The following is a 60,948-nucleotide window of genomic DNA, read 5'->3' as shown; positions in this document are numbered from 1 at the left end:
TAAACACTAATGACGTGAGTCATGTGACAAAGCCTTGTTCACTGAAATCATGTGACTTTGGCACTCCGAACCACTGATTCGAAACAAAAGATTTGTAAAGCTTCATGAAGCAGTGTTTTAAAATCGCCCATCACTAGATTATTTTGTTTTTCTGGTGCAAAAAAGTATTCTCGTCGCTTTATAATATTAAAGTTGAACCACTGTAGTCACATGAACTGTTTTAAATATGTCTTTAGTAGCTTTCTGGGCATTGAAAGTGTTAATTATCTTGCTGGCAATGGGGGCCTCACTGGACCATCGGATTTCATCAGAAATATCTTAATTTGTGTTCTGAAGATGAACGAAGGTCTTACGGGTGTGGAACGACATGACGGTGAGTAACTAATGACAGAATTTTTAGGTGAACTAACCCTTTAAAAATCATATTAAAACACCACATAGACATATGAACAACATTAAGATCTTGATTTTCACCACAGGGGGTCTTTAATAAACTTACAACTAGAAAGACTAATGCAAATCCGTTGCTGTAGAAAGTCATTTTTTGAGAAACAGAATATAGCTTTCATTTGAAACAATTTTTGATAATTTTATGCAAATACTAATTTCTTTCAAAAACATAAACATGACAAACATGTGCATGTAATATTTTAAGGAAAAAAAAAAATGGACAGATGAAGCCACAAAAAGTCCGACAATTCAGTGAATATTAAAGACAGTCTGTCTTTATTTAGACATGCTTTGCAAAGCAATTATTTCCCATTTTTGCACATTTAATATGCATTTAGATAAAAAAAAAAAAAAAAACATTAGTCCAGTTAGTGAATGCAATTAACAGATACTATAAGACATAAAACAACCATCAGCCTCTTCAAAATTCAACAGTAAACAGTCATTCTAAATTTGTTCTTAAGCTTTGTTTTAGACAGACAATAAACATGAATATGTCAGAACATTAATAACTTAAATATTAAGCATTTCACTGGCGGCCGTGTTATTTACAGCATAATGTTCAAATATTCACCAAGCTTTGTTTTCATTAAAAATATGAGTTAAATCGAAATCTCAGAGGGAAATAAAATGCTAAAAGAAATATACTGCGCAAAGAACAAAGAACTAAGATGAATCTCATTATCAAAGACTATGTACTTTATATCAAGGACTATTTACATGTAAGATCATATCTAACAAAATGGTACCACAAAAAAAAACAAAAAAAAAAAAACACTTTTCATCATGGGAATATTCTCAATTCTGTTAGGTCTACAAGAAAACTAACTTGCTTTAAGTAATCATCTCCTACACAAGTTGGTTTTGCAGACACTCAGTAAGCGTTTACCCATAACAAACAAATGTATACATGGGCTGTGTGAACCAGCTCTCTCTGCATAAAGAAACTAAAAGTGACGTGCCGAGGCAGCAGGAAGCTCATCTGTAGATTATTAATAGAGTGTGTGAAGAGCGAACCGCTGTGGCCACGGCATCAGTATGACAAAGAACACATGACACAGAGTATTAACCAACTGTGTTTGCATGATTATGCCTTTTTATGGCAGAAAATGAAGACGACTGGGTGAAACTTTAACTCCCACACTAGCATTCAAAAGTCTGGTTTCAGAATTATTATTATTATTATTATTATTTTTAATGAATGCTTTTAATCAGCAAGGACACATAAATTGATCAAAAGTGACAGTAAAGACATTTATAATGTTACAAATGATTCTTCTGGACTTTCTATCCTGAAAATAAAATGATTTCAACACTGTACAACTGCTTTTAACATTGATAATATCATCACAAGACTAAATTGAGGTCTAAAATGTAATAAAATAGAAAATTCATTTTAAAATGTTACAATAATATTACTGTATTTTGATCAAATAAATGCAGTCTTGGTGAGCAGAAGAGACTAGGAAATAACAAAAAACTTTGAAAAAATCCCACCGATCTCAAACTTTAGAATGGTACTGTATTTATAGGATATTATATTAGATTTACCAATGATCATTCACTTTTACTATGATATCTTATCTGATCAAATCTGATGAAACCATCACTAAATCGTTCAGAACTGAATGGTCATCATGCAAACACAAAACTGTAAACTAGTCTGGCCCAACAGACATGGAGCAGGAAATATACAGTTATGTTGTACACTGCTATTCATATGCTATATATTTTGTTTTAAACTGTAATCATGTGACTATTATTTATTATAAAGGTATTTTATGATCAACGAGGTTTAAAGGTGCTGTATTTTAATTCGTATTTTTTCAGATATCACTGAAATAGATTTCTCAAGAGTCAAGAAGCACACTTGTCTCCTTGTGTTGGCGCTGAAAACAGAAAACAAGCCAAACAGAAAAACTCTCCCTCTGTGAATTTCGGTTTGGAGGGCCGAGTTTTGGAGAGAGTCCACGGTGGTCTAATTCAGTTTAGTTAGCAAAATAGCTTACAGTACTTTTAAAGTGGGAAATTAGGGCTTGTGAACAAAACATACAAGTATAACTTCGGTTAAAAAGCACTTCGGTATCTCTCCCTCTTGAATTCTCATTTTCACTGGCTAATATCCCTTCATGTATAATTTTCAACTCCTTTTTACACAGGAGTTGCAGTGCAAAATTCAAAATACAACATAAACCGCTCAACAAACGTGTCCCAATAGTGGTTATGTGCACATGTAATTTATGGGGGTTTGTCATGTGATGCAGAAGTCACACATTTTGTGTGTAACAAATCTACTGAACAAAGTGCGAAATATAAGCTGGTCGACTGAAGCAAGCTAAGAACATTACAGCAGGTGAGCTAACTGGCTGTTTCTCCACAAAATAATCTGTAGCATGTACAAATTCAGCTATGAGTTTTTAATTATTTTGGAGAGAAAATAGTTTGACAGCCTAGCAACAATACGTAGGCCTGCAGTATCTTTATCTACATTAGCACATACCGTTGAGGAAACGCAGCTACATTAGAAAAACTGTAGGGCTTCTTAGCCTTGCGAGATTAAAAAAGTAGCTTGGAGATTTGAAAATGTTTGGGGGTAAGAACTGCATTTGATCATTCGCATACTGTACATTAGAGCTGCACGATTCTGGATAAATTGAGAAACGTGATTTTTTTGTCCAACAATTCTGAAGAAAAAACACAAAATGACATGTAATTTACAAGAGGTTCTGACAAAATGTTCATTGCTTCAGCCTATTTTAAAAAATATATTAATTTGAACCTAATTCGAATAAAGGAGAATGTCTCATTCTTAAAGATTTGTTATTGGATGAATCAGCGTTTGTGAATTAATGTCTTGAATGAATGATTCAATGATTTTTTACACACAGCTACTTGTCGACACCTCCTGGCTAAAGAGATAAATGACACAATACATACAGGTGTCAAAACACTTTCAAAAGATGATTTACTCTATTTTGATCGCTACCGTGAACATGTTTACTATAAACTTTTATCCCAGTACATTTTTATCGCCTGTTATTTAAATGTTTCTGACACATAAATAATAGGGATGCATGATATCGGTATCGGCTGATATATGTTCATTTTTAATGTTATTGTTATCGGCCCGATAAGAAAATTGGGCTGATATATTAAAGCCGATAAATTATGGATTATTTCCTTCACCTGAGACACTTCAGATGTGCACTGTTCACCATGATGGTTTTGAATTGCTTGATATGATTGAAATCACTTCAAACAAGTGCAACATGTGCTGCGCAAATCTGTCATATAGGCTACATAAAATTATAATGATATAATATAACATTATAATTGTGTGCTTGGGACATGGCTTTTAATGGTGAGACTTTTTATTTGTAATCAGGCTCTGAAAAATGAAATAAAAATTTGGATTTAGATTCATCGGCCAATATATCGGTTATCGGCTTTCAAATATAAAGAGTTATCGGTATCAGCCAAAATTTTCATTTTTTTGTTTAAAATGGAGACCCCGATTCTCCAACGATTCTGAAGAAAAAACACTAGTCAACTAAACAAAGGGATTTACGAGACAAAATGTTCAATGTTGATGCACGATATATATCGGCCACCATATCGGTATCAGCTGATATATGTTCATATTTAATGTTATCGTTATCGGCCCGATAAGAAAATTTGGCTGATATATTAAAGCTGATAAATTATGGATTATTTCCTTCACCTGAGACACTTCAGATGTGCACTGTTCACCATGATGGTTTTGAATGGCTTGATATGATTGAAATCACTTCAAACAAGTGCAACATGTGCTGCGCAAATCTGTCATATAGGCTACATAAAATTATAATGATATAATATAACATTATAATTGTGTGCTTGGGACATGGCTTTTAATGGTGAGACTTTTGATTCGTAATCAGGCTCTGAAAAATGAAATAAAAATTTGGATTTAGATTCATCGGCCAATATATCGGTTATCGGCTTTCAAATATAAAGAGTTATCGGTATCAGACAAAATTTTCATTTTTTTGTTTAAAATGGAGACCCCGATTCTCCAATGATTCTGAAGAAAAAACACTAGTCAACTAAACAAAGTGAAATGTAATTTACAAGACAAAATGTTCAATGTTGATGCATGATATATCGGCCACCATATCGGTATCAGCCGATATATGTTCATTTTTAATGTTATCGTTATCGGCCCGATAAGAAAATTTGGCCGATATATTAAAGCTGATAAATAATGGATTATTTCCTTCAGCTGAGACACTTCAGATGTGCACTGTTCACCATGATGGTTTTGAATTGCTTGAAACATGATTGGAGTCACTTCAAACAAGTGCAACATGTGCTGCGCAAATCTGTCATATAGGCCACATAAAATTATAATGATATAATATAACATCATTATAATTGTGTAATTGTGTCTTTTAATAGTGAGACTTTTGTTTTTGTAATCAGGCGCTAAAAAATGAAATAAAAATTTGGATTTTCAACTTATCGGCCAATATATATCGCTTTCAAATATATAGAATTATCGGTTATCGATATCGGCCAAAATGTTCATATCGGTGCATCCCTAATAAATAACGATAAAAAAAAGGGATTAAAAAGACTGTTAATCAGGCGGTTTCATACTGAACATTTATGGAAGCTGCTCTCTCTCTGGATGGCAACACGGATGCAGATTTAAACATTGCAGTGTGATCGTTGTTTCAAAGGTTAACCAAAGTCCCTGAAGTCTTTGGTTTAAAGCCTGTTTCACATCACAAGCATCAGTGGAGTGTGCACGTTGTTATTTAGGAATAAGATCGCGATCTTTTAACGATTAATCATGCAGCTCTACTGTACATTTTCAGCATTGATCATACCTATGGGTTCTTTCCACCAACACTTACCATTACAAACTCATTCTTTTGTTACGATCTTTAAGACTTCTGGCTTCCTGTAAGAACTGGTCGGCTTTCCTGAGCTTCTCCATTGCTGCATTGAGCAAGACCTCCGGGTTCGCTTCCCCCTTTTCCCCCATTTCTGCCTCTCCGCTCTGTCCAGCTGCGATTGCATTCAGCAGCTCTCCCGTCTCTTCTATCTCAAAAGACACTTTACTTTGCAAGTCTTTCACGTCACTTCCATGTCGTTTAATTGCTATATCTTTTCCCTTGCTTTCCACCTTCTCTGTGTCCTCTGCAAGGAGGTCTCCTAGGGATGCGGAGCGAGCCTTGGAAGAATGCTGGAGAGGCACGGTGATCAACAGGGTCTTGTTGGCACAATGGCTCGGGGATGGATGTGCATTGAGGACTGAGGTCTCTGTGGTGGTGGACGGGGTTTTTAACGATGGCTCCTCCAGACTCTCGGCTTTGCAGTCGGATGGTTCAAGATCGTCCTCGCTGATCTCCAAATCTAGTACCTGGGAGCTTCCTTTGAGCTTTGCGGATGGTGCCGTAACTTGGTCGCCAGTCTCAGACTCTTCCCCCGAGTGTTGACCACTGTCTAAAGACTTCTCCTCCAACTCTTCACTCGATACATCACCAACAGCCTCAGTTTTGGGTTCTGGAATCGTCAATTTGATATCGTCTGTTTTTGAAGCCTGCTCCGAAGACAAAATGGCAGTGTCGGTAAGGACAATTGGGTCACTTTGCGGGGGAGCGTCCTCGTTTTTGGAAGGTGCCTTGAATGGCTTCTTCTTGGGTGGAGCAGGAGGACCGGGACTCTTTTTTACAGATTCAGGAGTTGAAACTGTAGTAAGAGTAAGTTGGTGAGGTTCTGCTGAGGTTGCGACTTCTCCAGTGGTATCTGAGGCTTTCTTTGCTTCTTCTTCACTATGTTCTTTAGATGGCAGAGTGGGTGAATCCCACATCACTACTTGGGGTTTCATTACCGCTTTGGATACAACAGAGTTCTCTACCTTTTCTGACTTGCTCTGGTCTTCTTTCTCGTTTGAAGCTCCATTTTTCTCTTGAGGTTCTTTTTCCTCTGTTGTGACTGTGGCTGGTGTTTCCGTTTGGCTGGGCTTCATAAGTTTGGATGGAGGAGTAGGGGGCTGGACGCTCTTGGCAGAATGGGTTTGTTGAGAAGAGTCAGTGCTATCTTCTTCAACCTCCCCTTTACTGTCCTCCTCAACAGAAGCCTCATCAGCAGAGACGCAGGGTTTAGAATCCTTTGACGGAGGCATCGGTGGCGTAAGAATCTTCTTTTGCGATGCAGCTTCTTCATTTTTGGGCTCATCCTCTTTATGGCTTTCACTAGGTTTGTTGTCTTTCGATGGCGGCATGGGTGGCTTTATAACTTTCTTCTGGGATGTGGACTCTTCATCAGCGTCCTCCTCTGGAATGCTGTTCATTGTCACAGTCTCAGAGGTTTCGGTTTGTTTAACCCCTTCTGTATTCAAGCCATGAGTTCCATTCGGCATGGTAACGTCACCATCAAGGTCCAGTCTCAGTATTCCATCACTGGAGACATTCGCAACCTAGAATAGACAGAACAGTACATTTAGAGGATACAGGATTCATAATACATACACTAGTATTCAAAAGTTTGGGGTCAGTAAGATTTTTTTTTAACACTTTTATTGAGCAAAGTTGCATTAGGTTGAATAAAAAAAATGACAGAAAAGACATTTATAATGTATTTATATTGATGTATATTTCAAACAAATGCTATTCTTTGAACTTTCTATTCATTACAAAATCGGTTTCCACTAAAATATTCAGCAGTGCAACTGTTTTCAACATTGAAAATAAGAACAAATGTTTCTTAAGCAGCAGATCAGCATATTAGAATGATTTCTGAAGGATCATGTGACACTGAAGACTGGAGTAATGATGCTGAAAATTCAGATTTATATTTTAAAATGCATTTTAAAATATAATAAAATAGAAAAAGTTATTTTCAACTGTAATAATATTTATAAATATTATTGTTTCCACTGTTCATTTTTCAAATAAATGGGTAAGCATAAGAGATTTCTTCAAAAACATTAAACGAATCTCAATATTGCATATTTAATTGTGCATACCCAATTCCCTTTTATTATATCTTACATTATGCTGCTGTGATGCCAAAATTAACTTAAAATGCATTTGTAAATTTATTAAAAGCATTTATTTTAGTTTTCAGTATTTTGTTTTTAATAGTTTTAGTCAAATTATAGAATTTTAATAATAGCTGATAATATTAACTGATATATATATATATATATATATATATATATATATATATATATATATATATCTATATATCTATCTATATATCTATATCTATCTATATATCTATATCTATATCTATATATATATATATATATATATATATATATATATATATATATATATATATATGAAGACTTCAATTGCAAAAGCCACCTCAGTCAAAAACAAGATCACGATACTGAGTGAATGCTCTCGGCACACAGTATGTATAGAAAAATAGTCTGATAAAAATGCTAATTTTCAAGAAAAATGTCAGATGGAAAAATGTCAGGCTTTTGCATCTTAAGTCTTCATATATATATATATATGAATATGCTGCTCAAGAAACATTTATTGTGTACAATTGTACAAAATATTTGTGTATAATATTTTTTTCAGGATTATTTGATGAATAGAAAGTTCAAAAGAACAGTGTTTATCTGAAATCTAATCTTTTGTAACATTATAAATGTCTTTACTGCCACTTTTGATTGATTTAATGCATCCTTGCTGAATAAAAGTATTAATTTCTTTAATTTCTTTTCAATTCTTACTGACCCCAAACTTTTGAACGGTAGTGTATAATGCTACAGAAGCTTTGTATTTCAGATAAATGCTTTTCTTTTGAGCTTTCTATTCATCAAGGAATCCTGAAAAAAAAGTACACAACTGTTTTCAACATTGAAAATAATCATAAATGTTTATTGAGCAGCAAATCAGCATATTAGAATGATTTCTGAAGGATCATGTGACACTGAAGACTGGAGTAACGATGCTGAAAATTCAGCTTTGATCACAGGAATAAATTACTTTGTCAAATATATTTAATATAATATTTCACAATATTACTGTTTTTTACTGTATTTTTAATTAAATAAATGTAGCCTTGGTGCAGACGAAACTTCTTTTAAAAACATTAAAAATCTTAGTGGTTCCAAACAATATCGGTCGACCACTATCCCGAACTGCATCAATGCATCCCTTATTCTTCTCTAACAGGAATGATAAATGTTAAGAAGGCTTTATTGAATGTGTGAAACAATTATATTGTACCTCCTTCATGTGTATCCTTGTTGGCGGTCTTCTTCCTCGGTTCGCCTTAGGTCGGGTCCGTGTAACATGTTCTAATGAGGAGCCTTCATCAACTGTTACCTGAGATATAAAAGAAGCAGCTAAATTACGGTCATTCACACAACACAATGTATGGATTAGTACGTTCTTTGTAATTTTTTTATTTTTTTTGCATGGTTTGGCCCTATTTATATAGTGTCTTCAAATATGACAGTAAAATTCAACGGTACCTCATCAAAAATTTTGTTCTTTGCCTTATTGATTCCTTCACTAAGTGCCTTGATCCAGGCTTCTTTCTCCTCAGGAGTTTGTGCCTGAAGTTTGACATCTTGGACCTAAAATGAACACAAAACATTTAGATGAAGTCACAGGAAGTATTATATGCATACACATGAGTGAAACATTGCACATGCTAATCCTATTTTACTTTTCTTTACGAAATAAAATTCTGAACTAACTACCCTAGCTGGATTCAATATCATTTTGCCTGCACCTAATATGGTGGATCACATGCATTACCCGCCAGACCACTTTTTAACAAAATCATTCAGTACTCTATGAAGATTTTATCAAATATCTGATTTCTGTTTTGCACTGAACATCCCTAAATAACATCATCAAAATGAAACAGGAAAATACAGTCTCATGTCCCATAGTTATGTTTATATGAAGTGTGTCTAGCATCCTGTATTTGGCCAGGTTCAGCATAAAGTGTACTTCACCCTAAATGAAAAGATTTATGTTCTTAGAGCAGGGTGTGCCTAAAATATTCATAAAAAAAGTGAAACAGGAGGGTTTGGAATCTCTTAAATCTTTAATCTCTTTTCAAGAACTACAGTACGTGAGGTTTAATTATAAAATAAAACACTAGGCTGTGGCGTCTGACTCATTCAGCTGGCCGGTCACAGTATTCAGAAGAGGAAAAAGTGACATTCTGGTCTGGCTTCTCTTTAAACACACACACATTTTCTCTTCTAGAAGTCTCTTGACATCTGCTGAGCTCTTTGCAGTTCGCCAACGCTTCGCTCTCGTCATCTGTTAGTAATAACGCATATTTCGCCTGTTAGGTATCTTCCGCATTTCTAACGTACTCTCCCCACCTCCGAGATTCAGTGTGTGCTTGGATTCACGGATAGTAAACACATAATAAAGAGATTATGCTAAAGAATATTTACAGAATAAATGAGATCATTTTGTAATAGATATGAGCTCACACACTGTGTGTGTCCGAAGGTTATGACATATCCCATTAGGATGAAGTCATCATTTACCATCAGCTCTAATGCAGCAGGAAACAACGGTTTGACACACAGTAAAACGATCCAGCAGTGAAACTAATCCTTAGTCCACATCTTTTTGTCAAAATAAAACGTTTAATGCCGTTAAAACTGTTTCTGGGTCAATTACGTGACATTCTTTTTCATGCATTTATTAATTTAATCAAAAATATATTAATAATGCAATTCATACAAACAATGACTTCAATACAACTCTTCTATTATTAACATGCTTTCAATTTCTGTATTAAAATGCATTTCTGTGGGACTTAACATTACATCTGGAACTCTCATTAAAAGATGTATAAACAGTTATTTATTTTTTTGTTTATAAACATTATTAATATTTATAATCACCCTCCTGACTGAGTGTCAAGGTCAGTAAAAAATATCAGATAATTTGAACTTTTTATGTCGGACAGTGTTGAGAGTAGTTCAGGCTGTCAGACGGATAACGAACACTTTATGATATTCAGTGGACAGTTGCATTAACTTAGACACTGTGTGCAGTTAGACAAGTGCTAATCAGTCTTAATTTCCCAATTCAAATCAGACCATTTCATATAACTGACTTTAAATAGTTGAAGTCTTGAAGAAAAAAACCTTTAAGACTAGTTTACCGACCACAGGGAATCAAAAATTGAGGATATTTGACAAAAAATACCTTTACTTTGAAATATATATTTGAAAACAATGACTACAGGTGATGATAAACGGGGCAACTTTATGCGCAATGTTGCCGGTCAATGATGTTTGGGCACTTTCCAATTGAGAATGGGCAACAAATTTCTATCTGGACACTTTAGATTGAAATTTGTTGCCCATTCTCAATGGGAAAGTGCCCAAGCAACATTGACCGGCAACATTGCTCATAAAGTTGCCCCGTTTATCATCACCTTAACAAACATCTATACCTATTTGTATTTAAAGGGTTAGTTCACCCTTGTGTCGATCCAAACCCGTAAGAACTACATTCATCTTCAGAACACAAATTAAGATATTTTTGATGAAAGCTGAGAGCTTTCTGACCATTCCATAGACATCCAATGCAACTACTACTTTCAAGGTCCAGAGAGGTAAAAACATCATTAAAGTAATCCAGTAGGGCTGCCCTCTACTAAAAATTTTCCTGGTCGACTAGTAGTCGTTCCTTTTAAGCATTAGTCGACTAATCATACTTTAACCATATAAATCATAATAATGAGCCTTTGATGCCTACATATCCTAATCAGCATTCTATAAGCATGTTTCATACGGATTACATAATCTGAGAATATTTGTTTTCCATTTGAATTGGTTCATTTAAAAGTAGACATTTTGCTTTCTATAGATTTTCATGTCTGTGAGGCAAGATTACATGGAGTTTCGGTTCTTTTTTTTGGCACGCTCAAGTTCACAGAGAGAAACGGCAGAAAGCGCACCCTGTTTGCTTTCATTATTTTACAAAAGCACAAGGTTTTGTTGTTATTGTGCGTGCACACATATACAAGTAGAGTATTTTAAGTACAAGTGACTTTAATGATGTCTTTACTACCTTTCTGGGCTTGAAAGTGGTAGTTGCATAGACTGTCAATGGAGGGACAGAAATCGCTCAAATTTCATTAAAAATATCTTAATTTGTGTTCTGAAGATGAACGAAGGTCTTACTGGTGTGGAACAACATGAAGGTGAGTAATTAATTACAGAAATTTTATTTTAGGGCGAACTAACCCTTTAAAGGAATACAAATTAAGATATTTTAGTTGAAATCCGATGGCTCAGTGAGGCCTTCATAGGGAGCAATGTCACTTCCTCTCTCAAGATCCATTAATGTACTAAAAACATATTTAAATCAGTTCATGTGAGTACAGTGGCTCAATATTAATATTATAAAGCGACGAGAATATTTTTGGAGCACCAAAAAAACAAAATAACGGCTTATATAGTGATGGCCGATTTCAAAACACTGCTTCAGGAAGCATCGGAGCGTTATAGATCAGTGTACCTTTCTGGGCTTGAAAGTGGTAGTTGCATAGACTGTCAATGGAGGGACAGAAATCGCTCCGATTTCATTAAAAATATCTTAATTTGTGTTCTGAAGATGAACAAAGGTCTTAAGGGTGTGGAACGACATTTTATTTTAGGGCGAACTAACGCTTTAACAGTGTTGTTATTGTTAACTAATACTATTAAAAACAGTTTTTGTTAATTGAAATAAAGTCAAAATAGAATAAAATCTAAACATTAGATGAAAAACAAAAATTAGAAAACGAAAACTACAATTATTTAAACTAAAACAGAAATACAAATATTTAAAAACAAAAACTAATAAAAATAACTACAAAATTACTAAAACTGAAAATATAAAATATATTAATAATACTAAAATAACACTGGTATTTAAAGTGTAAGAAAAAAAAATCCCTCATATTTTAGTTGTTAATAAGCCAGTTATTAAATCAAAACATTATTGAAAATGGATAGGCTAATTTTTCAAAAATCAACAGAGATTACATTTCAAAAAACTTGGTATAGTACATGTTTTTTTTCCTTTCATCATCTCAAACATCCTTATTCATCAGAGACCCGCCTATATTTTTACACTCTATACAGCCTACGGAGGAAAATCCACTTTTCACTAGAAAGTGAAAAAATGACGGTTTGCGGCTGTTTTGATATACCACAAGTATTTGCAAGGTTATACAGGAAATCATGCCTCTGCCTTTTGAATTTATAAACACTAAAACAGGAAATGACGCTCTGCTAAAGGTTGTCTTGGTTAACATCTTTAACCTCATTAAAGGAGTCTTTTAAAAAAGAGTGGAGACTTCAAAACGCGGGATATGAAACTTTTGTGGTGCTAATCGTGAAGTAACATCCCAAAAATACAGAGAATGAATTACTAACCCAAGGTAATGTATGAAAAATGTGAAACATGCAACAAGATATCCCTGTACCACAGGATGTTTATCACTTTTTATCTTACATATTAAAAGTGTTGCAATATGTGACACAAAGTCAAGCACTACTCAGCTATTTTGAACATGCAACAGCCGACCTTTCACACACACTTTCTGCCATTATTTACAGTGACTTTGAAACCAGTGAAGTGACACAGAGGCATGAGTAACTGGCTCATCATTGGTCATGTGTCCGTTCAGATATGTGTCTGATTCATTAGACAATGACCCAGTGTGCCTCTAGTGCGTGCCATATTGAACTAATGACGTCACGACTGCAAGCCAGCCATCGACAACTGTGTCTTGCATTGTCATCCTAATGTGAGCCACTCTTTATATCGCATACAAAAGGAATGGTAGACTGATGCATTTGACGTGGAACTGTGCTGAGATGTTCATTATTACCTTGTTACCGCTCTTGGGGCTTCGTAGTAGTACCAGTCTGTGTTTCTTCTTGAAAGGACTCTTTAACTCGTGACAAGTTTCGTAGTTGTCCAAGTCCAGTTTCTCCAGGCATTTTGTTAATTCCTGCACGACAGGGAAAAATGTTCTTATTTGTAAAAGGATGAACCAAAAAATGTTATTATTCAGAGTAGGGATGTGCCGAAGCCAAATACTATGTTCGGAAAGAAAATTAAACACATTCTACGCAGCCCTTAAAGGGACACAATAAAAGATGGGAGGGAAAAATATATTTCAATGCTTTTGCGTTCTATTGCAATTATATAGTTGGGTAATTACAGAATTGGTTCAGTCAGAGTTGGAAAAATGTGTCTTTTTCCACAAATTTTGTATGCATGCAATAGGGCTGTACAACGATTAATCGTTTGCAAAATAAAAGTCTGTGTTTATGTAATATATGTGTTTGTTCTGTGTATAATAATTATGTATATATAAATACACACACGTATATATTTAAGAAAAATGTTATATTTATATATAAAATCTTTATATTTAAATATAATATAAAATATATATATTTATTTACATGCATATATTTCTTAAATGTATACTATCTGTGTATTATTATACACAGAACAAACACATATATTACATAAACACAGACTTTTATTTTGCAAACGATTAATTGTGATTAATCGTTGTGCAGCCCTAGAAATTGTATACATTTCTAGTAATTGTACAGTTAATTCTCATATTGTATTTTCAGAAAGTTTTGGAATATTTTTCCTCTCCCTAAATGTGTCACTATAGAAACACAATAATTTAATAAGAAGGATTACATTGACTGATTAAGATTTTTTTTTTTTACATCTACCTTGTAAATATTTTTTTTTGCTATTTTAAAAAAAAATGTTTCATAGGTAAATCAATAATTACAATTTTAACAATATTTCAAGTGTAATTTGTGAGATTTTTTGTATTTTGAATCCAATCTTTCTTTGTAAAAGGCATACAGTTTATCATACTGATTTCAAAGTGAAGGATTCATTAGTCTGAATATACATTGAAACAAACACTATAATAACATCTTAGTTGATCATTCAATATACTTTATTTTTGACAAAACATCACGTTTCGGTCATGACTGCACATTATCGGTAGTGACAGTAATGTGTTGGAATCAAAATTTAAATCACATACTAAAACATATTAAAATACTAATGATTTGCATAACTGTACTAAAACTAAATAAATGATTATGTTCGCTTTTGTCAATTTTAGATACTTTTGAGCCGCTCAAAGATGTTAATCAGCACATGGTTATCTAGCACAGTTCTGAACAGTTGTACACACACAATGGCACAAACACTAAATTTGATCAAATAACACCCAAAAAACAAAGACGTCACAAGCAAAACTTCACCACATTTCGGTCGTGACTGTTTCGGTAGTGACAGTTTCACAGTTCTGAACAGCTGTACACACATAAAAACTAAATTTTATGGATTAACACCCAAAAAAGTGTGCTTAATTGCAGAAAAAAGGTGTTTGGTAGTGACGATCCTTAAAGTTACACACAGATTTTCAGACTTTTGAACACATTTAACTCAAAATGATGGATCTGTCTACTCTGAAAGAGAGGCTGTGAGAGGGAGGAACACAGGAATATTTCCTGATCAAAAATGTAGAAGTGTGTTAAAATCAGTCTCAGCCAATAGAGTAAAACACACACTGTTTCGGTAGTGACATGAAAATGCGCGACATTTTTCTTTTTACATAAAGTTTCATGATTTAAAAATAGACTTTAAAAAAAAATAAAAAATCTAAAATATATTTTTAAAAACAACAATGTAAAACATTGCAAAAATTATTTCAATATTTTCACAAGTTGAAATTTAGGGGTTAGGGTTTGGGACAGCCACCTCCCAATTGAAAGTACCCAATAAATGATGATTTTATATATATTAAGCTTACTGATATTTTAAATATTATTGTGGGATTCAACAGAAAACATCTAAAATTTGAATACTTAAATGTGTTTTTTGGTTGTGGGACAGCAGTTTGCATCAATTCTGTAGAATGGCCCATATAATTTGCAGGCTTCAGGAAGCGGTTATGAATATGCAATATTCACTTTTGGATGCATGCTCACTTTCGAATTCGGGATCACACATACTCTTTGTATAGGGAGCAGCGGTACTGACCACACATATTATAAGATAAGATATTTGTCAGTGACGTTCAGAATGTGTTGCCCTCCAAATCCTCTGCCATCATCTTGTCAGTCATCTCTCCTTACTATCTTCACGTGATAAATGAAATCTGATGTACTGTAATGTAACCGACTACCACAGCAAGCCTAACTGCATCTCTTTAGGGTCTCCATGGAATGCATTTTCCAGGCCTTTACGAATTCGGATTTAGGCTTCAGGCACATCCCTAATTCGGAAATTCATGGAGTTTTAGCTATGTTTCATTTAAAGGGATAGTTCATCCGTAAATGATCATTCAGTCATCATTTACTCATGTTGTTTTAAACCTGTATGACTGACTTTCTTTCACAGAAAACAGTTAGCAGAATGTTTACACTGCATAACGACTGAAAATAGTCAGTATGACTTGTGCACTACATTTCAGTTTTGTGAGACTATTTTGTGTGCGTGCGTGTAAGGAACAGATCCAAAAATAGTATCACTGTGGTCATCATTTGCTTTAACTATGAAAAAAAGAAGCCTGGACATTCCCTTAAAAATAAAACTGTTTTTCAGATGAAGGATAAAAAGATGGTGGTGAGGAAATTACAGAATTCCCCCTTCCGCAAACTAAAACTGAAACTATTAAAAACATTTTTGTTACCTGAAAGTTGTTGCCTTGGAAACTAACTGAAATATACAGAAGAGGATTGGGGCCAAGCAATAATAAAAAAATAAAACCATCTTGAGATTAAAGTTAAATAAAATTAAAGTAAATTTTGAGAAAAAAGTCGAAAAAGTCAAAATAAAATGTTGAGAATAAACTCGTTATATTACAAGAAAAAACTTGTTACATTTCGAGAAAAAGGTCGAGATAAAATGTTGAGAATAAACTTGTTAAATTACGAGAAAAAAGTCGAGATAAAATGTTGAGAATAGTGTCGTTAAATTATGAGAAAAAAGTCATTAAATTATGACAACAAATTCATTAAATTATGAGAAAAAAGTCGTTAAATTACGAGAAAAAAGTCATTAAATTACAAGAACAAATTCGTTAAATTATAAGAAAAATGTTAAATTTAGAGAAGAAAGTCATTAAATTACAAGAAAAAAGTTGTTAAATTACTAGAACAAATTCGTTAAATTACGAGAATAAATTTGTTAATTTAATGACTTTATTCTCAACATTTTATCTCAACTTTTTTCTTGAAATTTAACGACATTTTTCTCATAATTTAATGAATTTGTTCTCATAATTTAACGACTTTTTCTCATAATTTAATGACATTTTTCTCATAATTTAATGACATTTTTCTCATAATTTAACAAATTTTTTCTCATAATTTAATTACTTTATTCTCAAAATTTTATCACGACTTTTTTCTCGAAATTTAATGAGTTTTTTCTCGAAATTTAACAACTTTAATCTCGAGATGGTTTTATTTTTTTATTATTGCTTGGCCCCAATCCTCTTCCGTTGAAATACGTTTAGGCACAAAAAAGTCTAAATAAAATAAAATAAATAAATAAGCTGAAATACAAATAAATCAAACAATTAGTAAAATAAATTAAAATTCCTTAAAGACAAAATGAAAAAATTAAATTTGCTCATTGTCAGAAGGGTATTGAGCTATAAAATGGAGTCTAAGAAGGAAAAAAAGACATTTAAAGGGATAGTTCACACAAAAATTTAAATTATCCCATGATTTACTCACACTCAAACCATCCTAGGCGTAAATGGTTATCTTCTTTCAGTCAAACACAGTCGGAGTTATATTAAAAAAATATTCTGGCTCTTCCAAACTTTATAATGGGAGTGAATGGCGCTCCTCATTTTGAAGCCAGGATATTTTTTAGTATAACTCCGACTGTGTTTGACTGAAAGAAGAAATTCAAATACACCTATGGTTTGAGGGTGAGTAAATCATGGGATGATTTAATTTTTTTGGTTGAACTATCCCTTTAAGAGACTTAATTTGTGATTGTGCCTTCTTAGGGGGTGTTACGTCTTCACTCTGCATGTGAAGGTTGATATTTTAGTACACGGTTGCGATTGAATTTTTTCTGTGAAAGTTTCTTTCACCAAAAACAACTCAAAACTTGTCAGAGAAAAGAAATCAATTTAAATAACTTGATAAAGCATAGATGGCTAACGATGAATTGCATTTGGGATGGAAATCAGTAATGATTGAAACAAAAAATGTGTGCACATTATTAGGACAAAATCCATTTCCATTTTCCATATTCCATTGACAATTGTAAGCCAAAGTTATGCGTAATGTTAACTAACAGCCAAATAGCTACAAATAATAAATTGTTTTAGCAATCCGTTCCCAATGGATATACAATCAGGTCCAACCTTTTTCTTGTGCAATATCATATTTTACTCAGAAATACATCACATTATGGAAGTACAACAGGGTTGTTAAATGTTGAGGTCATGATTTAGCAGACTTACCTCATTCTCATAGACCTCAATCACGGTCCGGTCCAGCTGAATGTACCGGTCCTTATAGCTGCTCAAGAACTTCCCTGAAGACTTCTTCAACCAGCCTGCCTTCCCAGCTCTCTTCACCTCTTTGGGCTTGGCTGGCTCCTCTTTCACACCCTGTTTGTGCAAAGGAAGAAGGAAATCAGCATTTCTTACTGAACCAAAGTTTCAGTTTGACTTGGCATGCTTTGAGATCTGAGTCCAGCGAGAGCATTCCTGAAATGGGAGGATGAAGTATGTAGCAGCTAGATTATCATTTTGGCCCGGTCTGGGTTTCATGTGACCTTCAACACCTTTTCAGATGGATGATGCTTTATTTCCACATCTGCTGTATTTCATTTTTCACAGCCTTCTCATGAGCTTTAAAGATCTTATCTGATTTTATCATTCAGCGTGTAATTACTGCTTGCTAAGGCAAACATTACTATTTATTATTTTTCTTAATTTAGGGTTAAGGATTTAAATATACCTCTAAACTTTAAAATTAAACTTTGAAGGTGCAATATTACTTTTTTAAGTGATCACCCTTAACATGACATTGAAGCTGGTTTATTATCAGCAAAACTAAAAACTATTAAAAAGTACTTTTGTTAATTAAAATGAATCTGTAAAAAAAAAAAAATATTAGATAAAAAAGTAAATGAAGACTACATGACACTTAGAAATGTTGCCTTATTGAATTTTAAAGCACTAAAATTACTAATTGGAAATAAAAACTAAAACCGATTTATATAAATAGATAAATCTATATATAGATAATGTTAGTAAATTAATTAACAAATTATATAAATCTTATAAATTATATAAAATAAATTATATTTTACTATATAGAAGTTATTTGTAATAGTAATTGTAATAATATTCCACAATATTACTGTTTTTTGTATTTTTAATGTATATAGATACACACACACACACACATATATATATATATGTGTGTGTGTGCTGTCAATCTATTATGTGCGATTACTCAAAGCTTTTGTGTGTATATATATATATATATATATTATATGTATATTTATGTAACACACATTTAACACAACACATTTATGTTAGATGCGATTAATCGATATATAAATGAGTAGCTGAAAAATGTCTCCTAGTTCACTGGAGTTTAATGAGAGACCAAATATTCACAATAGGGTATATATATATATATATATATATATATATATATATATATATATATATATATATATATATATATATATATATATATATTATATATATATATATATATATATATATATATACAGTGGCTAGAAAAAGTATGTGAACCCCTTGCAGAATCTATGAAAATAAAAATTATTTTAATAAAATAAGAGGGATAATAAAAAATGCATGTTATTTTTTGTTTAGTACTGTCCTGAGTAAGATATTTTACATAAAAGATGTTTGCATTTAGTTCACAAGACAAAACAATAGCTGAATTTATTAAAATAACCCCATTCATAAGTGTGTGAAGCATTGATTCTCAATCCTGTGTGTGGTTACCTGATGATCCACGACTGTTTTTATGTTTTGTGATGGTTGTTCATGAGTCTCTTGTTTGTTCTGAGCAGTTAAACTGAGCTCTGTTCTTCAGAAAAATCCTCCAAGTCCCAAAAATTCTTCATATTTCCAGCATCTTTTGCATATTTCAGCCCTTTCCAGCAGTGGCTGTATGATTTTGAGATCCATCTTTTCATACTGAACTCAATTGAGGGACAAGCCGAGGGGTGAAAACTTTTGAATTTGAAGATCAAGGTAAATTATACTTAATTTTTCTTCCGGGAAACATGCAAGTATCTTCTGTTGGTTCCGAAGGGCAGTACTAAATGAAAAACAATGATATTTAAACAAAATAAGAAAAATTGTGACATCTTCATCCTGTTCAAAAGTTTTCACCCCTCTGCTCTTAATGCATCGTGTTTCCTTCTGGAGCATCAGTGAATGTTTGAACCTTTTTTAATAGTTGTGTTTGAGTCCCTCAGTTGTCCTCAGTGTGAAAACACAGACCTCAAAATCATACATTCACTGCTGGAAAGGGTTCAAATATGCAAAAATGCTTGAAAACTGATGAATCTGCAGGAGCTGGAGGATTTTTCTGAAGAACAGAGCTCAGTTTAACTGCTCAGGACAAACAAGAGACTCATGAACAACCATCACAAAACATAAAAACAGTCGTGGATCATCAGGTGACCACACACAGTATTGAGAATCAATGCTTCACACACTTATGAATGGAGTTATTTTAATAAATTCAGTTATTGTTTTGTCTTGTGAACTAAATGCAAACATCTTTTATGTAAAATATCTTACTCAGGACAGTACTAAACAAAAAATAACATGCATTTTTTATTATCCCTCTTATTTTATTAAAATAATTCTCATTTTCACAGATTCTGCAAGGGGTTCACATACTTTTTCATGCCACTGTATAATATTCACTCTGAGCCGGCCAAAACATGAGCCTGATGGACTTGATCTCAAGCCACTTCTTGGTAGTCTGTGCAGTGTGGGCAGAGCATTGTCTTGTTGAAAAAAAAAAATCTGATCATTTGTCTTTAGATAGCTACTTCTTATTTGTAGGAAACAAGCCATTCTTAGCTTATCAAGCCAAATCTTGTTCTAACCATCATGACTACAAGAGCAAAAAGATACAGGCAAATGTAGCTGTACGCCTTTTGAATAAAGTTTTGCATATATTCTTAAATTACAAAAATAAAATGCACCCCACTGCAGCTGTATTTGGAATTCCCAGGAATTTTCTATGCAAGGAAATTCCTCAGGATGTCTCTTTAGAGGGCCATCGAGCTGTTTTTCCACTTTCACTGGGCCTTTGGAAAGAGCAGCGTGTGCTAGAGAAGGTGCAGCTGTCTGAGGGAGGAAAACGTGGAGAATAATAGGAGAAGCACAGTGCCAACTGGGACTTTCTCACACTGCCGGGAAACCAACATGGGCGACAGGTCACTCATGCCCTCGCAGTGTCTGTGCTGAGGGAGGGGAATGGAGCGTGAGGGCGCCTCTTTGTTTTTCTCGTTCTGTTTGTGTGTAAATTGGAGCGGAGCGCATGGCACATCCCATCACAACACAACCCGCTCGTGGAGAGAGAGAGAGATTCTTTGGGTGGGACGGAAAAATCTATATTGTAAAAAAAACAGAGTGGAGCCAATTTGGACCTACAAAGTAGAGCGCATTCGAAAGCAGAGCGAGAGCATACAGTGTTTTAAAACGCATAATCAAGCACGAAATAAGCCAAGACATGCATTAACCTCACTTTAGTCAAACAGGAACTCGCAGTACTAGATGAGATAATTTAAGAAAGCGAGAAGTTTCATTAGTGGTGTCTGCAGCAGTATCGCTTTTGCTCATAAAAGCAACAAGTACATTTTGTCACCCCAAACACTAGTGCTAATGTGAAAGCGATCATATGTTATTTTCACACGGTGGCCGATAAAATGAGCCAGAAAAATTGACCTACTATGCCCCCTTTACAAGATGTAATATAAGTCTCTGGTGTCCCCAGAATGTGTCTGTGAAGTTTCAGCTCAAAATCCCCCACAGATCATTTATTTTAGCTTGTCAAATTTGCACCCATGTTGGTGGGAGCAAAAACACAGAGTTTTTGTGTGTGTCCCTTTAAATGCAAATGAGCTGCTGCTTTCCAGGAGAGGGCGGAGCTTTAACAGCTCAACAACAACAAAACTAGAGAATCTCACGCAGCCAAAATGAGGATTGTCAGTAACGGTGTTCAGCCTTACATTGTTCAAACCGGAGTCGACACTGATGGAGAGACTCAGGAAGAAGTTACAACTTTTAGACGTTTCTGAACGGTTAGTGGATACATTTATGTAGTTGCTGTGGAGTTGATTCAACTCATCCACTAGCATGTGCCGTCATGTTCATCTTTTGTCAAATCCAGTGTTGAATTGACCCTCGTTTGTGAACAACACTCTATTACAACAACTCTTCCTTTTCTCTAAAGCAGCCCAACATGGCCCCACCCCCTTTGTTGTGTGTTCTCGGGGGCGGGGTTTATGTAAATTTTAGGGTTAGTGATGTCACTAACCCGGGAAGAAGCTTGTTGTAGTCCCTACCAGCCGATTGTTGTAGTCGTTAAACGATTTATGTAAAAGAAAATATCTCTCTTTGCATTGAACTTTATAACTTTGCAGATGTTGTTTATGCTTAAACAGCAACATTACACACTAACTAAAGTTAAAAAAGTGAAATTTTAAATCAACCATCCCTTTAATGGAGGAACTCAAGCCCTATCTAGGAAGCAGAATCTTATAGAGCCTTAGTTTTGTGATCTTCTGACATAAAAAAATAAACCACCTAGTAACGGGCCTGGAAACACCTCAGAAAAAAGCACTCATAGCAACATCTGGAAAATCTCGTGAAACACACAAGCAATGTGGCTGTAAGTTTGCAAGGGCAAAAACGGCAAAGTATTTGACAAATTAATTTTTAATTGTTACTTGATCACAATCATTAATAATATTAATTTATTTTAAAAAAGTCTTTAAAAGGTAGCTTCTAAAGGTGGTTTACATAAGATAAAGCTACAAATATATAAAAATAACAGAATAAAAGTTATATCAAAGTCCCTTTAAGACAAGTCATTTCACTCAGCGGCCATCTTTGAAACGCCTCTCGGGCATCATGCAATCTCTCTGAATGGGGAAACATCAAATTCTCCAAAACTGTTCGCCAACCTTACGATTAAATTTCATATTTGAAATCACCAATGAAATCTAACAACAACCGGCTCATAAATTTAGTTTCTAAACGCTCGAATCATGACAAAAAAAAAACTTTTTCAGGCTAGATCAAGCTACTGCGCAGACCTACATGCGCGTCTCTTTGGGGGCGCGCATCTGACTGTTTCTATAGAAACCGGTGATTCTAACGGCCGCTGAAGTGACGCGATGACTTTACCAGTCAGCGATTGGTTCTTATTTAGAAGGCGGGACTTATTCCGCCATATTGCGTGTTACACTTTCTCCCATTCAAAACAATACGAGTGACACGTCTTGTGTTATTCTGTAGTCTTTGGTTATATTTATAATATTTATATCAGTGGTGAAGCTACGGGTGGGGGTTGTGGTCCACCCAATTGGTCATATGAAATAATTTAATAATAACAATTATAATAAACATCATATCACACTATAACTTCATTTATTTAGTTACAAGAATAATTAAATGCAAGTCTGCATGGTCAATCAGGCAGTTTTCTACACTAGTAACCTGCAATTGTTACCCTAAAGTGTGATTGCTACCTGATTTAACCCATAAAAATTTGTTTTGTTGGTATAAATTAATGTATATAGGTTGGTTCAGTGATGATGTTAATATTAAAACCAGTTAATATACAGTAGATATTAACATTTTTAGATTACCACTATTTTCAGAGCAGTTTTCCCTCATATCACATGCTTGTCAAAATGATACATTTCATCAGTTTCAGAGCTACCACAAAAATGGACATTCAAACACAAAATTCTAAAGATGGCTGTGTTTTTTCAATGTGGTGACACAATTTCCACTGAAACAGGAAGACAGGACGGGACATATTGAACAGCTCCTCCTCTAGCGTTTTGTTTATATGACAGCTTGTCCAGAGCTGTTGAACTCCATAAAGCCTCAGTTCCTTCTAATCTCTAACCGTTTCTCCTCCATATCGCTTAAAAATACAGCATTCTGTGCAGAATTCAAATGGGTTTGATATGTTTTGTGGTCATATGATCCACTTTGTGCTCTCTGGTCTCTGGACAGGAGCAGACTGTGTGTGCAGCGGTGGTTTGCATGACGCTAATGTGAAACCAGACTTCGCCTACATATTTACACCGTCTGAATTGTTCCCTATCCCCTATATAGTGCACTATGTGCCATTCACCATGCAGAAAATAGTAAATGTGTGAACAAGTGGCTGATTTCAGCCGCAGCTTCAGCGTCTATTTATAATGTAGGGGGCGGGACACTTCAGATTCTAGAGAGCATTTGATTGGACAGAAAATCTGATGAGAAGCTGAAGTGCAGAGTGATGTCATCAAAACCATTGATCCATATTGGCGGAAGTGACGAGATTTAACGATTGTATCTTCTAAATATGAATTTTGTCATTGTTTTGGAGCACACTAGCTTATGGATAACAATAGGGCTAACATATTCATAGTAAAAGCCAAAAAACTTGATTTCATGGGGACTTTAAGGTCTATAATGTACTTTATATAAAACACGAAGAGCCATTTTATTGTTTTCACCATGCACTGTAAATAAATAAATAAATAAAAAAATCAATAAGTGATGGCAACATATATTTTTACATTACTTTAACTCATAAAATAAAGTTGAAATTGCTTAAATTATTTTCATAAGTAAGACAAAATTAAACTTGATTTTGAAGTCAGTTTTTATATAATTTAAGTTGAAATGACTAAATACAGCCAATTTGATAATACTTGATTTCAAGCAGCAACAGAACTTAAGTTGAAATAAGAGGGGGAAAAAATAGAGTTGTTTTTAATAGGTTGTTGTTGTTTGCTGATTTGAAACTTTGAACTTGAAACTGTGTAATTAATTGTGTAAAAGTAATTAATAATAATAATAATTTTAGAAAACTTCTTTAAAGGCAATTTACATAAGTCATGACGACAAAAAACAACACACCATATATAATAATTAGTGCTGTCAAACGATTAATCGCATCCAAAATAAAAGTTTGTTTACATAAAATATTTGTGTACTGTGTATAATTATGTATATTTAAATACACACACATACATGTATATATTTAAGAAATATTTGCATGTATATATATTTATATAATTTAAATATTTTACATACAAGTATAACAAATTTTTTACATTTTATGTAAACAAACTTTTATTTTGGTTGTGATTAATTGCGATTAATCGTTTGACAGCACTATTAATAACATAAAAATAAAATAATAATAAAAGCTTCTTTAAAAGCAGCTTCTTATTGCAGTAATCATAAAACAACGACATAAAAACAATACACAAGTGACTTTCAAACACTAAAATCTACACTTCCAAAATGTTCCAAAATGAAAAAGCATCAAAACTGGATTCTAATGCAGAATATGCTAGAAGATCCATGCAAAAACTCATAAGCTACTGCTCTGGAGGATTGTATGGTGAGGCACACCTTAGCCATCATGGGTTTCACATACAGTCAAAAGGCACAGAGCTCCATCTGGGTCAGATATCAGAGCCGGTGCTGTGCGCTGACCTGGCCGCTGTCAGCTCACCACACATCTAAATATGAATCATCTGTGCGGTTCTTCTCTGACCTCACTGCAATCGAGACTGACAGAGCGACTGAACTTGTTCAAAGACTCGCACTGCAAAATTTGGCGAGCATTAAAACTTTCCATGGAGCAATAACACTTCTGTCTAAAAGAGAAATGGAACGCTGTCCGCTCAAACAACTGTTGCAATAGGGTTGTAGTATATCTGCAAAATCTCCATCAGGGAAGTGTAAATCATGTATGCCAATCAGGGAAGTATAAAAGCGGAAATAGTGACCGATGCTATAGATTTTATGGGAATTAAGTATTCTCGCTATACTAGTTTTTACCAATAGCTTAACAAATAGGGCTGAGCAGGGACAACTGTCAGTTTGAAACCAAGTCAAAGCAGGAACTGGCATCTTACTGGGTGCATGGTATATATCGGTTGTCATAACCTTATTTATTACAATACAAGGATACATGGGTCAAAAAACAACTAACTATTTTATTCATTTATTACTTTTTTGTGGTGGGGCCAGTAAAAAGTCACAGAATCTAATCAAAAATCAAGAATCGAATGCATTGAGATCTTCTGAATCGGATTGAAACAGGAAAGTCAATGTTGAAAACAGTTGTGCTGCTTCATATTTTTGTGAAAACTGGTATTTTTTAGCTCAGGATTCTTTGACGAATAGAAAGTTCCAAGGAATTGTCTTTTGTAACATTATAAATGTCTTTACTGTCACTTTTGATCAATTGAACGCATGCAATAAAAGTATTAAAAAAAACTCCAAACATGTAACAGCAGTGTATTATCAACAGAAATTCTGAATATTCTACAAATATTTCTGCTAATTTCTTTTTTTACACTGATGTGCAATTGTTTTAACAACTTCTTATTGTGGTATCAACCATTTCATATTCACCAGCCCCTACATATCACATAAAAACCAAATGAACAGCGGTTGGTCCTTTTATATAGTGGTGAAACGGGCGGTTCTTGATCAAAACAAAGCTGCAAAGTGATGCAGACGTCATGTTGATAGAGAAAATCTAAATGAGTAAAAGTGCTCTTTTATTGTTGCAGCTTCTAACTGTACATGACAAGCTGATAAAGAAGAGATGAGCCTTCATAAAAATAAAAACTGTGAACAGTGAAAAGTATTTCTGAAGTATATGAACCACAGATGCAGTCCCACAACAACTAACATTTACAGTGACCACAACAGATGGTCACATTAAACTGGGAATGTTTTTCCATGCTGTCATTATGTTTAGATAAATATGGCATCAAATTGGCTGTGATTTACAGGCTGCCATGTATTCCTTGACACAAACATCCGTCACTGTTCATCTCAACTCAACTCAGGACACTTCTACTCTAATGAATGATAACCAAGATGGCACACTAATGTCAAGGTAATGCCGTCTCTCATCATATCAATGCTAAATAAAGATTTAAGCTATGTCTGTGTACGCTACATATTAACAATGTGGGTTTCGGCTCTGCCCTCCAGCACCACTGACCAATGTTACTTCCTCATTTCAGTTAGCATTTCCTGAAACTACTTCTTCACATAAGAGGATCTTTCTGACAGTAATCTACACTTTTGTTTCACTTATAGTTAGTTTAAAACACAATATAGACACAGACAGACAGAGGGAGATTAGACAGACAGACAGACAGACAGACAGACAGACAGACAGACAGACAGACAGACAGACAGACAGACAGACAGACAGACAGATAGATAGATAGATAGATAGATAGATAGATAGATAGACAGACAGACAGACAGACAGACAGACAGACAGACAGACAGACAGACAGACAGATAGATAGACAGATAGATAGATAGATAGATAGATAGATAGATAGATAGATAGATAGACAGAACAAAAGACAGACAGACAGACAGACAGATAGATAGATAGATAGATAGATAGATAGATAGATACATAGATAGATAGATAGATAGATAGATAGATAGATAGATACATAGATAGACAGATAGATAGACAGAACTAAAGACAGACAGACAGACAGACAGACAGATAGATAGATAGATAGATAGATAGATAGATAGATAGATAGATAGATAGATAGATAGATAGATAGATAGATAGATAGATAGATAGAACGAAAGACAGATAGACAGACAGACAGACAGACAGATAGATAGATAGATAGATAGATAGATAGATAGATAGATAGATAGATAGATAGATAGATAGATAGAGATAAATAGATGGTAGATAGATGTTAGACAGACAGACAGATAGATACATAGATAGACAGAGACAAATAGATGGATAGACAGAACGAAAGACAGACAGATAGATAGATAGATAGATGTTAGACAGACAGACAGACAGACAGAACGATAGATAGAACGATAGATAGATAGATAGATAGATAGATAGATAGATAGATAGATAGATCGACAGACAGAACGACATAGATAAATAGATAGATGTTAGACAGACAGACAGACAGACAGATAGATAGATAGATAGAACGATAGATAGATAGATAGATAGATAGATAGATAGATAGATAGATAGATAGATAGATAGATAGATAGATCAGGATAAAAAAACATGCCAATACTAACTATCTATCTATCTATCTATCTATCTATCTATCTATCTATCTATCTATCGTTCTATCTATCTATCTATCTATCTATCTATCCAGTTAACAAAGTCTTGACTTAGAGGGGCGTTGGATGCTGCAAAAGTACTTCACTTCCTGGTACTGATCTACATCATCTCGAACTGATGAACAGAATATTAAAACTTTTTAACAAACACTGATTCTGTTGGACCTTTTTTCTCCAGTGCACAAAGACGCTTCAAATAAACAAGTGATGCAACCCACCATTTTAACACTTAGTTTCCGAGAGAGAGAGAGAGAGAGAGAGTAACAGTATCAGCACTGGACTGAGTCAAAGTTAAAGCAAGTTTTACTTCACGTCGCCAATAACGAGGATTAAAAGTTGTGACTTGTTTTAAATAAAGTTTGTTATGCACTTTTGTAAAACACCGAAAAAGAAGCCATATGAAATACTCACATCTTCCATGATATAAAAACAAAGATCCCGTTATGCGCAGAAGAAAACGCTCGACGCAGGACTTTATCTCGGGTTAAAACTGTTGATCTCTCTTCGTCTCAACTTTCTCACATCCAACATGACGATGAAAAACAAGGAACTGTGTATGAGGCTGAAATCTAACGGGACTCTGCTGCTCTTTTCCTCTTTCGACTTCAGCAGTTACAAGTTTGAGGCTTGACAAAAAAAAAAAAAAAAAAAGTTTGGTTTCCGGTAAGTCACCAAAGCCTCTGCCGCTGCCAAGAGACACACGGCCGCGTCTCACAACACATGCGCTGCCTATCTAGATAGCCTCGGAACGCCAAGAATTCGATCTCTGAGCTCTTGGTCTCTTACAAAAATGCTTTGACAGGCGTAGTGTGCGAGGTATAAAATGACATTTTTGAGGGGACAGACTTTTAAATATATATATTGCACTATTTCAATTAATCTCGCGCACCATTTGGCGCCCCTAGCTATTTTAAAGACGCTTTAAACAACACTAAGACTTTTTTGAGATATTAATAATATTTAAAATTAACAATACGTTGTAATGAATTACAGTAGCCTATTTATGTTTAGTCGGTTATATTTCAGTGTTCCTTCCTGAAATAAATAGTGACATGCTGTAATTACCATGTAAATAAAGCTAGGTTTGATGTCACAACGATCGGTCTACCGATCATGCCGCAGGATGTCTATTCGCATCTTTGCATTGACTTAACATGTAAATCACTTGCGCTTAACATTTTATTCGCATCTGGTGTGAACGCACCATCAGTGAGGCCTGCATAGCCAGCAATGACATTTCCTCTCTCAAGATCCATTAATGTACTAAAAACATATTTAAATCAGTTCATGTGAGTACAGTGGTTCAATATTAATATTATAAACCGACGAGAATATTCTTGGTGCGCCAAAAAAACAAAATAACGACTTATATAGTGATGGCCGATTTCAAAACACTGCTTCAGGAAGCTTCAGAGCGTTATGAATATTTTGTGTCAAATCATAATTCGGATCGCGTGTCAAACTGCCAAACTGCTGAAATCACGTGACAGATGATTCGACACACTGATTCATTTGTGCTCTGAAGCTTCCTGAAGCAGTGTTTTGAAATCGGCCATCACTATATAATTCGTTATTTTGTTTTTTTGGCGCACCAAGAATATTCTCGTCGGTTTATAATATTAATATTGAACCACTGTACTCACATGAACTGATTTAAATATGTTTTTAGTACATTAATGGATCTTGAGAGAGGAAATGTCATTGCTGGCTATGCAGGCCTCACTGAGCCATCGAATTTCAACTAAAAGATCTTAATTTGTGTTCTGAAGATGAATGAAGGTCTTACGGGTGTGGAACGACATGAGGGTGAGTAATTAATGAGATTATTTTCATTTTTGGCTGAACTTACCCTTTAAAGGGATAGTTGTCAGAATCATTATGGTAATTACCACGCACTTTTAAAAAAAGGGCGTGGTATACTGTTGCCATGTTTACTTCCTGTCAAGCTATTTTTGAGTACCGCTAACTTTTGTGGTTACTGAAACGGTGGGCCTCAAACATAATTCGTACCCTGACAACTTGCTAAGACAACGCTGTCTTTAGGAAGTACACTAACTCTAGACAGACAAATTTGACATGGTTGCTGGAGGATTTATTTGTACCAATTCATTAAATAAATATTATGATTGCATTTGCTTTATACCTTCAATTTGAACTCACAGACAGATTAGGGAAAAAACAAAACAAACAAACACAAAAAAAAACAACAGAGGTAACAAAAGGCTGTAAATAAAACTCACCGAAGCATAATTGTGTTTGCATGATGCAAATGTAAGGTAAACCAGCACAACTGGTATAACTACATTTTCTACGTAAGTATAAATATAACTATACTAAGCGAATGACAGTTTGACAGAAAAAAATACTTTTGAATGATGCACATATGTATGTAGGAAGTATGTAGGAAGTATAGAAAAGCTTCATTTATTCCCCATGATTGCACAAGCAGGCCAAAGGAAATATCTGCAGAGATGTTGCACTACATGGGGGTGTGGAGCACGTCACAAATCTGAATAGGAAGAGGATGCAACCACAACCAGTTTCCCAATAATCACATATCACATCACATACACAATGATAGATGATGTGAATTACTACCTTTTTTTTCAGTGGGCACTGGAAAATTTGTTGTGGCAGCCAGCATGCTTTACTTCTGATCTTTTTTTAAAGACGACCACCTAGTTTCTGATCTGGGTACAAGGCCTGAGGTGAAAATAAGACTGAACTTTGTACAAGATGGGATATTAATTTTGAGAACTTACCTTTTTTTCCCTGCTGATCACTTAGAAGTCACATTCTGTTTGAAACCGAAACATGTCTTCACTCAAATAGCACACCGTCACACTGTCTTGTGGTACTCAAAAGTAGCTATAAGTATAAATACTCCATTTTAAAATCTATGCAATATGCTGTCTGCAACATCATACAGTTAAGCTTGTTAAAACTTCTTTTGAAACATCTGTACCTAACCCTCATGCGTCCTTATGGACATTTTTGTCTTTTTCAGTTTTGTTTTGTTTGATAAATTTGCCTGTGTTAATGCCAGCTGCATGCAATTTGGCACAAGTGTGTATTTTTATTGTAATTTCAATATTTCAAAACCATTTCCTTTAATAAATATATTTTACACCAGTAACACAAAATAGTTCCACTCAGGACTTTAAGGACAAAAATGTCCCCATTGAAACCCATTAAAACTGCAATTTTAATTCCCAGGACCATTTAACGAAAATGATGCAATCTTTGTTAATAGGCTTTCATTTTGTTGGCTAATTTTTGGTGCCATTTTCTCAGGTTTGGCCTATAAAACAAATTTCTTCTGCATATTATAGAGCCAATTGGATAAATTATGCAGCTATAATTGTATGGGTGTGTTGGTGTGGATGTCAGAGTGTGGTTTGTATGTGTGTATTAAAAAAATTGTGTGTTTGTATTATTTGAGAGAGAAAAACTCTACTGCAAATCACAACCACAGTGTGTACCAGTGGAGTTTTGCTGGCATCTAATGGGGAAAATCTGTTACTGCGACCTGAACAAAATCTTACTGAAAGCTCATTTTTTGAGATATCAACCTCTTTTCTAGTAGATTTGAGTTCAAATGTTTCATAAAATATATATTTTATGTAAAATAATGTTCATAAATCATTTTAATAAACTTAAAGGTCTTCTTTTAAATGAGACCAAACTTCAAAAAATAATTTTAAAAATTCTCAGAAGCTTAGAGTTTTTGAGCACGGACATTTGGGCCTATGTGTAACTTTTTTAATTGACACACAGGAGTTTAAATACAGAGGTTGTGTTGCTTTGTATTCAATACCATGTTTTTCCCCTGAGCCACACCACTCAAACCACACACTCTTCCCATTGACACAAGCATTTATGCTTCGTTTAAAACCACACAGAGCTGTTTTTAGCCACAGGCTGTGTGTCAGAGTTCCTCTGATGAACGGCTGTCAGGTACTGTAGGTCTTTTTAAAATGCATCCTTGCACCTTCTTAATATTATTGGTTAGTGCATTTGGAGTGCCACAAGAGGAAGTAATGGCATGGTTGATTGTCAACTAGTGTACAGGTTGGAAGTTAATATTTGAGAAACATGCTATGTGGCTTCACTTGTAGAGTGTGTGAAGAGGGACGAGTTCCTGTTTCATAGAGGAAAAGCACAGCAGTTAACATAGCATCAACCTTATGGAGGGTTTTCAAAGAAGCAATTATTTTTTCTTTATATTTGTTGCTATAAAGACATTTTAATATATTTACATGTATATTTTGCTACATATTTTCCCAACCTCATAGATTAACCCTCATGAGGGATGTTTTTTTTTTACTCTTTGCAGTTACATTAGTGTGGAAATAACACAATGCTTTTACCTATTCCATATGGTATGATAAACGTGAGCATGCATGCGTTAAGATTATGTGCGGTGAATCTTGCACTGATGTGAAGCCGCACCCATCCGTTCTGAGAGGACAGGGGAAGCAAAGAAAGACCCTCCTTTATTTTTCTGGCTCGTGTTTATGAAGCATATTCCGCCCCCTACTGGTACACAGAATCTAGGGTTAGTTCACCCAAAAATGAAAACGCTCTCATCATTTACTCACCCCCAAGTTGTTCCAAACCTGTTTGGTGTTCAATAGAAGAAAGAAACTCAAAGATATTTTGAAGAATGTGGGTAACCAAACAATTGATTGACTTGCATAGTATTTTCCATACTATAGAAGTAAATGGGGTCCATCAACTGTTTATTTAACCATATTCTTCAAAATATCTTTTGTGTTCAGCAGAACAAAGAAATTCATACAGGTTTGAAACCACTTGAGGATGAGTAAATGATGACATTTTTGGGTGAACTATCCCTTTAATATGAATAAACATGTAATGTTACATAAAAAATAAATGGTAACACAATTTTCCTGATAATTTACTCACCCTCATGTCATCCAAGATGTTCATGTCTTTCTTTCTTCAGTCAAAAAGAAATGAAGGTTTTTGATAAAAACATTCCAGGATTATTCTCCTTATAGTGGACTTCAATGGACTCCAAACGGTTGAAGGTCAAAATTACAGTTTCAGTGCAGCTTCAAAGAGCTTTAAATGATACCAGATGAGGAATAAGGGTCTTGTCTAGCGAAACGATCAGTCATTTTTGGGAAAGAAAAAAAAAAATGCTTTATATAAACAAAAGATCGCCTTCCAAGTGGTTCCGCCAAAACCGCACTTTCGTATTCTTCAAAAAAGCTTACGCTGTATGTCCTACGCCTTCCCTATTCAACTTACGGAACGAACACGGCGCCAGTTCCATTTTTTCCGTAAGTAGAATAGGGAAGGTGTAGGACATACAGCGTAACATTTTGAAGAATACGAAAGTACGTTTTTGGCGGAAGCACTTGGAAGGTAAATTTTATTTGAAAGTGAACTAATCCTTTAATGTTAACAAATAAAACTTTTGATTTTAAAAACACAGTAGGCCTAAATGCTGAAATTACCATAAAGATTAATAAATGCTGCCGTACAAGTATTTTTCATTCTTAGTACATGTTAACTAAAGTAACTAATGTTAACTAATTTATTGTAAAGTACCACGATCGACCGAGGTATCGGAATCAGACGATGTTCCGCATGATCGGCCCGGATCGGTTACTTTCCAGTCAGTCTCACGTCTTTCCAATTGACCTTTCGCCGGGAGTTTGATTGACAAGCGATACCAATCAGAACGCCGCATCCGCCATTTTGTCCGACAAAGCAGCCAGTAGTTAATAGATTAACCTCGGTGGAGTTAAACTTGAAAAATGGTGAGTATTGACGTCTTTGAAACAACATTCGTTTGAAACAACATTCATTCTCATGTTCATGGACCAATAGGAAGAGATGATCGGTTTTTACCAGCGGTTGAGTTGAGGATCTACAGCAATCTGTCACGACTATGGTCACGACACATTAAAGAGCAACAAAACGGTTTTTATTGTTTGAATTTCTTTAATAACTACACGGTTTGAAAGCTGGGACTTTGTTTAATATCATAAGTAACCTGCTCTGTCTTGTCTGTCGATGTGTGGTCAGTATCCTCTTTGTTCCGCGATGTATTTTTCACTGCGTGTGGAGTGACAGCGCCACGGCTTGTCGGACAAAGCAACAGTAACTAAGGGGGGCGGGGCTCGGCGAAAGGCTAATTCCGAGCTGATCCGTTTTGTTACCAACAATAACGTCAGTCAAGCGTTCTCGCTCTCTTCTCTCCGACGGCGACGCCCGCCTGCTCTCACTCGCTCCGCTTAAACAGTGCTTGTATTGTGCATAATTTTAGTCATTCCCGCAGGTTTCGCGGTCAAATCAAGAGCGCGCGCACCACTGATCTATATTTGTGGAGTGCACAAGCCGCTTCTCAGCCTCAAACAGCTTGTGAGTCAAAACAAGTACCAAAATGAGTGGGTTACTATGCTTAAACGGTCAAATACTACAAAATTGTGTCAAAATGCCCGTCTTGGCGAGTATTCAGTTAAACACAGGCATTTATGGAACATAAATAGTTGAGAAAAAGAGAACGCATGTTGTGTAACAGTATATTAGGTCCGTGCATAAGCTCTTAAAAGGTGCAATGTGTAAATTTTGGCAGGATCCGTTGACATAAATGCAATCAATAACGTCTCGGTTACATAGGTAACCCTCGTTCCCTGAAGGAGGGAACGGAGACGTACGTCGGACAGACCGACGAATAGGAATCTCGCTAGAGAGGCCAATCTACTTCGAGTGTAACTAAACGAGCCAATGCACATTGGCATGCAATCATATGCATCAGCTGCTCGCCTCGCAGCGCGGGTATATAATGAGCAGCAGGTGCGTTGCATCTTCAGGTTTTCGCTGAGGAGCCGAACCCAGCAGGCGGCAGCATCAGCAGGACAACGCCTGTGGCGACGGGACGTACGTCTCCGTTCCCTCCTTCAGGGAACGAGGGTTACCTATGTAACCGAGACGTTCCCATTCAGTCGGTCACGTTCGACGTACGTCGGACAGACCGACGAATAGGAATCCCTACCAAAGCGCCACAGGGGCTGCCCTCTTCCAGCGCTCTGTCGTGAGCCACCTGAACCCCCTTGCCTAAGGACGGTGGGACCAGGCTCACGCAGAGAGGGTCGATCACTGTTGTTCCCAAAACCCACTCAGTGCGACAATTGGATAACGCTGGGAAAGCGTAGCCTTACATGCGATAAGGAACGCTGCGGAAGCCATATCCTTCCCCGAAGGAGTTATATGGATAAGTACATATGGACTAACCTTGTAGGTTGTACAACATATGGAAGAACTGGGGTGACTCCACTCGGTGAGAGATGGGTTCTCCCAGAGGGGAAAGACACGGGCTTCGTTTAGGAGCAGCCGTGGAAAAAGCCATATGGGATCCCCGTAGGGTCACACATATGGAACCCAGCCTAAATCCGGTTCTCAAGGATACAACGGAGTATAGGCCTGGCGCCAGACGCTCCGCCACGTCGGCTGCCGAAGGGTAACCGGAGGACTCAACAGGGTCTGCCCGTAGGGACTCTCTGGAGAATAGAATGCGCATGTAGCGCAGCAAGCCGACACTAAGCCGGGGCCTCTCCGTGCCTCTGACCTGAGGCGAGAACACGGGAGGAGACCGGCTCGACACGAAGGCTATAGTATCTAGCGAACGTGTTAGGTGTCGCCCAGCCCGCAGCTCTACAAATGTCTGTTAGCGAGGCGCCACGAGCCAGCGCCCAGGAGGATGCCACACCTCTCGTGGAGTGGGCATGCAACCTGAGCGGGCAGGGCACGCCCTGAGCTTGGTAAGCCAGGGCGATGGCATCCACTATCCAGTGGGCCATCCTCTGCTTGGAGACAGCCTTTCCCTTCTGCTGGCCTCCGTAACAGACGAAGAGCTGGACTGAGGTCCTGAAGCTTCGAGTTCTGTCTATGTACAGTCGCAAGGCGCGAACTGGACAGAGCAAAGCCAGGGCTGGGTCTGCCTCCTCCGAGGGCAGCGCTTGCAGGCTCACCACCTGATCCCTGAAGGGAGTGGTAGGAACCTTGGGCACATAGCCAGGCCGGGGTCTCAGTACCACGTGGCTGTCACCCGGCCCGAACTCTAGGCACGATTCGTCGACCGAAAATGACTGCAGGTCCCCTACCCTCTTGATGGAGGCCAATGCCACCAGCAGCAAAGTTTTCATAGAGAGAATCTTTAAGTCTGCTGACAGCAAAGGCTCAAAGGGAGCAATCTGGAGTGCTCTGAGCACCAGAGTAAGGTCCCAAGAGGGTATGGAGGGGGGACGAGGAGGATTTAACCGTCTCGCCCCCCTAAGGAACCTGACGACCAGGTCGTGCTGACCAACAGATTTGCCATCTATGTGGTCGTGGTAAGCGGAGATAGCAGCAGAATGGACTTTGAGGGTGGAGGGGGACAGCCTACGCTCCAACCCTTGCTGCAAGAAGGAAAGCACGACACCGATCGAGCATCTTCGGGGGTCTTCTCGGCGAGAAGAACACCACTCGACGAACAGGTTCCACTTCGAGGCGTAAGCACGTCTCGTAGACAGTGCACGTGCCGAAGTGACGGTGTTAAGTACCTCGGGGGGTAAGTCACCTAGAACCTCCGCGTCCCGTCCAGGGACCAGACATGGAGTTTCCAGAGGTCTGGACGCGGGTGCCAAAGAGTGCCCCGTCTCTGAGAGAGGAGGTCCTTCCTCAGAGGGATGGGCCAGGGAGGGGCTGTCGCGAGGAGTGAGAGTTCTGGGAACCAGGTCCGGTTGGGCCAGTAAGGCGCAACTAACAAGACCTGCTCCTCGTCCTCCCTGACTTTGCACAGGGTCTGTGCAAGTAGGCTCACTGGGGGAAACGCATATTTGCGCAGGCCCCGGGGCCAGCTGTGAGCCAGTGCGTCTGTCCCGAGTGTTCCCTCGGTCAGAGAGTAAAACAACTGGCAGTGGGAGGTTTCTGGTGAGGCAAACAGGTCTACCTGAGCCTCTCCGAACTCTCTCCAGATCAGCTGAACCACCTGGGGGTGGAGTCGCCACTCTCCGGGCAGCGCAGCTCGTGATAGCTCGTCGGCCACACGGTTGAGCACACCGGGGACATGAATGGCGCGAAGCGACCTCAGATGCTTCCGACTCCACAGGAGGAGATGGCGGGCGAGTTGCGACATGCGACGGGAGCGTAGACCACCTTGGCGGTTGATGTACGCAACGGTCGCAGTGTTGTCCGTACGGACCAGTACATGCTTGTCGCGAAGCAGGCCTTTGAGGCGGCTCAGCGCAAGGCGTACTGCCAGCAACTCGAGGCAATTGATGTGCCAATGCAGATGGGGTCCCGTCCAAACCCCTGAGACTGCATGCCCGTTGTACGTGGCACCCCAGCCGGTGGCAGAAGCATCTGTGAAAACCACAGCATGCCGGGACACTTGTTCTAGGGGCACTCCTGCCCGGAGAAACAAAGGGTCCGACCACGGACTGAAGGTTCGGCGGCACTCCTGAGTGATTGGCACCCGGAACGTGCCGCGTTGCCACGCCCATCTCGGGACTCGGCCGTGAAGCCAGTGCTGAAGCGGTCTCATATGAAGCAGCCCGAGCGGTGTTACAGCCGCTGCAGCCGCCATATGCCCCAGGAGCCTCTGAAAAAACTTCAGTGGGACCGCTGTCCTGCCATTGAACGTATTCAGGCAGTTCAACACCGACCGAGCACGTTCCTCTGTGAGGCGTGCTACCCGTTCGACCGAATCCAACTCCATACCGAGAAAAGAGATCCTCTGCACTGGGGCGAGTTTGCTCTTCTCCCAGTTGACCTGAAGCCCCAACTGGCTGAGGTGCCTGAGCACTAAGTCCCTGTGTTCGCACAACTGATCCCGAGACTGTGCTAGAATGAGCCAGTCGTCCAGGTAGTTGAGAATGCGAACACCCTGTTCTCTCATGGGAACAAGGGCTCCCTCCACGACTTTCGTGAAGACGCGGGGAGACAGGGCCAGCCCGAAGGGTAAGACTCTGTACTGATATGCTCGACCTTCGAACGCGAATCTCAGGAATGGCCTGTGTCGCGGAAGAATCGAAACATGAAAGTACGCGTCCTTCAGGTCGATCGCTGCAAACCAATCTCGGGGACGGATGCACTCGAAAATGCGTTTCTGCGTAAGCATTTTGAACGGTAGCTTGTGAAGGCTCCGATTCAAAACTCGCAGGTCCAAGATCGGTCGTAACCCGCCGCTTTTCTTGGGTACAATGAAGTAGGGGCTGTAGAACCCTGACCTCAAATCGGCTGGAGGGACCGGCTCTATCGCGTCCTTCGCCAGTAGGACTGCAATCTCCGCACGCAGAACAGGGGCATCGACATCTTTCACTGAAGTGAAGAGGACGCCCCTGAACTTGGGGGGACGCCGGGCGAACTGAATCGCATAGCCGAGCCTGATGGTCCGGAGGAGCCAGCGAGACGGACTGGGGAGCGCTGGGGCCAGGCTCCCAGAGACCGCACCAGCGGCACCAAGGGGACCACCGGCGTACCCGCCGCGGGGCAGCGAGGTGGAACGCAGGGACGCGGCCCGGGAGGCTCTCTGTGTGAGGCGGCCCGAAGCGGGGTCACAGTGTGCTGTGCAACACTTACCTGCCTCCACGGGTGGACAGAGGGAGCAGTCGAGGATTTGCTTACCTGCTGCTCGCTGCTGTCCGCTGGCGACAGAAGAGGGGGATGAGAGTGGTGAGGTTCTAGCCCTCCACTGCTCTCCGAGCCTCTTCGGACCCGGAGATAAAGGAAACTGCTCTTTTCTTGAAAATTTGGGTACCGCTGGCCGTTGAGCCAGCGGCGGCGGAACAAAAGGAAACAACAAAAGATTCTCCACCCGGCCCTCCTCCGGGGGAAGGAGTGGTGCATTCACCACCTCCTGAAGAGCAGTCCCCTCCATCTCCGGGTCGCCCGTCCTAGGGCCGCTTGGACTTGGCCTTGCCACCCTTCTTCTTGGGGGGTGGCTGGACGGGCTGGGCGCCCCGCCCGCGACCGGCTCCACGGCGCCGCTTGGATGGAGGCTGCTGCTGCTGGGGCGCGGGAGCGGGGACGGCTGCAGGGGGCGCCCTCGGCGACGGGTAGTCTGAGGTGCCGCCGGCGGTGGAGGTGCAGCAGCTGACCGCCTCGGCAGGATGTGACTGATGGCCTCAGACTGCCTTTGTACAGCCGAGAACTGTTGGGCAAAGTTCTCGACCGCGTCGTCGAAAAGGCCGGTCTGGGACACGGGGGAATTAAGAAACCTGACCTTGTCGGTATCCCTCATGTCCGCAAGACACAGCCAGAGATGGCGTTCCTGGACCACCATAGTGGACATCGCACGACCCACTGACCGCGCCGTAACCTTCGTCGCTCGAAGCGCGAGGTCCGTCGCGGCACGAAGTTCCTGGAGAACTTGTGGATCATGACCACCCTCGTGCAGGTCCCTCAGTGCCTTGGCCTGATGGACCTGCAACAACGCCATAGCGTGTAAGGCAGAGGCAGCTTCCCCACAGGCCTGATAAGCCTTGCCGGTAAGATCCGACGAGTACTTACAGGCCCGGGAAGGGAGAGACGGCTCCCCCCGCCAGGTGGAGTTAGGGCACAGTTGCATAGCAACGGCCCGTTCCACAGGGGGTATGCGCGTGTAACCCTTCGCTGCCCCGCCATCAAGGGTGGTGAGAGGAGGAGGACCCACCGACACGGTTTCGGGCAGTAAAGGGTGCCGTCCACGTGCCCGTGAGCTCTTCATGCACCTCCGGGAAGAAGGGCACTGGGGTGGGGGGCTGAGAACCAGCCCTGGCCACCCCGAGATACCAGTCATCCAACCTCGAGGGTTCGGGACACGGTGGAGGATTCCACACGAGCCCGACCCTGTTGGCGGCCCGGGAAAGCATAGCCATCATTTCCGGGTCCGTGTCGGGCACAGTTGTCACCCCCGAAGGAGGCAACTGCGCCGACTCATCCTCCCCAGAAGTATCAGGCTCACCCTCCGATGCAGCGATCGACATCCGGTCGTCTGGGGGAGCTCCGAAGGAAACGGATGGTACACACCTCTGGGGTGGTCCACCACGTTCCGAGGGCAGCTCTACTGGCTGCGGAGCGCACGAGGGGAGGGTTCCTAGGGGGTTGGTTCCCCGAAGGAAGCGCGCTCACCGTTATCCTCAAGTCACCAGCCCCGCCGCTCGCAGCAACCCTCTGAGGAGGATTGGAGCGAGGGCGTCGGGACCGGGACTCCACCCCTTTGCAGAAAGTGGAGTCTCGACCGCAACTCCGCGATGGTCATCTTCCCACAATGGGTACATGACTCATCCACAAACGCTGCCTCAGCGTGCCTTAAGCCCAAGCACGCGATACAGCGCTGGTGACCATCCCGAGGCGCCAGGTAACGACCGCATCCAGAAACACACAAGTAGAACGACATCTTTAAAAAGACGCGAACTACTCGTGTTAGCTCTTTCAAGGACTGACTCTTTTAGGTGCTGAAGCACGCAGGGGAATAGCCGCTGCAGCACAGACAGGGAATGTGCAGCCTGTCGTGTGCACTCTCCTTGAAGGCGCTCCTCTTACCAGCTGTAACAACAGCTTTTTAGCGCTCTAGGCGCACCGTTTCACCAGCCGTGAGAACGGCCTTCACGCTGATTACAGCTTTGCTCAATCAAATTAAAGGCAAAAACAAAAACAAAAGGAGAATCGGCCCCGCTGCTGCGCTGTCCGCCTGCACCTCGCAACAAAGAGACGTCTTGAAGAGAGACTCGTTCACCACACTCGCTTTCAGTAGCTGTCTTCATAGAAGGTTTGGCTCCGAAGCGAAAAGCTGAAGATGCAACGCACCTGCTGCTCATTATATACCCGCGCTGCGAGGCGAGCAGCTGATGCATATGATTGCATGCCAATGTGCATTGGCTCGTTTAGTTACACTCGAAGTAGATTGGCCTCTCTAGCGAGATTCCTATTCGTCGGTCTGTCCGACGTACGTCGAACGTGACCGACTGAATGGGAACTATGTTTTCAGTGGTGTATAAAAACCTTACATAATGAACTGCTGTGAGCCATTTTTATCTACTGCAGGTCCCCTGACATGTTAAGACACCATTTTGCGGCAACATTTTCTACGGTAGCCAGGTTTTTACAACTAAACCCGCCCAATTGCTACTCAAAACTAGCCCAAACGTGTTTCACAAAGGGTCCCACAGTAAAAATCGCGTTCCGGTGGGTAAAATCTGTGTTTTTGGCGGGGTTCCCCATGTAAAAGTCACATTCCTGGGTCTAAATATCATGTTATTTAGGGTTGCTTCAACCCGCGGACATGAAAAACAACCCGCGGCATCTTTGCATCTTGGTAGCATCTTTGTCCTGTGTTGGCCACCATAGCTTCTCAACCTCACTGCTAGATGCCACTAAAATGTACACGCTGCACTTTTAAAGTGACAGCAGCCTAATATTCCTGCTGCTGTCATATTAATCAAAGAACAAAAGAATTTTGTTTTATAACTTTAATTGTAAGCATTAATCTATATTCAGTTTTTACAATGAAGACTATCCAGTGTTATTTTACATTTGATTAATTTCTGTAGTATTTCTTACCTGAATAAAAACCTACTTAAAGTTTAATAGCTTTTTATTCTATTGCATTTATTTGTGCCGTTTGCAATTTGTTTATTATTATTGTATTACGGACTTTTAACTTTTTTTTTTTTTTATGAAAACACACACACAAAAAAAAAAAATGGCCAAGAAATTTCAAATTCAACTTCTAATATAAAAGTAATAAATATACTGATAATTATGTAACTATATTATAATAACCAGCACATATGCATGCATGACCAAACAAACTGTTTGACAGATAGTACCAATAAAGCAATGATTCCACCCAGATATACTTTTGAATGAGATTTATTTAAATAGGACATTTTTATAAGAATGGTTATAACACAGGAAAGCCACCGTAGATGAACATTTCTCTAAATCAGAGACTGTTCATTTTTAATTCATATATTCACACTTTGGTGAAGAAATTTCATCTGTCAGCACAGGCAACATTGCTGTTCCTCAATTTTTGTCCCCCCCCAGTGAGGGTTTAATAAAACATGAGCACAAACTCCAGGTGCCAATCATGGAGTCCATAAAATGTGACATTAGAATTAGTAGAAGCTGCTGTAAACTACCGTACAAACCGAATTCAGATGCAGACATGTTTGATGCGCTGAGAACGATCATCATGCGTTCAAACGGTGCGAAGTAATGACCTGAAGGAAGTAAATCAGTGAAGCTCTTACAGAATAAAGTCAAAACAACAGGTGTCACATCTGCTCACATTCTGTACTGAACTTGATGTCTCTTGCCATTTCTGACATTAGTGTAAACACAGCGCTCATATTTGCCCTTTAAGTTTAACAGAAAAGGCCAACTTTTTGTTCTCAACAGCCAGGCTTGACTATCTACGCAAGACTTCAGTTATAGTGCTTGATAGTCAGTACCAGTAAGCCTCATAACCACTTGGCAGTCATGTAAAGAAATACAACAGTGCTTTCAATATACCATCGGCCTCCTCTCACACTGCAAAAGGTGCATACATTTAAAAAGAAAATGAAAGGAAAAACAGGTAAAAGCATTTGAGACTTTAGTTGTTAGTGAGTGAATGTCACTCAAGTTTGCTCTCATGGAACATCTGGTAGTGTGCGTGTTCGATATAACAGCTGTTTTAAAGATATAAATGATCAACTAAGACGACGATGGTGGTTCATAAAAAGGTGTGAGTGTTTGTTCCGGTCGGTCTTCGCTCAAAACCAAACATCTAAAAGGTTCACTTCCAGAACTGCATTTGACAGACAGCAATTTGTTGAATCTCATGTAAACGGTCAAGAACATTTCTGGGTCATATTTCACCACAAAAACAAAAGACTACATTTTGAATAAAAGAATATTACATAATATTACATTATGGTGAATATTACATAATATTTTTTTGCACTGACATTTTCATGACAATTTAACCTCCAATTCTAATTATTATAATGTAAAAAAAACAACACAATTGTAAGTATAAATCATTGTAGAACTGCTGTACTGAATTTATGCTATTTAAGTAAATAAATAAATAAGACTTTTTGTATTATTACTGTAATACCCAAATTAATGAGTTGTTTTGCATTAAAGGATTAGTTCACTTCAGAATGAAAATTTCCTGATCATTTATGTCATGTTCATGTCTTTTTTTCAGTCGAAAATAAATGAAGGAAAACACTGCAGGATTTTTCTCCATATAGTGGACTTCACTGGGGTTCAAATGTCAGTTTCAGTGCAGCTTCAAAGAGCTCTACATGATCTCAGATGAGGAATAAGAGTCTTATCTAGTGTAACGATCGGCCATTTTCTAAAAAAAAATAAAAATGTATATACTTTTTAACCAAAAATGCTCGTCTTGCACTGCTCTGCGATGCGCCACGCATTACGTAATCATGTTGGAAAGGTCACATGTGACGTAGGCAGAAGTACAGATTCAGTGTTTACAAAGTGAACATGCAAAGACAAAGTCAAACTCCTTTACAAAAAAAGGTAAACAATGATGCCGGACAAGTTTGAAGTTGGAGGATAAACTTCTCCACCTACGGGACTTCCACCTGCGTCACACGTGACCTTTCCAACATGATTACGTAATGCGTGGCGCAGAGCAGTGCAAGACGAGCATTTGTGGTTTAAAAGTATATAAATTAAAATTGTTTTGCTAGATAAGTCCCTTATTCCTCATCTGGGATCATGTAGAGCTCTTTGGAGCTGCACTGAAACTGACATTTGAACCCCAGTGAAGTCCACTATATGGAGAAAAATCCTGGAATGTTTTCCTCAAAAACCTTAATTTCTCTTCGACTAAAGAAAGAAAGACATGAACATCATGGATGACATGGGGGTGAGTAAATTATCAGGAAATTTTAACTCTGAAATGAACTAATCCCTCAAGGTAATAAGAATTTGAGGTTTAATTTGCATGAATTGAATGAACTGTCACAACATTAATGGAGCGTAATTGTTATAATGTAAAAAAAAAAAAAAAAAAAAAAAAATCAGGCTGTATTTCTTTTTTGCAAAAGAAATATAATTTATTTCAGAGTTAAATATGACCCAGATATTTCTGTGTGAGATTCACCCAATTCTACTTCTCATCTATTGTATATATGCATGTATTTAAGGCTGCTGTCCGTTACTATGCCTCTGATTTGAGTGTGCAACGTTCTGGAAAGGTTTTTAACAAACATGAGGCAAAACTGTCACATGGCCTCTTCTCATGTTGTTTACACACATTCTTGGATATCTGTAAAGAATAAATATTTTTCAAAACAAACAAAGAAAAAAAGATGCATCCCATATTCCATGTTCCATGCAAGTGTGCTATTTACAGCCTGAAATACACACTTCCGCCCAAAACACAAAGCCACCCGACCAAGCAAAACACAACACACTCCGCATGGCTCAGACCTGTAATGCTATGCTTAAGACAAGCCAATCTGAACTATAAAAACGGAGAAAAAGCACTTAAAAAATAAAAAGAGACTACTGAAGGATCTCCACGGAAAGCATGGAGAACGGAATACATTTCCATGCCGTGTCGGCAATCAACTCTTACAAACTGCAATACTGACGTAGGAGTTTTATTTGAATATTCTACCTTTTCATTTCAGTAAAATTAAGTTAACCTCTAAATAATAACAAAAATCCAGATGCCACGTAAAAAGGATGGAGGGGGGCTGCGGTGATGGCCGACAGCAAAGCACTTGGCTGCTTTTATATGCTCCAATACGCTTGTGATGCAGCAGTTCTGCTCAGTCTTCAATGTACTCCCACAAGTCTTTCTCATAGCCCTCATGAACGTGCTGTAGCAGCACTCGTCGCCGACTCTCACAGTATCTGCACGGGAGGAGAAACGCAGAAAAGTCCTCTTAACACATTTCAGAAAGGAAGGTTTTAATAACGTCCCCTATTTGTAATTGATTGCGTTATAATATTTGGATTTGAAGTGGAAATCATTACAATGCAGACTGTTTTCTGTAAAGACATTTCACTGGTGAATATCGATGGTCTGTACTAGGGTTAGCACAACATTTCAGCACTTGGAAATGCCATAAAACATTTTTTTTTTTTCAGCGGAAAGAGACAACAGGCAGAAAATATAAATGGAAACCAAAACGTAGATTGAATAACAGAAACTTTTAGTGCTCTTTTGCTTATCCTAATTATTATTGTGCACAATGTGACAAAATATTTAAAAATATATAAAATATGTGCATTTGTCTAGATGATTCTGTTTGAATGTTGGTTGATAAATAAAGAGAGTTGTGTGTTCAACAGATTGTGCACATGCACTGAACTGACAGAGATTAACAGACATCTCATGTAATTCTTTATAACAGATGCTGGAAGGCAAAAAAGGTACAGATGTGTTAAATAAAATCAGCTTCCACTTTCTGCACATAGTCATACAAAAAGGAAGATCTCTGTGTCTCATTTACTCACCCTCATGTTGAAGCCTAAAAGTTTGTGTAATAAATTCTGTTGAATCAAATAAATTTTTTTTTTTATAAAGCTACTTTTTGTAATGTCTATTTGATGCTTTTCTCATTTAACACAATAATGACTTTAAACGATCTTTTGGGGGTAATTTCTCAGCTAAATTTGATACATTATTAATCAGATGAATTAATAGCCACATCATGAAATTAATTAGATTAAAAATTAATCAATTAAATTTTTTTTATCAATTTTAATCAATTTTACTGGTAGTCCACTGTATGAAGAATGTTTGGGTGTAATATGTCACAGTTTACTTTATTTTGCTATCCTCACTTACATAAATGAACTATAGTGTCCTGCACCCATTAGTAAAAATATATCAAAAATATAAAAAATGTCTGGATAATTTTTGGTTTGACTATATTATATATATATATATTAGTCAAACCAAAGATTTTGTGCGTGTGTGTGTGTGAGAGCTGTCAAGTGATTTGAAAATTTCAATCTAATATTTAATTTAATCCAATTAAATCGCAAATTATTCACATATCAAATTTGGCTGAGAAATTGCCCCCTAAAGATAACTTAGTCCTTATTGGGTGTTAATTTTATATTTATAAAAAAAAAAAAGGTTACACTACTACATAATTAGATTTGGTAGTTATTTCAAATAAACAGTTACCGACTTCGGTACCAAGTCGATGCTGAAATATAAAAAATGTGACACTTTGAGCGCTGTTGAGCGGATTCATAAACGCCTCTGATTGGCCATTGTGTTGACGCGCTCATCAGATATGTCTGTGATTGGCTACAATGATCAACGCTTCAAAAACGTTTTTAAATAGTCATCAATGACGCTCTTTACCAAGCGCTTACAAAGATACACACGGGAGCGTTTGAAAGCAGATGTCTATCGTGGACCAGTCTGCTGATGGATGCCTGCTTTCAAACGGCCCCACTTTCAATTTCAAACACTGTGTGCTTTCAAATGCTCCCGTGTGTTGATCATTGTAGCCAATCACAGACACATCTGATGAGCGCGTAAACACAATGGCCAATCAGAGGCGTTTACGAATCCACTCAATAGCGCTCAAAGTCACATTTTTAAAATTTCGACAACACTATGATTATTTATAATAATTTGGGTTTAATTTTAAACCAAGAATTTTAATTTCAGTGCATCACTTGTGTACATTTCATAACATTCACTGTGTAATTTAAGTCCTCAAATCAGTGTCCATGTATTATTCATGGTTACCCTCCCCTCTGCTGCACATCTCACATCTCTTTTTTCATCCCACAGTCACACTTGTGCTTTACACTTCTGTTTTGTCATCAGTGACAACAAACCTGCCCAATGTGTTCGATTCAAAAATGGTGCTTTTTCACAGTTTGTGAAATGACAAAAGCACAGAAAAAAAAATTACAACAACTTAAACTAAAATTAAAATGAAATCTGAAAATATAATAATAAAAGCCAATTAAAAAATAATAAATAATATAATATAATATAATACTAAAATAACACTGCATTAGTCATACAAGCAGCAGTCAACGATACAATAAATGTCATGCATTTAAAAAAAACAAAAACACAAGAGATACAATATTGTAAAAAAAAAATTCTCACCTATACTTATCCTGAACTTTCTGTTTGATATCTTGCAAAGAATCCTGGGAGATATCTCTCTCTAGATAACCCGAAAGCACCTCTGTAGCGTTCTCCAAATCAGCCTGATTGTTCTTTAAAAAAAAATGAAAGAAAAAAAGTAGTAAGACATCAGTATGTTTATTTCATGTGTAAACAGTGTGATGCTATTAAAAATATAGTCTGAATGTTAATCCCACCAATGGCAGACAGGTGGAGTGTTCAGGAAACCGGTCTAATAACAGTCATTATATTTTCATCTAAGGGCGTTTCCAACTGGTATTAAGATGCGTTTTGGTTGATCGGATCACAAGTGGACGATGCTAAATACAGGTATAAATGGGTTCTAAAACATTTTGAGCTTGTCCACTTTTGACCAGAGGTAGTCGAAAACGCATCTGACCGGATTGCTTTCATAGTGGAAACACTCATGTGGTCGAAGGTGTTCGAACAGCTACAAAGAGACCATCTACTCTCCTCCTATGCTGTCAGAGCAGAAATGAAAGCTGCTGCTCTCCATATGTTTTTCCGTCACCACACATTTACCCTTCCATAGACCCTCCCCTTGAAGAAATCAGGACAGAAGTGTTTGAAAGTGGACAAGAGAGACTAAATTAAAACACCAGGTGTAGACAGGAATGTGTCTCTCTCGTCCACTTGTGATCCGATCAACCAAAATGCATCTTAATACCAGGTGTAAACAGGGCCTATAAAACGTCTCCCACATGATTTCCTCCTCACCTCAAAGATAATGGACTGGTTGTTCTTTTTGAGGTAGAAGGCGAAGACGTAGGTGAACATGAGCGTGGACCGACACTGGCACAGCACGTCCACGGCCTTCTTCAGGAACTGCACCTCGATCCACGACATGTTGTGTTGCTGCATCTCCTCCATCTTCTGCTTCACCTGCGCGTACAACTTGTGCTCGAAGCGCAGACTCTGCATGTGGTTCATGTAGCGGTTGCAGTAGAAGAGGTAGCGCTGCAGGGCTGCACGCGAACGCTGCAATATGGACACAACATACACTCATCCCAAAAGAAAACAAGTTATAGGTCATGGATCACTCTGAATAGAGATCGGCCAAGCATATATGCCAGCAAAAAATAAGTCATGCATTCCTGCAAGAGCTAATTTTAGTCTACTTGGATACATATGACTGCTGTGCATTAGAGATGTTGGGTCAAATGATGACTAAAAGTACCTCCTGAGCATCTCTAGCTGCTTTTGCATCATCTTCATTGTAGCGATTGCAGTTGTACCTATAATCAGTGAACATGTTATTTCAATGCATCACATGTGTATATAAAAACAAGCATTTATGAGAGGTGAAGTAGACTCACCAGGCAGAGCCATGGGGCTCCCAAGGGCCGAGACAAACCCAGCAGAACTCTGCTTTACAATTCTGGTTTCGACACACCATGTGATTACAGCCGCCATCTTTTTCAATGGTCACATGACATTTGGGACATTCCTAAGAAAACCAGGAATACCCAAAGGAAATTAAAGGAATATTCTGGGTTAAACACAAGTTAGGTTTATTGACATCTTTATTTAGCATTTGTGGCATGCTGCTGATTACAACCAAAAAATATACTTGCCTTGTTCTTTAAAAGATTAAAAAAAATAAATAAATAAAATAATAATAATAATAATAATAATAATATTATTGGCAGCAGTAAATTTGCAAAGTAAAGCTTTGAAAAATAGGCATTTCTATTTTTTCACTCTAGTCATGTGTATCATTTCGTTATTGCCAGTCAAATAAATGTAAATGAATTTGTTAAACAAATGGCCAGACCGGTTTAATGTAAAGATCCTTTTCTTCTTGGACAAAGTATGGAATTAAAATAGTATCACTTTCCCTTACGACAGCACACTGAATTTACTCAATATGTCAGGAGTATAAATATTAAATAACATAATTTATAAATAAATAAATAGATATATTAGGGGTGTAACGGTACACAAACAAAATGGTTGTTTCAGTTGTTATTTATTTATAGATATAATAATCAACACTCAAAAGAAAAGACATGTAAATTGCACATAAGGCAGGTTTTGCATCAACTTATAAATCTAATTATAAAGTAAATTTTCTACTACAATTCATTTTTGAAATATAATCATTTACACAGTTACTGTCATAACTTTACAAACCGGTAAAGTAAATATATATGAGCTAATATAGTGCATATATTTAGTGAAATGCTTCAGTTCTCTAGTGAACTAACATACTGTGGACACTAAATGACTTGCCTGAGGTAAATGTAATGCTACGTGAGATATTATTCTCAAGCTGTTTTATTGATGTCTTTCCATGGTTGAAACACTGGTTGAGAGATCACATCTCTTCTTCTTCTGCACTTTTTACTGGTAGCAAACATCGTCACATTACCGCGCCCCCCCTTCTGGATTGACTGACTATTCGTCATGTGACTGCATGCACTGAACCGTGACCATTCAGGATGAATATATGTACCGTTACACACCTATATATGACCGACTGAAGGTTATGGGGTCCTTGTACCTTGGTATTTGCTGCAATCCAGTTGGATGTTTCACTGTCATCATCACACTTCTTTATCCACTTCCTCAACCACTTGAAGAGAAGAGTATCAATATTATTAAAGAAAATGAAAACCTCTCAGGAAAATCTAATCTAATAATATCAATATCAACATTGGAAATAATCTAGTCTAATATGAGTGCCTACAGCAGTAATCAGATGCCATCATACCTTGCATTTAACAGGGTCATGCCAGTTCTCTCCACAATTGAAACTAGTTATTGAAAAAAAGGAAAGAAATTAAAAGTCAGTAGTTCACCCAAAAATGAAAATCCTGTCATTATTTACTCACTCATCCTCATGTTGTTTCAAAGCCATATGCTGTTTTTTTTAAAGCCATATGCTGTTTTTTTATGTCGTATTAACGACAAAAAAAGGTGTACAACAGAAAAAACTAACAATGATTAAATTATGCAAGCTTAATCACTTCCGTGGTTATATTATTGCAGCAGTGACAATGCAAATCCACTGAAGTGTTGCATTGCATTCTGCATCAGACTCCTACCAGAACTGTCTCCCGCATTTGCAGCGAACTGGTTTGGCATCGGGATACTGAACTTTGACCACATGGTGGCAGTCAGGAGCCGGACACCATTTCAACAGTCTGTTACACTGTAGAAGAGCAGACAGACAACCAGTGAGAGAGATTACAAAACTGGTAGACAGTACAGCATGCATACTGATATTCACATTCATGCCATTTGAAAGCTTAACTGCAAAGAAATCACATACATTTTGTAGATTAAGCTTCAGGTCAGTGTTTACCATCAGATCAGTTAATATATATCGTCGCTGTTGGGGGGGAAACCTTGTATCTCTACATGTCGTCATTTTTATTTTTTTAATAAATCATTACTATTGGTCACACTTTATGTTTGTCTGTGGGCTTTAGCAATTATATAACCAATGAAAAGTATTAAAAAGAGCTTGTGACTAAACCTCGTAACTCCATTGGATCCTCAAACTGTAGGTAAAACTTCTAGCTCCGCCCCACCCCGCCCCTATCGTGAATAAAGTCCCGCACCAGTTTTGGACCATCTCTGCTTGTTTGCAATGCAAGGACAAATAAAGAATTGTTTGTTTAAATATGTAGTCTTTTCTTTACTCAAGAACACATACACTATACATATATATATGATATCTATATGTAAACTGATATTTCCTTTTGCACACTACAGCAAAAGATATAAATAACCGGCTTAAACCCATTTTTGGGGGGTGAAAATACTGACATACGTAAGACTCATTCCCGCAAGTTTCATGCTCACATCAAAAGTGCACACACCACTGATCAAAAATAAGAGGCGCTCACATAAAGCCGCCTCTCAAACATCTTGCGAGAACCAAATTTTCTTTCTTTCTTGGCTTATTGCACCTAAACTGTCAAATACATACAAAATTATGTCAAAATGCCCTTCTTCCCGAGTATTTAGGTAAATACAGTCAGTTTTGGAACGGAAATAGTTGAGAAAGACAGCGCATGTTGTGTAACAGTATATTGGATCCATGCATAAGCTCTTAAAGTGACAGCAGCCTAATAAACCTGCTGCTGTCTGTCATGTTAATCAAAGAACAAAAGACTAAGAGAAAAATCACTCACTGCTCTTGACTGAATAACTTTTGTATTTTAATTGTAAGCATTAATCTGAATCTGAATTAAATTTTTACGATAAAAGACTATCCAGTGTTATTTTACATTTGATTACTTTAATTTCTGTAGTATTTACCTGAACACTACTGTTAGACCCACCTGAAAAACTTAAAGCCATGTTTATTTCATTTGCCTCTTTATTCCCTTGTGCTATCATTTGCAATTTGCAATGTAGTTCAATGATTCAAATAAAGCCTCCCTGTGCTGTGTGTAAGCTTTTACAACAAAATTACCCAAATTATCAAAAAATTATGAGACAAATCTGTATGGCGGCATATATGACAGTTTTCCTTGTGGTATCGAAAATGGTAACGAATATCAATATTTTTCAAGGTATTGTATCAAAGTTGGAAATTTCATTATGACAACACTACATAACGCCACAATAACTTTGACAGAGCTGTGTTTAATTATTTAAAAAAAATAGTGTTTTTTCCTTTTTCCAGAAAAGTAGCAACGTTGGACATGTGAGGTTTCCGCCCAACAGCGACAATGTATTTTATTGCTCTTTATTTATATTAGTTGGATAAGCATTGGACACACAAAAGTTAGTTAGTAATATGTTAACAAATTGCTAGGTTTATAAAAACAAATTAAAATCAATTAAAATGATCAAATACTGATCTGAAATAGGTATTAGTATTTGGTATCTCTACTCCAGATTAATCAGGGAGTTGCAAATGCTATTTGCATAATGTCATTTGCATTTCAGGCACACAACTTTTGCAACCAACGTAAAGAACTTCTTACCTCTACAAAACTATTTGTGATTAAATGCTGATACTTCAATTTCACTTTAGAATCTGTGATTAGTCGCCTACAAAAAACAAAAAACAAACAAAATTTGTTAAAAAATCATTTTAAAAAGAAAAATCTTAAGGCTAAATTCACAAAAGCACTCACATTACAGTGTTATCGTCAACCAAAATGTCACAGTTGTGAGCAGGACACGAGATGGTCTGGGAAAACAAAAGAAAAAATAAAGAACCAAATTCCACAGGAAACAAAAAAAGTAGGATCCGATTACAACATCGGTTTACAATGTGCTGAACAGGAACCCACCTGTCCCATCCCTTCCTCAATGATTTTGGTAGTTAAATAGTCACCCCAGCACTGCATGCAGAACTTGTGTCCACACTCTAGACCTGTGAAATACTAGGAAAGGAAACACACATTCCTACCGAATAAGTCATCAAGCTGTGCAACCTGACTCATTTCAATGGACTTCACAGTTTTGGTATCACGGGCTTTTCTAAGGAACTGATGAAGAGATATGTGGCTCGAACTGACACTGACCGAGTTTGGATAGTTGAGATAGCAGATCTGGCAAGGCAAATCCTGACTGGAGGACCGTGTGCTCATTGGTCGCATTTTGGCCTTTTTACTGGGGTTTATGACGTGGCACTCTGTAAACAACTTGTCCAGATTTCCATCAAAGTACCTGCACCATTTACATGTTAAGAGGAAGAAGAAGAAAACGCTTTCAAACAGCAAACCGATAAACTAAAAGTTATCATAACATCCTTTAATTAAGCCATGCAAATTTATGACAATGTTAAAATAAATAAATATAGTAAAATAACATGCCTCTCCATAAGCTTCTCTTTGTCCCAGTTGAAGTGACTGAGGAGTATTCTGGTTATCGTAGCTGGGTTCTGAAAAAGACACAATAATGAGTGACAGATCCAGTTAAACCTAGTCTCAGTTTAGTTAGCTGTAATCTGGCTGACTTTATGCAACTTTTGAAGCTTCTCCAGTGGTTTTTCCTGTTGTGTTTTCAAGGTACCAACTCGACACAGTACTAATAACTGGATCTATTAAGGTTTTTGGCATCAAATCATTGAAAGATATTCAGAGTTTTGTTAGAGGAACTTAGTTACAAGAAACCCAGATTAATCTGTATTTATCACTCTTGACACATATTTTAAAGGGCTGCATGATATTGGATATTTTGATGATATCTGATATACATTTACTTTTAGCTTCGTCTTGGAAACAACACCAAGACCACGAAAAAATTGCAATTACCCTTTTCTTTTTTTTTTTGAGTAGTAGAAACAAGCTTCCATCAAGTCTCTCCAGTACAGTACTAAATATTTTTCATTTCAGTTAGTTATGAGAAAAAGTACTTTTTCCATTTTGGTTTCAGGTTCATCTTATTGGCAACGCTTATCAGCATAATGTTTCATATCGGGCCGATGCTAATGATTACATTTTAAGCCAAATTCCCAATGTTCCCTATACAGCACTATCATTATTTTTATATACAGTAGTCAACATTTGAAGTGGATCAAATCCTTTCATCAAAGTTGACCTAAAACCTTCTTCTTGGGACAGCTTAATTCTTAGAACAACTTTTTTGATCCACTTCAAATGTTGACTATGATATTTGTTTATACATATGTTTTTTAACTTATCGTTTATTCCATTACTATGGTAAAAATATATTTCATATAAAACACTAAGACTAAAAAACAAAACAGTGGTTGGTTTTGCATTTTCCTAAGTGGGTGGTTTTTGGTCAGAATAAGCTGGAAAAGTGAACTAAACTTTGTTGTAAAAATGATTTTACTTCAGAATTAAAATTTCCTGATAATTTTGGCACACCAAAAATATTCTCATCGCTTTATAATATTAATATTGAACCACTGTACTCACATTAACTGATTTAAATATTTTTAGTACATTAATGGATCTTGAGAGAGGAAATGTCATTGCTGGCTATGTAGGCCTCACGGAGCCATCAGATTTCAACAAAAAGATCTTAATTTTTGTTCTGAAGATGAACGAAGGTCTTACAGGTGTGGAATGACATGAGGGTGAGTAATAAATGACAGAATTTTGATTTTTCGGTGAACTAACCCTTTAACATCATTGTCCAATATTGTATGCTTATTATGGTTGCACGGTATACCGTTACTACGGTAGTACCGCGATACTAACATGTCGTATTTTGTATAACATGTATGCCAGAAACTGATGCAGCTTTCTATTTATGTAGCTCATGAGTTTTTCACATATTGCTGGACCTTATCTGAACACTTACAAAATACACAACAGGCACCTATGGCTGTCATTCATCCATGTACAAATACACATTTGTCATTTTTCGCCAAAGTTTTCTGATCTCCACTCAAGTTGCATGCTAGTTTGCTTGATGAATGTGGTTCAATTTAACATATTTTTTAACCTTAAAATCCTTTAAAAGGTGTATTCGTGTTGATGTTTGGAGAACCAAATTAAAAACTGTCAAATTTTAAACAAATATGAATGTGTCAAGTAGCATTAGCTGCAGTGACAGGGCTAAACTTTAGTCTGCTTCAAAACAACAACAACAAATCACATATAAACACAGCTATTTGATTCATAACACAATTTTAATACGATTTAAGAATGTGTTTACATATCCACAAAAGCTGTCAAATAAAGTTCAGTCTCTGTAAACTGGGTCGCGCTAGCAGAACTAGCTAAATCTATCTCATGAAAAATCCCTTGAATTCACTAAAATAACAGCAAAACGCAAACAGATAAGAGTTATTGTAACATCACCGAGGTTAAAAACAAATAAACCGTTAATTTCGCATCATTCGGCCTCTCGTATCAGCTAATGCTAATGCTAACAGCATCAGTGCTCCATTTAAACAAACTTATAAACTCACAGAAAAAACGCAATGTTATCTACCTGTATGACCTCGTTAACCTCCCTGATGCACTCGACCATGTGCTGGAGGATCTGCTCGGTGGTCAGCACCTCAAAGCGGTAGTCCTCGTCCTCCTGGCCAGGCCCCAGGCCGCCTTCGCCGCCGCTGCCGCCGGTGTCAACGCAATCGTCGGGCTCTCCTCCGGCCATGGCGGGGTCCAGCAGCTCCACCTCGCCCAGGTCCAGTGTGTCATCCTCGGCCTCCTCCTCGCCACTGTCCTCGCTGCACTCCTCTTCCTCTTCTTCCTCCTCCTCTTCTTCATCAAACTCATAATTGTAGCCCTCGTCCGAGTCCATGTCTCAGTGTTGTAAGGGTGATGATAAAGTGTCAGTGTGTGATGAGTGTGTTGCTGTTTGACCTGCGCTTTACTGACTGAGCGGATCCTTATTACAGACCCGCCGCGTCACTGCTGCGTCACTCACTAGTCTGACCAATGCACAATGCATACTGCGATTCTTTTCCAGAGCTAACAGAGAATAAAAACATTTTTCTGCAAAAGGGTAGAAATTATAAATACAGAAATTCCAGTTCTGTGTCGACCATAGTCTTTTAGCACACCAAAATAATTTATTTGAAAATCTAAATAGGAAAAAAATGTGGTCCTTTATATTTTCTCACTACAAGTATATTTAAAACATTAATACATTTTACCCTGTCAAACATTTGATTAATGGATTAGTTTACTTTCAAATTAAATTTTCCTGATAATTTACTCACCCCCATGTAATCCAAGATGTTCATGTCTTTCTTTAGTCGAAAAGAAATGAAGGTTTTTGATGAAAACATTCCAGGATTATTGGACTCCAAACGGTTGAAGGTCAAAATGTCAGTTTCACTGCAGCTTCAAAGGGCTTTAAACGATACCAGACGAGGAATAAGGGTCTTATCTAGCGAAACGATCGGTCATTTTCTAAAAAAAAAATAAATAAATAAAATTATATACGTTTTAACCATAAATGTTCATCTTGAACTAGCTCTCTTCTTCTTCTCTATTACAATTCCGGCAGTGTAAGTGTATTACTGCCCTCCACAGGTCAAAGTTTGAACTAATTGTTATATACTTGCACTAGCATATTGAATATGACATTTAGTTCAAACTTTGACCTGAGGAGGGCAGTAATACACTTACACTGCCAGAATTCTAATAGAGAAGAAGAAAGAGCTAGTTCAAGATGAGCATTTATGGTTAAAATGTATAAAATGTTATTTTTTTTAGAAAATGAGCGATGGTTTCTCTAGATAAGACCCTTATTCCTCATCTGGTATTGTTTAAAGCTCTTTGAAGCTGCACTGAAATTGTAATTTTGACCTTTAACCGTCTGGAGGCAATTGAAATCCACTATAAGCAGAATAATCCTGGAATGTTTTCATCAAAAACCTTAATTTCTTTTCGACTGAAGGAAGAAAGACATGAACATCTTGGATTACATGGGGGTGAGTTAATTATCAGGAAATTTTAATTTGAAAGTGAACTAATCCTTTAAGAAAACCTGATATTGATGCAAGATGTTCATTTAGCTAAATTCACACAGAAACTGCCATTCATTTATTTTGGGCCGGACACTTTACTGAACACCTTTGGAAAACCTTTGAGGGCTTGGAAGAGAGATAGAGCTGGGTGTCTTCAGTGTAGCAATGCAAATGGATACCACATTTCCCAAAAAATATAACCAAGAGGAAGTAAGTAAACAATGAATTGAAGAGGGCCCAAGACCGAGCCCTGAGGAACACCAGTGGTAAGTGGTAAGTTGATGGTCAACATATGGTCAGTGTAAGGAAGTTTTTAACCTACAGGACTAATTGTTGTTTAGTAGACATTTATATTCTTGTATTTATCATAAATTCAAAAATGTATTTTTTTTTATTTTTTTACATTTTTAACAAGGAGGAAGTCAGCTAGGACTCTGCGTTTATGGCCCTTGTGTTTATGTTTTCAGTAAATTAAAATTAATTGAATATTGTATTGCCATTATTTAGAAATCTTTAAAGTGCTCATGAATTGAGAAACCAACTTTTCCTTGAGCTTTTGATATATAAGAGGTCATCATACAATAAGAATATCCTGTAAGCTTCAGAACTGAAAACTTCCTTATTAGTCCCATAAAAGCAACGCTCACTCCATCATTGCAAAGTTAGCCCCGCCCACCATCATGTTAGTGAGATGAGGAGGAGAGAAGAGCGATGCAGGACAAAAATAACATTACTTTCCAAAGGATCCTAATGCTAGGAATATGGTTATTTATTTTCATCAATGTGAATGTCTCAGTTGAGCTCTATTTATTTGTATTCGGTACATTTGTATTCAGTACATTTCACTTTTGGAAAATCAATCGCATTTTGGCGCAGGCTTTGCAAACAGACTTTTACGATATGGACTGGACGGTAATGCAACATGTCAGTAACTGTGTTCATTGTAATGCCTGATCTGATATTAGTGATTCATGTGCAGTCAGATGATTTTTGTCTGTGTCAGTAAATCAAACCAGGGACTAAATGGTCAACTTCACGTTGTTTCTCTTAGCAGGATGAAAATTATCTGTTATTTAAACGGTGATTAAATTATATATAGAAAGTGATCAAAGAACGCTTCCTTTACAATTGCTGGAGCTGTTAATCAAACAGCGCAAGTTTATCAGTGACTGAGTTCTGGACTTGTGCCAAAACTCACGTTTTATTCAAAGAATCTCTTAGTTACAGTACATCAGGTTTGAACTGTTAGTTATGACAAAAGCATTCGTTAGTGTGCAGAAATTGAGTTGCAATGACGAGATCACTGCTTTCATGCGCTCAACAACATGTCTGAGATCGACTACAATGTTCCTCACTGCAACCTTTCATGCCACGATTTAAATATAATGCCATAGATCTAAATGTAATGCAATAATCAACACTTTTCATGATTAGTTAACCTTGAGAGCTGTAATAGTAAAAACGTGCTAAAAGTTTTCGAGAGAGTAACACTTAGCTATTTCAAATGGAAAGACAATAGCCAATCACAGCAGTGGGCGTTTACACTGGAGTCTCACAGCAGACACGCCCCTTAAAACAGTGCGTTCAAACCAGAGGGCTAAAATCAGGGTAGGAAAAATGCCTTTTATTTCTAAATTATGACAATTTTTGATGTAAAAAGCATACTAACATTATAAGCATACTAACCTTTATGTTATCTAAACGTTCAAGCACAAACTCTGTAGAGTGTCACTGACAGCTTAATAAAGAGAAACAAAGTCAGTCTGAGATCCATATGATTTATTCTATTACAGGCAGGGCAGTGTAAGTGTGTGCATTTTAATACATTCTCATTGTTGAAAGTTAAAAGACTGGCAGGGTATAGTGACAAACATGGAAAGAGATTTCTTTCTTTTCTTTTCCTTTTTTTTTTTAAAGAATGATGGTTCAATCATTATATATTTTATAAGTAAACAGTATGGCCACAGTATCAGAGTTTTGTTCCTGAATAGTCATAATTTTTCTCTATTTATAATTTATACTGTAGATATATCAATATAGCTATACATTTGAGATAAAGTCCTCACTATGGTACATGATAGAGCTTTTTTTAATTGATAAGTCCCATTGATTTTATATCTATTTTTTTAACACAACAACTGGAAACAAGACAGTATTTACACTCACGTGAAAAGGCAGTGCTATACACAACTTTTTGTGAAAAAGTACAGCAGCTTATAAAGTAATGAGTTAATTAGTAAAGCAGCAAATAGAGAACAGGAAAATAAGTACTGAATATGCCAGACTTTTGTTCATTTATATTACATTTACATCATGAAAAAAGCAAAATTAGCAAAAACAACCTATAACCATAGAAGAAAATTACTACATGCGATCAAAGCATGAAGCATGGGAATTGTGCTGTAAATCATTGTTCGAAACAATCGATAGCATACAAAATAAAACACTTGTCACTCGACACATCTGTGACTTGCGAAGCTCTGTTGTGACAAACCGCTGTACCTTTTCACACAACCACCCAAAAACTCAAACACTTCATCCTGAAACGATATATAAAAAGCAAGTCTAAGTTATTAAAATATTTTGCCGTTGAGATAAACCACTATTTATAGTAACATAGCAACAACAGTAGAAATTATTTTTTTTAAAAAAGCAGATGAGAAAAAAATCTCTCTATGCTTATTTTGCTACTGATTGCATGCCATACCCATACCGAACGAGACTTTTCTTGAAAGACATGTCAAACCGTTTAAAGGGCGCATTTTGTGACTGGTGCACGTCCTCTAGCATTCAACAACTCTTCCTGATGTCATTTGCATTTATGGGCAGTGGTTGGTAAAAATAAATAATAATCGTAATCATGATTATATATTAATTTCACAGAGTTCAAACATTTGACTTGTATGAAGTTGGCTTTTTGGCAATCGGGTGGAAAAAAAATGATATAAAACTTGCATGCGTAAATTCAAGTGGATTTATGTAAATAAGAGATGACAAAAGTTAGCAAAATGAAACGTTTTACACGAGCATACAGTATTTTCTCATGCACATCGAGAACTCAAAGATGTCCACCAACCATCAGTGCCACCACCAATTACACATACTCAGCAGGACATTCCACACAATCTTCAATTAAAAAATGAAAAAGTACAATCCAAAAGAAAAAATCTGAACAATTAATTATCCTTTGCCTGAGACATCTTTGTCCCATTCTTCATTCTTGAAAGTCCTGAGGAAATGTACCCCACAGCTTGTTGTGTGCTCCCCTCCCCGTAACTTAATCCCAACTTTTCCCTTATAAGGAACTGCCAACCTTTGTGATAGCTTGGTGTTCTGTGGCGTCAATGTAAACATTAAATTCAATGTGAACGTATGGTCGTTGTGCAAGCTTCTTTATATGCTAGCAACATCTTTTGTGTTCAAAGGAGCCTCTCAGCACCTAATGTGTTGCAGGCAGAAATTAGGACACTTCATAATGGTGATGCACAAGACACAATGCATTCAGCAAAGACATGTCAATTACAATAGTACAAAATGAGGTCTTCTGTTCTTGATGAATCCTTAACGGTCCATAAGTCTGGAAGTCTCGGACTGGCCGCGTTGCTACGCATGCACGTTTCTACAATCGGTTCAGAAAGAGCAAAGAAAGTGTACCCACTTTGAGTCAGGAAAGGAAACCGTAGGGTAAAATAAATAAACAGAACGTGTTGAAGTCCGACAGTGGACCACTACACCATAGACGACAATACCGTTTCCTTGGGGTTGGGGCTAGCAACGGAAGTTCGTAGCATCGACATATGGTTGGTGGGTAGCGCTCCATCAGAAGGAGAGAAATCATTGAGTTCTCCGGAGGACGAGAGTGGAAACGATGGAGAAAGAGAGATGCCGGAGGAAGGGTCAGCTGAGCCGGCAAAGGTGCGAGGGGGCTTGGGAACCAAGTTGGGCTCTAGAGTTGCCCTAGCCAGTAGCTGCCTGTCCTTGTCTGCGTTTATCACACCCTGATCCGATTGGTGTCCTTCCGCCTGACTGAAAGATCCCCGTCCAGACTCGGACTCTGCGTCGGACAGCTCGAGAGGTGGAGAGCTGCTGCCATCGAGCCTAAACAGAGAGTCCAGGTATTGGGCGAACTCCAGGACCGCCTGACTGGGAGTGCCATTGGACAGTGGCGAAACTGATGGAAGAGTCTGGGATCGGCCACTCTCAAGCTCGACTTTGACTTCTCCCTCTTCAAACTCTCTATCCTTGGGCGTTTCGCTGAGCTTTTCTGGCGTAGAACCTTTCCGGGGTGCTACAGGGAGGGATTCTTGACTGTTACGAACAGCTGATGGCTTGCAAACCACAGGTGTTTCTGAAGACCGCCGGAAGTTTTTGCCCTGGCTCGTCACCAGATCTACGGTAGTTTGTCCAAGCGAGTGTGAAGAGAAGTGCCTGCCGTTGCGGAGATAATGGGTGTCATTGGAGGGTACTTCCAGTTCCGGAGGTGTAGGGCAGTACGGGCCGGCTTCCCCCAGCTCAAGGT

The 60,948-nt window shown here is 37.8% G+C and overlaps 3 protein-coding genes across 11 annotated transcripts in view; all 3 read right to left on the bottom strand.

Moving 5' to 3' along the window:
• Positions 1-462: 462 nt before the first annotated feature.
• plekho2 (pleckstrin homology domain containing, family O member 2) lies at positions 463-28,707 on the bottom strand. The gene is made up of 6 exons (XM_067401120.1): positions 28,324-28,707; positions 17,974-18,123; positions 13,327-13,449; positions 8,936-9,040; positions 8,688-8,786; positions 463-6,916 (listed from the first exon to the last, which is right to left on the bottom strand). Exons 1-6 carry the CDS (start codon positions 28,330-28,332, stop codon positions 5,351-5,353), a joined length of 2,052 nt encoding a protein of 683 aa, XP_067257221.1. The 5' UTR covers positions 28,333-28,707; the 3' UTR covers positions 463-5,350.
• A 14,968-nt stretch (positions 28,708-43,675) lies between these two features.
• arih1l (ariadne homolog, ubiquitin-conjugating enzyme E2 binding protein, 1 like) lies at positions 43,676-55,332 on the bottom strand. The gene is made up of 14 exons (XM_067401118.1): positions 54,941-55,332; positions 52,846-52,913; positions 52,555-52,699; positions 52,321-52,413; positions 52,162-52,217; positions 52,009-52,075; positions 50,113-50,219; positions 49,779-49,821; positions 49,569-49,640; positions 48,382-48,512; positions 48,243-48,300; positions 47,783-48,043; positions 47,024-47,136; positions 43,676-44,790 (listed from the first exon to the last, which is right to left on the bottom strand). Exons 1-14 carry the CDS (start codon positions 55,253-55,255, stop codon positions 44,706-44,708), a joined length of 1,614 nt encoding a protein of 537 aa, XP_067257219.1. The 5' UTR covers positions 55,256-55,332; the 3' UTR covers positions 43,676-44,705.
• A 2,901-nt stretch (positions 55,333-58,233) lies between these two features.
• The window catches only part of dagla (diacylglycerol lipase, alpha), a 54,595-nt gene continuing 51,880 nt past the window's right edge, over positions 58,234-60,948 (bottom strand). For all 9 annotated transcript variants that reach the window (XM_067401109.1, XM_067401114.1, XM_067401115.1 and 6 more), the window contains one exon: positions 58,234-60,948. This exon is cut by the window's right edge and continues 323 nt beyond it. In XM_067401109.1, the coding sequence (XP_067257210.1) occupies positions 60,158-60,948 (791 nt within the window). In that variant the 3' untranslated portion in view covers positions 58,234-60,157.

This window comes from Chanodichthys erythropterus, chromosome 11 (genome assembly GCF_024489055.1).
Source record: "Chanodichthys erythropterus isolate Z2021 chromosome 11, ASM2448905v1, whole genome shotgun sequence".
NCBI lineage: Eukaryota > Metazoa > Chordata > Actinopteri > Cypriniformes > Xenocyprididae > Chanodichthys > Chanodichthys erythropterus.
Note: the sequence above shows the minus strand (reverse complement) of the source record. Positions and strands in the feature narration are given on the sequence as shown.

Bases quoted from the DNA above. Each gene is read 5' to 3' on its own strand.
- plekho2 (XM_067401120.1), bottom strand. The intron at 13,450-17,973 runs GTAAGTCTGCTA...CCTGTCGTGCAG, and splicing joins TTGAGGTCTATGAGAATGAG to GAATTAACAAAATGCCTGGA. The intron at 8,787-8,935 runs GTACCGTTGAAT...TTTATATCTCAG, and splicing joins AGAACAAAATTTTTGATGAG to GTAACAGTTGATGAAGGCTC.
- arih1l (XM_067401118.1), bottom strand. From the start codon at position 55,255: ATGGACTCGGACGAGGGCTACAATTATGAGTTTGATGAAGAAGAGGAG. The intron at 52,218-52,320 runs GTGGGTTCCTGT...TTGTTTTCCCAG, and splicing joins TTGAGGAAGGGATGGGACAG to ACCATCTCGTGTCCTGCTCA. The intron at 52,076-52,161 runs GTGAGTGCTTTT...TGTTTTTTGTAG, and splicing joins GTTGACGATAACACTGTAAT to GCGACTAATCACAGATTCTA.